Raw genomic sequence first — 72089 nt, 5'->3', positions numbered from 1 at the left:
GACTGACAGACGGACACCGGACAAAGACCGATCACAATAGCTCACCTTGAGCACTTCGTGCTCTAGTGAGCTAAAAATAATTAAAAATAAAAATACAATTTATAGTTGCTTCCTTTTTCATGTAACCCTAAATAACATTTTGAAACAAAGTGACGTCACACGCTGAAACATTCCTACCCAGCCAAAAACGGGTTTAAAGATAACAGAAATCTGCATTTTTTAATTAAATCAAAAAACTGAAAGCTCTGTTATGTGAGGGTGCCATATTCAATTATATATTTTTATGAGAAATTTATCATCAAAAACCAAACGGCAAATACTCTTCAAAGTATTGCAATTGTATCCACGGCTTTATTTGATCCTTACAATTCATTGAGGCTATTTGCCGAACAAGCTACTGGAAACATTTTAATTTTACGAATTTTCTTTCAGAACTCACCATAAAAGTTGGGATGAGCAATTCTGTAAGCAATCAGCGATTGAAGACAACTATAGGAACTTTGATATGCCATTAAAATACCCATTAACAAATTTTGAGAAAGTTTTTTTTTTGAATTTATGGTATCTGAAACCCTGTTTTAGATGTTTTTCCGTCGTAAGTTTACTGCGAGAGCTGAAGTTTTTTTGCATCTGTGCATATTCTAGCGAACTGTCAACTGTGCAATAAAAACCCCATATGATGGTGCACTAGAAACATCTCTATCTAAAGAAGGGTAGTTTAGTATTTTGAAATGATAAACCAAACACTTCTTTGTTAGACAATGGAAATAATCACAGTCTTTGGTTTGTAATGTAAATGCAACTGGTCATTATCTAAGAAAAAAGCATCATAATTACCTCCGTAAATTATATTATTTAGTCATATCGCATAAAATGTAATGTACTAAGTACATACTAACATGCTGCTTATGTTATAGTTAAAGATTGTTAGTATGACCTTTTATTTTGTACAAGTACAAACTAACAAGCTTAAAATTGTAAATGTAGATATTAGAAACCTAATAGTTTATGATGCCCAGAATTGTTCAACGTTGTTGAAACGACTCCGATGAGGCTCAACCGCCGACAACAATAGTTGCGAATCTCACAGTTATAAAATTTTATCAACCGCGTTTTACAGTAGTTTACATTATAAATGCTAGGACAAGCAATGCTAAGGAAAGGTATCAAGAAATGATTTCATCTGCCCACAGTGGAGTGATTCAGAGGAGCCATATAATGGGAAGGACAGTAACAGTTTAAATTGCGTATATTTAATTGTCTTTAAAACATGTATAAAACATAAGAAGACATTACAAGCGTTATGACAATTTCTCGATTTTCCCCTCGAAAACTTACTAGCCATAAATACATGTTATGCAATATCAGCATGTTAATAAATTAAAGACGTCTGCCCAATTTGCTGGTTTTGACAATGAACAAAGCTATACATTCACACGTATAAGTCATAACTGACAAACCAATAATAGCTAAATAAAGTCCATTAGCACTCATTCAGAACCAGATACAAGAAAAGGCAGAACCTTGTATTTGGGCCAGATGTTCTACCCACAACGGTCTTAATTAATCTTCTTACAGCTATATGGATAAAACACAGCTTGAAGAAGATGTGCTAAATTGATTTATTAGTTGAGCAATCTTATATATTCATGGTATTATGTAAATATTTAATTATAGTGTTGTGCATGAAAAACATAAATACATACATTTGACTATGTTGCATATTTGATATATTATCGTATAACTGCTAATGTCATTACTCTAGACTATTTTTGAAGAATTGTTTCATGATTTTGATATGTGTTTCTAGGGGCTACCAGGGAGCGCCATGATCCCTGATAGCACATATGTTTCCTTCTGAACATGCATGCGAGGTAAATAGTTGTTTTATTGAAAAATTCTTGTAGATCTGAGCTAATTTCTGCACATATGTCTCCATCCGAAATCTGCTAACCTTCATAACTTGTGAATGATAAATATTGTATGAAATATTAAAATATTTCATATGTAAAAATATACGACCAAAAGTGAATTATTTGTTTATTATTTTTATCATAGAGTACACGAACACATTTTTTTATAATTCTCAGACCGAGAGATCACCAAAGGGACCGAATCGCCCTAATCAGATAGCTCGACTGGCCACAATTGCAGTCCAAATACCAGGTAACTGTGGTCTATGTAACTCTTTTGCGTTTCTAGATCACATGCAACGTAACACTCGGTCAAATTGTAATAAGTCGTCATGAAATATACAAATAGCTAACTGACATATTATATTTCCTTTAAAACTTGAATAGTTTGTGTTCTATAATTTATGATGACAAGTGACACAATGTTAAAAGACTGCTTGCATGGGGCGTTGTGTTAAAAAGACCGCTTGTTTAGGGAAACAGTGTTCAAAGAATTCTAATTTGAGGCACATTGTTCAAGTGTGCTTGTTTGTGGGCACAATGATAAAATAATGCTTGATTTGAGGCACAGCGTTCAAAGACAGCTTGTTTGGAGGCAAAATGTTCAAAGAGGCTTATTTAATGCATATTGTACAAATACTTCTTTCTTGGGATCACAATATTCAAGGACAGCTTGTTTAACGCACAGTGTAAACATACTGCTTGTAAGGGGTCACACGATTCGAAGACAGCTTGTTTAAGGCACAGTGTAAACATACTGGTTGTAAGGGGTCACTCGATTCGAAGACGGCTTGTTTGAGGCACAATGTACACATAATGCTAGTTTTAGTTCCAATTGGCAAGATACTAATTGGAAAGGTGTCGGAACTTCGCAATATATAATTACAGAGTTAGGGTGTATGATTAACTTTTATTACAAATCAGCTAATCGTTACATTGCTAACTTTTATTTGTCTCGATTAAAGCAAATGTTTTAGAGAAATGAATGCCATTGTATGCGGATGTCAATGTCTGTCAAAGCCTCGTTATTCTGTAAACGCTTAACGCTTGAATAACTAGTCATTAGGTTGTGTTCTTAATTTTTGGAAACATTATTTTAAACATGAAAAAGTCTTTTTCTCACAAACATTTGGTTTGATTTGATAATTTTCTAGGATCAGTTACTGAAATGAAGCTATTTCATGGGGATAAAACACATAAAATGTGAAACCTAAGATGATTCAGATTTTAGCATAGTTTTTTTTTACTATTCTTAGAATTCCATATAGCGTTGTTTTCGTTATCTTCTTTCACATGCAAGTGAATGTTGTGACATCAAAAGCCATATGTTTTAATTTCGTTTCTGATTCGATCGTTGTTAATAATTGGCCGAATATTCAGAACTGTGTTAAACTTAACTTCGCTGTTAACGTCATCGTTGTTAACGTCTTAAAAAATATAAGTTCAAGTTTAAATGTTAACAACACTGGTAATCGCCTCCAAGCAATTCTTTGATGTCGAATTCGTAATAAAAAACACACTTGAATTCGACAGAAACACACCATTTAAGAGTGGTATTCAAATGATTATTGTTAGAGGAGAAACAGTTCCGACCTAAGGTTTTAAAACCGATATTTCTTTGTTTTTGACCTGTGAGCCTACATCAAATTTTGAGCCCACCTCTGCTTACCAAGCGTGCTTACTTACTTACCTTTAACCTAAACGATTTTTATCATTTAGCAAGTGTTCAGCTGTACAGCCCGTATAAAGCTTTCAAACATGTTCCAAACAAATCTTCTTTTAATTTTATTTTTATTTTGATAATATGTTATAACATGAGAACACAATTGATAATGACAATATCAATACAAATTTCAACACAATATTTCGACCAACATTATAAAATCAAGCATTCAGAGGGATTGGGCCACGAGTTATGCCAACATCAGTTACGGCCCTCTCCCGAAACGTCACATTCTATACCAAGCAAAGGTGTTTAATAAGCAAAAACAACAACAATATATATATAAGAGTAATATCTAATGAGCATTGCATTGTTTAAGTGGAAAAAACACGATACAGTAGAAGTTGTAGAGAAAGACGTGTGAGAGAAAGAGAGATCGAGAGGAGATGAGCTTCTGATACCGATTGATTACTTAGCTAAAACGTTGGGAAGTCTTAATAAAAACGTTGAACTTCACTAAAGATCAGGACGTTGTCTTCTTCGGAAAGGTTGTTAGAACCAAATAGCAGTTTATCTGTACTGAGCGGATGGAATTTTCGTGTCTTTCTGAAGAGATTTAATCGCTGGTCGGCGATCGGTCAATTTATGTTGAGGTCTTTCCTACTTTTGCGCAGATGATTCCGGATTTTGCACATTTTGTGTATAACACCTCAAGGCGATGCGTAAATATCACAAACACAAATCCGGTTGTTAATGTGGAAAGGTACTTAACTGTAAAACAAATTGATGGGTGTTTTGTCTGAAAGCTAGTCCTAGGCTTGATGATAACATATACACACAAATAACCAGAACTATGATTGCTTGACGTTTTCTTAAGAAATAAATGCCTCAAACAAAATGAAAATATAACTTGATAACATACTGATATCGTCTTATATGTTTGAATTAAGTTCCCCTATTTGGAAGAGCAAAATATGACAATAACGTGGCTTTATTTCAGTATTAGGTTATCATTACACTTAATATGATTATAATTACTACTTTGAGCAGGTGCAAGTAAATGCTTAAATCCAATTGGATAAGACAACCCACATGCCATTTATTCATTTCTCCATGAAGCATTCGTGTATGCAAATCAGCTTATTAATATTTATAACCGGGCTACTTTCTATTGACGTCACGTCATAGTAGGAAGTTGTTTACATGTGTACTTCTCTTCTTAAAATATATTTGGGGTTAAAATAAAGCAACAGTGAACAATGAAACTTTTAAAGATATTGATCTTCTATTATTTGTTGTGTTATAAACGACAATAAACTGATTACGAAGAACTAGAAGCTGAAAGTTCGTCTACAGAGGAAACATGGCGGATGGTCTTTCACATTTAGAATTGTTTAAAGATCGTAGTAGTAGTTTTGAGTTTGTGCCGAAAATGTGTGAAGAAACTGCTGCTGCTTATGCTGCTGCTGCTGCTGCTGCTGCTGTTGCTGCTGCTGTGATTTCTCCAGAAATTGAAGAAATGGTGAACATTTCATTTGATGATTTGCCTAAAGTTACAAATTAAAATGAAAGTGAAAATAAAAGTTAAGATCTAGGTCAACAGATTAATAAAAGTAATTTACATGCCGACAATTTATGAATATAAACAACGGGGCAGTAGGTTTAATGGTAACAATATTTTCTTAGGTAAGGAGTAATGGAAGATACATTTCAGATTTCAAACAAGTCGCTTTGACGTAAATATCTTATCTGAAAGGTGCTGTCAATCCGCTTCGAAATGGGAAAAATGAGGAGCCATTACCGGTCTCATTGTTACTAAATTAGCTCCACGTGTCTCCAAGACGATAATGTATACATACGCGTGGGAAGGCTACAAACTACTAGGAATTATCAAGTGATGAATTACGGTTCTTGGATAATAACAACATACAAATGATACGCTTACACTAACATACGCGTACACTAACATGCACGTAGTCTACAACGTATACTTACATACAAGTGCACTTAAATACACGTAAACTTACAAACGCAAACATACACGTGCGCTATAAACACGTTCACTAACATACACCCACGCTCACATACGTGTACCATAACATACAGTTACATACACGTTCACAAACAAATACATACAAATCAACGTACACGTGCACTTACACGGGCTGTTGGGGACTTGGGGTTTCACAATCTTAAATCAAATGTACAAATATATGAATTCATTGATAAATAATACAACATTACTGTTTTGGCTATAAAATGGAACGATATTTTATTAAAAATGTATATAATTAAGCTTGTCATCAATAAACATCAACGTGATGCAATAAAGTGAAATCCGTTGAAGTATTGATTGCTGCCTTTTGTAAACATCTATTTCCAATTACGAGATTCTGACTGCGCACAAGTGATCTTGGTTCCTGAAATATAGAAACTTAATAGTAATGATCCAAGCGATATGACCAATTAGTTACCTCTTAAGGGTTTATTATCAAACAAAGAAGTAATTAACTTCAAAAAGATGTCGACTGAGATACAGATTTAATTTCCGGGAAGCTTTCGCTCCTGCAGAGACAACCCCGGTTTCTTCTTTTGTTTCTGAGAGACCCATGCTTGTAAAACCCGCGTTAAACGCATGGAATTGTTTCTTGTCGAGTCGATATTGAGACTTGAATTCTAAATACAGCAAAAAACAGAGATGGTCAAACACTTCACTTCGTTTGTTTTCTCTCACCAATGATCTAAGTGTTCCACAAATAAGAATCTTTTCTGGAGTGTACTTTTAAAGCATTTTTACTACATGATGTATGATTAGAATATCTAGTTTCAGTTTTTCAAGGTATGAACCCATCTTACAAAAAACACCCGCAGCTACTAGCAGTGTAAAGATTATATCTCTTAAACAACTGGCATCATTTGGGAAAAACATGCTATATTCAATACTACGAAATGCCTTAATATGCTCTGGCGTTTTCATTTATCATACGAAAAGGATTATTAAATTACGTATACAAATAAATGGTTATTCAAACTAACAATAATGTGGATTGAAAACCATTGAAGAGTTTTTACATCTCCGCTCGCTTAATTAATTCCCTTTGTTTATAAGTATCTTCCATAGCCAAGAGTGTGAAATAGGTTAATCTTAACCCGAGCGTTAATGTTTGTTTTGTTTGGAAACCAGGTTTACCAGGAATACTCTGCACGCGGCTTGGCCGAACCTATCTTATACGAGCGGCAATAGTAGATACGTTTATTAAATCTGATGATAATGATAATGAAGATAATAATAACGATTACGATGATAGTGATAATTTTATTTTTAACAATAATAGCAGCAACATTGCGAGCAACAATAATGACCAATTTGATTTGAATGTGCTTAGTTTTAACGTTTGTGGCTTAAAAAAGTACTCTAAATAGCGCCGAGTTTCTTGACCTTAACAATAAATACTCAATAATAGGGTTACAAGAAACATACCTCGACGGCCTTGACTGTGTAAACATTGAACTATTTAAAAAAAACGCAAGAAATAACTAGATGAAAATCGGGAGGGTTATCTAAAGCAGTTCATAGAACGATTTCAAAATCATTCGGAACTCCTCGGTCATTTTTATTGAAAACAACCTCGTATGTATGCCGGTACATCAGTTGAAGTAGTTCGGGTTTTTTTAATTATATCATAAAATAAAGGTAGTGTAATAGCTTGTATCTATATATTTAAGTTTAAATTGATTGCCAGTGAAGCGTATTTTTGCAAACATAATTAAAATTCCCTATGGTAAAGTCATTAAGTTGAACTGATATATTAAATTACTACGCGATCTACTTGTAGCGGACTAAACATACCAATTTCTCAGTAAGTAAACTGTCCAAATACATCCGAGGTTGTTTTCGATAAAAATGGCCGAGGAGTTCCGAATGTTTCAAAATACGTCTCAACACTAGAGACCACATGTAATCTCCTACTATGGTTAACTATCTCGAAAAGAAATACTAAACCCGATGCGGACCTACTTTGAGGTTTAACATATATTTCACCTATCAAGAAACAATCATGCTTATCGATTCTTAGAGTTTCTACTTTATACTACTAACCTATATTTACTAAATCGAAAAACAGAAGACGATGACAACGGACAATTTACTCGTAAAGGCGTGTTGTGAGTTATTTTATTTGTAGTTCATCGCTGTTCAAGTTCGTTAGATGTCTAGAAGTATTAGATTAGTTCCACCATGATTCAGACGCACATAACCCTATCGCATTGAATCTAGTACAAACCGACAACACGCCTAGTATAAAATTATATTATGGGATACTAAGAAGACAGACGTGTACTTTAAAAACTTTAATTAAGATCATATTGAATCGATAAATGATGAATTAGTGGGATTCTGAAATAACCGAAACCCGTGATGAATCATATTGATATGATTGTGTCTGATATCACTAATCTATTTGTTGGCACAGCTGTTTCTACTTTTGGATACCCTCATAATGGATTGTTAATAGGAAAGTGCCTGCATAGTTTGGTCACGATTGTTGTGAAGCCAGAAAATGTTTCCATAAAAGTACGTATACAAGCTAAATAGAAACCTTATCTACAAAAATGTTCTTAAGAATGATAGAAAAAAAAGACACTAATTAAATACAAGTCAATTCATACTTATAATACACTAAGAACCCTAAAAGGAAATAATCAGAAATAATTCTAGAATTTTTTTTAACAATCAGTCACAAAAGTAATGAGAGTAAAAAAGAGGCATCTGTTAAAGACCTGTATAACTACGACAGTGAAATAATAACGGCTGAACTGTTTCATTTATGCATTATTATTATTTTTATCATTATTATTATTATTATTATTATTATTATTATTATTATTATTATTATTATTTTTATTATTATTTTTATTATTATTATTATTATTATTATTATTATTATTATTATTATTATTATTATTATTATTCTTTATCATAGTGTAAATCCATACGCGAATGCTCAAGTTATATTTTTAAATTAGAAGGTATTTAAGTCAGGACAAGTACTTGTCACGCTCACGACCCCGCTCCCATTGACTATATCAAGGTGCCTCATTAAAGTACAAGCAAATCTTAAATATTTCACATGTCTAGAAGCAGGAAATTGCATAGTATTTTTATAAGCAAAGAAATATTATTGTGGATATTCTGTCAAAAACGTCATCTATAAATTAACGTCAGGTAAGTGTTTGTTAACATCGGTCCTGACCTGTGATGAGCCATGTGAGAACCCCTTTGAAATAAAGTGATTCCACACGCTGATAATATTGAAGTTGGAAGACAAAGCAAACATTAAACAGGTAAAACATTCCTCTATGATAAACTTGAAAAGCCTTTTAAAATAAGAACAGATCCTGTTTAATGGGTTTAAGGTCTGAATTAACATCATCTATCACCACAATTTAAAAATCTTTACAAAGCTTTAAACAGACATTGTCCATGTGTTAATTGTATGTGTATTTCGTGTAATGTGGCGATTAGCTGTTTATTTTTTAGTTATAAAAGACATTATTTTATGGTCTGTTCTCTTTAAAATATGAAGAGTAAGTGAAGCACTTTTAAACCGTATAGTCTCGAAGAATTAAAAACTCCAGCATATTTCTGTAGTGTTGAGTAGATAGAATCGGTAATTTATTTATAGAGGATTAAAGACGATTAGTTTTGCAATCTTTTTCATTACTTCTACAATGAAAGCCATTATTGGACTTAACTACGCACTGGAGAGAAATTGATTCAAGATACCAACCCTGATAAAAAGCTTTCTTGGCCTTTGTGGCCTTATTCCTACGGTTGATGGGAAAATCCTGACAAAATTGATCAAAATGTATCACGTATGTCACTGTATTTTTAGAAATTAATTGAGACAAACAGCATTCCCTTACTTCTGGAAATTCATGAATACATAAGTAAAACAGTCCGTCCACAAAAAAAGATATTAAATGAGGAGAAGACAATCAACTGACTTTTAATATGTTCCTTTATCGCATCTTATATTGTACAATCTTCTGTCTCATTTCTAAGACTAATAGTTTTCTCATATGAAATAAATTGACTTCATTTTGCAATGCATATAAATAATGTTCTATTCTATATAGCTTTTCATTTAAACAGTGATAGCGATGCGGAGAGGTCACGACTCAATTCCAAATAACTAGTCAAAAAGGCAGCAAGTAAAAGCATTTATGGTTTGGGTTTATATGAACGAAGACATTGTAACACTGGAACTACATCATCTCAGTGTAGAATTAAATACTGTGTTATTCTGCAGGTGAATGTTAAGATTAGTTGTTAATATCAGTTAAAGGTTGAATACACACAAACCTGAATCCTGGTCGGAAACATCCTTACCTGCAGACACGTTCGGAAACATTCTTACCAACAGAACAAAGACAGAACACACATGCATCAAAATATACTTATTTACAAATGTTTGGGCTACCAACTAGAGAGTCGAGCTCACTGGAGAGTTAAACTAGTGTATCTGAACATTTACTTCCTTTTAAAATAAAAAATAAGCCTAATCAAAAACATCATTAACTTGAATGATATTAAATAATAAAAAACATTCGAGCACTCAACAACACGATCCAAATACAGTAATACAATACATGATTAGTGCGTGTATAATTGCAAATAAGGGCCTCCAGTCCAAGATATACAGATATATACAAAAACAGTTGAAATGCGATAGCAAACACATTATTCTTGGCCTGTTAAAAACTCATTTCATAATTTAATATACAAAATCCATATTGCAAAACGTATTTAATATGTACTGCCTAATTATATTTAATTTTCGTTTCAGTGTATCATGCTTTAAATAGTGTTAAAATATTTAAAATACATGCCCTGCTGACAAACTAATCAATTATATATCCTTGCCTTAACATGTTTGCTTATGCAGTTCTTCGATTTTGAGACTGTCCGTCATACGGAAGAATATTTCAATACTTCAAATTCAATCAAACCATAAAGCTTCAACGCATTCTTACCTTATATTGTCAAACGACGAACATATTTACAAGGACGTAAAACTCATCTACACTCCGGGAAAAAGTTACGGTGGCTCAACTCTAAACCGGGTTTATAGGACTAAAAAGGATGATAGCACTCATTGTAAGTATGCTGTTAGCTCTAATTGTAATATAAACATAGATTGGATTAGAAACAGTTGAACAACTGGCCATTAGTCGGTTCTGAAATGTGTAATACATGCTATTGAGTCTCCAACACCGTCAGCTAACCAAGCAAATCAAACTACATACGTAAATAAGATCCGTGTTACATATAAATTCCATTTGATATGCCAGCATTGCCACGGTTTCTTATCAATGTATAAAACTGTTTCGGATAAGCTTGTTTTGGCATTTGTGCAAGTTTAAGCCAATGCATACCACCCCGTGTCATAAAGGTAAGAGAAATGCATATAGACCACCTTTTCTAAAGCGTAAAAGTGTGTTCAATCCACAAGCATGTTCCCAAAGATTAATATGTATCCTTTCTGTGCAGTCCTAGAGTTCATAACTCCATATTTCTGTCGAATAGATTAACAATGTTCATCCATCGAGTCGAGCTCAAGGACTTCAGCTGGTCCACACTGTGTGCAGTGTAGTTAAATATATTGTAAACTGCTTTTAGACCCTGTTTAGCCAAGGCTTCTCTTTTTCTGGCCCAAGACAGTTTTGATGTAACGTTCTTTCTAGCAACGTTCCTTTATATTTTACCCTTCACATTGTCGTAGTGAACCATCATTTCGACAGATCATTATTTCTACTTTACCTTTATGGCAACTTTCTCAAATGTGTTATTTCTATGTTATTTCTATAGGTTCAAAGCCGTAACTTTGAGATCATAGCGTACATGCATCACCATTAATTCAATTTAAACTCCCGAAAGATACGATACAGGTATCAAATAGGGCGCGCTTAAATTAATTCAAGGTTTTGAAATGCATACTTGTTTATATAGTCTTATAAGGGTGTAGCATTGTAAAATCCAGACGGTTAAACAAGAATAATAAAAAAATGCACATATTGACATATAAATAAATTCAACAACTTTTCCATTACCTTCTTGTGTTAAAACAAATTGTCTAAAACAAGATAGTTCAGCCAGAATTGCACATACTTCATGTCAAACCAAATCATTTAAGTGTCCACACAACGAGTGGTTTGTATTTTTCTGAAATATAGGGTAGGCGGCAGCTCTAATTCATTTAGGGGGTGGGGGAAGGCATTCCTCATTATTATTCCGCATAAGTACTGAAAATAATAAGTTCCTTTTCAGACATCATTAGTGTAAATTAACTCAAACTTCCCTGGAACCATTACTCCATGGCAGTGTCCGTTTACGTTTGCACATATCTTTCTCAGGTTATAAAGTACGGATAATTAATGCCTTACATTTGAAAGCCAAGTTGCTTAAATCATAGTATTTCGCCGTCATCGTCGGATACCAACGGCTGACTCATTCCGTTTCTTTTTATTCATTTCCAATGTGTGTTTTAATACTTATATTCCGTCATTTAGCCTGAATTATCGTCACATAAAGTCGCGGAGGTTATAGACCACTAAATGGATTTCATATAATTTATGACCATCGGCCTGAGAAAACGAACCTTATCACATTTCCAAGATATTGGCGGAAATGGGCGAATCTCCTGAACAGATGCGGAAGTAAATACATGAAAAAAAACGAAAGTAACAGTTTTTGATGAAAACTTCAAACTTTATGATATACCGATGTATCAGAAAATTGAACGATGGACGGTTAAGAATAAGTTGAAATCCATTCATGAAACATACTTAGAATTTAGTATTATTATATCCTAGGTGAACTCATCAATTTGGATGGGAACTAACTCTGAATTCAAATGTTTCATGACCCTTTAACACTATATATGGGTTAAAAATTACGCTTATTTACTTAAGTGTTTACAGGTGAAATTTTCCCAGGTGAAAAAAGAATCACTTAATGGATTTAAAAGCAATTTTAAGTATTTTTTGCCGTGGATTTGTACCTAAGTTTTCTACGTGGCTATTTAACTTTTGTGTGCTTTATTGGATTTAAAATATGGCAAATAGTGATTTTTCTGTGCCAGTACAGAACAGGTATGGGGCTTTGTCCGAGCGGGAAAGTGAACATTCATATGGACAATCATTTCCTGGGCAAATTACAAGGCAAGACTTTATGCAGAGTTCATTAGACAATAAGATGGTGCATATGTTTGATGAGTTACGTTTTATTAGAAACGAGCAAGTGAATTGTAGTAAGGAAATAGTTTATCTTCATAAAACTGTTGTAAATGTCAATGAAAAACTGAGTCAAGTTATTTCAACAACAAATGAACAGTCGGACCTCCTAAAGACATTGGCTTATAAGTCCATTGATGTTGAAGCCAGATCTCGACGAAATAATTTGATATTTAGGGGATTTATTGAGAACAATGGAGAGAATTGCACACACATCTTGCTTGACTTTCTGAAAAAACCATTTCGATATTGACCCACGTTGCATATACATTGCCCGAGCGCACAGACTAGGGCTGAGACATCCACGGAGGCAACACCAAAACAGGCCGATCATCGCTAATTTCCGCGACTTCGGAAACGTCGAGCTTGTGATGAGTAGCGTCCGGCGACTGAGAAACACCCCGTTTTCTATTGATTTTGATTTCCCGCGTGAGATCCAGGAAGCTCGGGGGCGTCTCTGGCCAAGGTACAAGGCACTTAAAAACCAGGACACGCGATCGAGGGTGCAAATTGTGTACCCGGCCAAGCTGATCCATGATGGTACCCTGGTGCACGATGAACTACCTGAGTGGGGCCAGTATATAGCGGCAAATAGACTCTCACAATTGGAAAACCTTAAAACGGTAAAACCCCAGTATATTCGTGATGAAAAGGAACTTGATCATCAGTCTAACGTTTGCATTACAAACTCACCCTCTGCAAATCCCACCCTGGTGTTATCCAACGTGATGTAGTCGGTCATAGGGGCTGTGCAGCGCCGGTAAGCGGGGATGTGACACGGACGGCATCACCGCCGTTTATCCCACCGAGTCCGCCGGTGCATATGCCAATGGAGGTGAACGTACCACTGGTTAACTCTCGAACGCAGGCACAGGAGCCGCAGCACGTAATGCCAGTAAATAGCGCCAGCGGTTCGGGTAGGTCCATAACTTGTGAAAGTCCCTTAGTCATGGGATTGGCAGCAAATGACGTTTCTGTCACCCCAGTGATGTCTACCAGTAACAATTCTCCGTATCCTACGCAAGCAGTTAGTGATACATATGTGCAAAATCCGGCAACCACGACGCCAATCGATTTAAGCACAAACTATTCCACCGTTACGGCAATGGATGAAAGTTCTGTTAAATCCAGTTTTATTGACCCTAACACTATAAATATTAGTTCCGACGGAAACACACCTGCACGTGGCCGCCCTAGGGTTGCAAGGTCTACAACAAGGGCGGATAGGCGGTCACAGTCAGCCATTCCTTATAAAAGACAAAACTCGTCTTCGAAGTCCAGAGTGAAAAGTGATCAGTCAGTTTTACACAGTGACAAAAATAGCTCTCCGGTTTTGCCAAGTGTTAAAAATAGCACATGCACTCAGAAAGTACTGGCGAGCGTGATTCACGTGGGCGGAGATAAAGGACAGCAGCCGAAATCCGATGACGGGCGAAGCGGGGTTAACAACTAAGACGTGTTACAGAAGGCCAATTTGCGTTTTGCTTTATTAAATGTACAAGGACTAGCGACAAGGCGTGTAAATAAGTTGCAATCTGAGGAATTAATTAATGTTTTTAACTCACATGACATTGTATTGTTTACAGAAACATGGGCCAATAACTTTTCAGATTTACAAGTAAATGGATTTGAGTATTTTGTCTTAAATAGAACCAAACTTTTAAAGACCAGTAAAAGGTCATCAGGTGGAATTATAGTATATATTAGGAATGAATATATTTGTAAAGATACACTTGTTTTCAAATGTCATGATGATATTATATGTGTAAAAATTTCAGCATCGAAAATATGTTTAGAACATGATTTGTATATTTGCTTATGTTATGTTGTACCAGAGGGTAGCTCGCGGCAAGCGATGGTAGACAGTCATACATTTGACAGGTTACTTAATTATGTTTGTGAGCTCGATTCTAAGTGTGGCGATAATCTTAATTTAATTGTGTGTGGAGATATGAATGCACATACATCCGATTTACCAGATTATGTGCCGGATGAAAATTTAAACCATATTGATTATTTGCCCGAAGGCTATTTTATTGATACATGTATTGCTAGAAATTCCCAGGACAAAGGCCGCATTAACAAAAACGGCTTAATTTTATTAGATTTTTGTAAACAGACGGGTATGCGCATTTTAAACGGGAGATTTGACGATGATAAAGAATGCCATTTTACTTTTCTTGGTAGAGCTGGGTCTAGTTTAGTTGATTATGTTATTTCAACGCCTGATATATTTGAATGTGTTGATAAATTCTGTGGTTGTGACCCAAATATTTTATCTGACCATTGTTTGATAGATTTCACGTTTATGTTTAGCAGTTCAATTTCAGTTACTACGAGTAACAGTGAGGCTGAGGACGAAATACAGAGTATACCTCATAAATATGTTTGGAATAATGACCATAAACAAACATGCAAAGAAAGATTAAGCAGTGAGAATATTATTGATAGTTTAAATACATGGAATGATGTTGTTAGTAATAGTACTTCAATACATGATATCGATGCTAGTATTTTACAGCTCAATGACATATTAGATACAGTTGTATCCCCAATTTTTAAACGCAAAATAAGAACTAACAATATTGATGCTAATATTGATCGCAACTCTGCTCATAAAGCTTGGTTTACTACTGAGTGTGCTGGGAAAAGAAATATATTTCAAAGACAGTTGAATATTTATAGAAATGATAAGTCGGATGAACATAGGGTTTTACTTAATGCTGCCAGGTCAGAATATAAAACATGTATAAGAAAACATAGGCTTAACTATGATAAGTTTCAGACTAAAAAGCTTGAGCAAGCTAGATTTAAAAATGCTAAATTATATTGGAATATGCTGAAGCAATCTGCTGGTATTCAGAATGCAAATGTCACACTGGGTGCAGTATTTTAAAAGTGTTAACAACCCAAATAGTATGTTTTTACGCCAGATGATGATGTAGTTTATTTTTTGGAACGATATGAAAAAAATGAATTTAGTGTAATGTTCGAAGAATTGAATATACCGAACAATGTTGAGAGTATTTCTAAAGCTATTAAGGAATTAAATACTAATACTAAGTGGCGGTCCAGATATGCACTTAAATGATTTTTTTATTCACGGTAAAGATGTACTATTACCATATTTACATACTCTTTTTAACAAAATATTTGATTCCGGTCATTTTCCAGCGTCTTGGTCTGAAGGTTTTGTTGTGCCATTACATAAGAAAGGTAGTATAAATGATGAAAATAACTATAGGGGTATAACGCTACTAAGTACTCTGGGGAAACTTTTTACACGAATTTTGAACAACAGACTATCTGAGTGGGCCGAAGGTTACTCTGTATATATTGAAGCGCAGGCTGGATTTAGGTCGAATATGGGTACTATAGATAATATTTGTGTACTTCATGGTTTATTAACGCATGTTCTTAATCAAGGTAAGCAACTGTACTGTGTATTCATCGATTTTACTAAAGCCTTTGATTATGTTGTTAGGGATAATCTCTGGAGTAAACTTATTAAGTTAGGATTACGAGGAAAAAATTGGTATAATTAAATCCATGTACTCGTCAGCGAAATCCATAGTAAAATATTGTAAGCAGTTGAGTGGAACATATGAATGTGTGATAGGTGTACGACAAGGAGAATGTTTATCGCCTTTCTTGTTCTCGATGTTTTTAAATGATTTAGAGTCAATTTTCTATGAAAAGGGTATTAATGGTATCAATATTGATTCGTTTAAACTTTTTCTAATACTATATGCTGATGATATTATTGTGTTTGCTAATAATGCTGTGGAATTGCAAGAAAGTCTTAATTTATTGTCAGAATATTGTGAACGTTGGAAATTAGTTGTGAATAGTGATAAAACAAAAATAATTGTTTTTAGGAAGGGAGGACGGCTCCCGGCAAATATTCATTTTTATTATAATGGTAATGAAATTCAGATTGTAAATAAGTTTAATTATCTGGGCACGGTTTTTACTCCCGGGGGCTCATTTTCAGATGCCCAAAATACAATTGCAGGGCAAGCTTTAAAAGCAATTTTTATGATGAACAAGTATTTGTATAAATTTACGGACCTTACTATTAAACACAAGTTAGATTTGTTTGATAAGCTAATTTCGCCCATTCTAAATTATGGTAGTGAAGTGTGGGGCTTTGTCAAAGGTAACGCCATAGAGCGAATACATATGCAATATTGTAAAAGATTGTTGGGTGTTAAAAGAAGTACACACAATGATTTTATTTATGGTGAGCTTGGACGTGTAAACTATCAGACAATTAGATACAGTAATATTATAAAGTACTGGGTTAAGTTATTACGTACAAGTGATAATAAGTTTAATAAGAAAATATATCTTACTTTATTGAATGACTGTGAAAGGTGCCCTAATAAGAAAAGTTGGTGCTCTTTATTACGTGATCTGTTGAGTTCACTCGGTTTTTATGATGTATGGCTCTTACAAGAAGTAGGGAACGATAAATTATTTCTTGCTTATGTTAAACGGAGACTAAATGATAATTTTATCCAAAACTGGAATGGAAGATTAGAAGCCTCTAGTAGAGCTTTGTTTTATAACAATATAGCATGTTTTAAACTCCAACCTTACTTAATCTCATGCAGTATTAAAAAGTTTCGATTTAGTTTATCAATATTACGTGTATCTGCACATAGACTTATGATCGAGAGTGGAAGATGGGCGAAACCCAATCCAATACCCGTTGATGAGAGAAAATGCAATACATGTCAAGTCTTAGAAGACGAATACCACTTTGTTCTGGAATGTGCCCTATACTCTGATATAAGACGTAAATATATACCAATATTTTATAGGCATAGACCAAACATGCAAAAGTTTATCCAATTAATTACATCTGATAAAGAAGACATATTAAGAAATCTTAGTATATATGTTTACAATGCATTTTTAGTTAGATCAGTTGACATGTATGCGTCCTAATTATTGCACGTGTATTGTGATCTATCCGTTTATCATGTAACGTTTTGTATTGTGTAGTTAGTTATAAATATTTACTAGACAGTTAAACAAACATGTATAATATACTTTTACATAGAAGTACTGTTACATAAGTGAGTGTTCAGCTTTTATTATTTAGTAAAACAAAATCGAAAGTGATAGTTGCATATATGATGTGTGCAAATACTTCTGGTGAAGTATCTCTACCTGAAACAAAATATTGATTGCTTAAATCCGTATAAGTATTTATTAAATATATCTTTTCACTTCGACACACACTCTCTGTCTGTATTGTTACTAGACTGAATATTTGCACACAGTGTTCATATGCAATGATTCTCTAAATTTTGTTACATTTACAGTCATTATCTAATCTTACCTGATTCAGATATGACTATTACAAAAGTGAATTTTAAAGTTTAAGTGATTTCCCTTAGGCTCCCTATAGTTTCGTTTTGTATAGGTTGTCCGATATAGGGAGTTGCAGATATTTTGCAAACACAACTCTCATTATAGAACAACTATTGTATATATGTACATGTATTTATTTCAACTTATCTGTGAATAAACATATAACGTTATTGACACGTTAATTTAATTAATAGATTGCATTATAACAGATTTTGATTTATTGAACTTATGAAGTTGGTGTATTTGCGTATTTGATATTTATGTTGTTTTTTTTTGTGTTGTTGTTTTTTCGTTTTTTGTTTTGTTGTCTAGTTTTGTTATTTGTATGCATGGAATCACCTGAAAACACTATATTGTATATATATTTGTCCACATGGGCTATGGCCTTCTGGATATTCAGTAAATAAATCTTGAATCTTAAATTTTTACTTCATTAAAACAGTTATTTTTCTTATCAGAAAAATAAATTGGTTAACCTAACCACTGCACATTTGATAAAGCTACGTAATACGGCATAAGAGTGCAAAAATGATGTGAAAATGCAAGGCATTTCATCATTTTTTTAGATTATCAGAAACGAATTTCTCTCGCGGGTTATGATTGAACTACTACGACAGAGCAAGGACTCTTAAGTGTGTCTTTATGTGTAATTTCCACCGTTTTGTGGATACTCATTGGGAAAACATCATAGCTGCAGACATTTGGCTATAATGCACAATGCATAGTTGCATTGATCGACAATTGCGAGCCTGAAGCATGAACTAACCTAGTAGAAGTATTTTAGGGAATGTAGTCGTCTTTTGTTCATCCTCACCTACTTTCAATATGTCCATACATGTGTTTTATTTTTTTACCCATAATTCTATTACCTGTGTTTCCACCGTGTGTTCAATTATTATTATATATATGTGGTTAAGCATATGATATATTTTGTACAAGTCTTAACAGATTATCTGTTCAAACTAAAACTATTTGGGTTTTTTTTGGCAAAACATTAAGATGACAAATATGAGCTCAAAAAACACCTTTTTGGTTAGCTGTGATTTAGGGGTTTAAGGATTCCTTAATGCGTAACTCGCTGCCTCACCACAGTGAACCTTCATGGAAAGCTTTCTGAAAATCCTGTAATGCATGGTCAATATAAAGCTCGGAAACGGATCATCTCAACCATTGACCTCTTACCTCGTCCTTGGCCTTTGATATATAGACCTCTGTCTTGTGTGCGACACGCCGCCTTATCATGGTGAACCTTCATGGCAGATTCTTTGAAACTCCTTTATTGCATTGTCAACATTTACAGCCCGTACAATGTCAGTTCGGACGGACGGACTTATCCACGCACTCATTTACAGGGACCGCAGCTGTGACAACTATGTTTCGCTCACCGCAAGCGAATGCGTAAAAGTTAGGAATAGTTCAGGCTGTCACTACATTTAACTCATAAACTACAAGAACAAATGTTTATCTCGATCTTTAAATGTGATTTCCATGATTATAAATACATTCAGTATTGCATAAATGGATAAAAGGTTACATTTTTAATTATTGAAATACACGAGAGTATATGCTTGGAACTTTAATGAACGGGTTAACTATTATCAATGTCCAACAGGGCCATAGTATTTATACTCGTGTATTATTAACGTTGTCAAGAGCAAAATATTATTGTTAATTTTGTTCGATAAGAAAAGATTCTGTATCAAATTGGCTGACTATATATAATGTATTTGTTAATCACATAACAAAATGACCTTTTGATATTGTTTATCACAGTTTCTACGAAAGAAAGATTCTCGCCTTTCATTAATATGCTAATAAAAGTTCAAAATTATGTAATAAAGGATAATTTATAGGACTAATTATCATCCTCAGATATCTTTCGTCCAGGTAAGTCCAACTCCAAGTTTGTTGAATGATATCTATTTTTGTTTAAGTAGAATTTAACAACGAATAAGTATTTTGATCATCTGTTGTTACACAAAACAATAATTTCATATCTCAGTAATAAATATAACAAAATATACTTGCTCGCATGAATTGTATAATAATAACAATACACAATAATAAAAATTAATGAAATATGACTTCAAAGTAGATCGATTTTTAAATTATAGGTAAAACGTGTAAGGACAATCACGTTCAGTTTCACATTCATGCAGGTACTAAGGCTGTTAGCGTCATAAATGATACCTGAATGTCACGGCTACCAAATAATCTTTTGAAGCTGATTGAACTTACGTAGCATATGGTGTCTATAAAAAAACAGAATGCACCAACAACATAACGTGAGAACATTATAACACGGTATATTCATCTTCGCAAGATTTACTATTTGTATATAAGCACCTCTAATTCCTGTCATGGACATGGACCGATTCTTTAGTCATAAAACGCACCCGTAGTTTAAATCCGTTGACGTTAGACTCCGCTATATTACAACCCCCGTGAGAGCGGCTGGTTGAGCTTGCTTTTTCCACGAAGCCCTCGCTAGATGGCGTTGCTGAGCGCGATGATTTAGCAGGTAAACATGGCACTGGCAAGTGTTTTGTTTGATTAGACGTAATCTTATGGTGTCGGTCACAAGTTGCCAAAATAAGAAGGCCGTTCACATCATTACACCGGGCATAACTGTTAAATCTCTACTTGTTTAATCTATGAGGACAACATATTTCCACCAAACTTGCGAAAATCTTTATATTAAAAATTCCGTAGAGAACCGGGTTGACAGCACTTTGTAAAAGGGCAATTGTCTCTGCGAATGCCATCACGGTACTCGGAATTTTAAGAGTATAGTTGATATAAATACGACATAAAGTTGTCACAAAGTAAGGTGTCCAGCAGGCGATAAAACTCAATATGATACAGAATGTCATTTTAACAGTTTTCATTTTCGCCAACGAAATTACGCCCTTGTTAACAATAAAACGTCTTAACGATATGTCGCTGTTAGCCAGATATGTTTCAGATTTGCCTTGTTTCCATACGACCCTGGTCACATTAATATAACAGTATGAGAGAAATCAACCAGGAAAAATAAGTATATAAAAAGACATAAATGTCATATATAGCTTTCGTTGCCATTGGGCGGTATAGTCTCTTCTATGACATCCGTATTTAGGAGAATAATCGGAATGATAGCCATCCGCTGTCTGGACAAAAATGAAAAATTGCGGAATAGAGACAATTTGAGAGAGAATCCACGAACAAATGATCATTTTACGAGCCTTGGAATTCGTCGCTGTAAATCTTAGCCGGTTACAGATAGCCATTTATTGGTATAATCCCATTGCTGTGAGAATGAATGTGGTGCTGGAAAGCGTGACTACTTGAATATACGTTAACAGCTTACAACCCGCTTGTCCAAGAACCCATTCGCCGAAGGCACAAACAATATTTTAGTCGTCATTGTAACGACACAAACCATAAGGTCTCCCACTGCTAGATTTATTTGAAAGATATTGACCCTGTTGTTGCGGTTTCGATAGTTGCTACAAGTCAATACCAGGATGATCGCGATATTGCCTATTAGCGTTAACACCATTGTAACCACGATTGAAACAACACGCTGGATCACAACTGGGGTCCATATTTCATCGCTAGTGTAAGGCTGAATGATAACGGAGTTTGTTAAAATATTGAAACAGAACGCTGGCTCCCGACGTGAGCAGTTCAATATCAAGTTTTCTCCATCCATTTTGAGTTCGCAGTTTCCAGTCGTTGACCCTGAAAAAAATGTAGCGAAATATTACCAAAAGCAATAGAACCATGCGTTTATAAGATGTTGCGTTTTAATTTTGATGATCATGTGCATATTCCAGTTAAAATGCCATTCTATAGTTTGTCGCCAAATAACACGCGGTTCCATTGGTGTATTAGACAACATTTTCATACAACAGAACATCTCCAATTCCTCGATACAGAAACGGATTATGATACTCGTGATCATTCCTCTACAATAGCAGTTCATATATTTGATTACAAGAAGACTGAGAAACCTTTGTTTTGTTAAACGATGTATCTGGTTATGTTCTCCATACAGACCCTTTCAAGTACCATTTCTCTGACTTCAACCTAAAATGAAATCTGATTTATATTAATCTTAATTGAATTAAACTTCTTTCCAAAAATATTGTTACAAAATATAAGAAACATTTTTCATTTTTTTGAATGCAATAAAACTTTATTTAATAAGTTTCTGTAACTTTTGTCCTTATAGGTAAATGAATAAATGGCGCGCTTATGAAACAGAAACTTGGGGCCAAAAACGATCATAATGTTGTTTAATGGCACACTGATAAAATGCGTAACGGAAGTTCGTAAATGTGTTTTTAAGTATATTTTAATTGGTGGATGAAATCTGCAAATGGAAAATGCTGGGACAAGCCCAGTAGCCTTTTTAACCAAATGCTGCACAAACGAACAATGTTCGAATCCAACAAAAAAAAACGATACAAGAGAAACAACGCTTAAAGAAGTTAACACATTTTACAAACCTATCAAGTATTTGTTCATAGTGAATGTTTCGGTAACGCCTTTAACAGGTCAGAAAAAACTATGATGTAACCCTACCCAAATTTGTTTGTGCGTTTAAATGAAGCAAACTGGAATTTGATGTTTTTAAAAAAAAATCACAAATTCATTCAAATGCTCTCGAAATCGGCAAAATGTGTTTTACCCGCTTTTGTGAAATATGGCTAAATTTAAATCAAAATTAGAATAAGTATTGTTTTTTTAATAATCGTTCAGCAGTCGTTATCTACTTTGGAAGTGAACATACTTGTTATGAATTCCTAATTTTCTAAAATTGCCCAGTTAATCTAAATCAGGGCGTATTTAATTTTCTACGAATATTTACCTTCGTTTTTCTCCCCATTCCTAAATCCATATCCCTCACCTCAAAGAACTCCAAATGTGTGCGAACAGTGTTAGCTTCTGTTGCTTTACAATTTCAAGATTTTGAATTTACAGATTAGCAAATATACAACTATCGCAAACTCAATATCAAAATGTTAAATGTAAAAGTAATAACACACATAATTGTATGGCAAATGAAAATGTCCACCAAACGAGACTCATGTTTGGAACATTGATACCCTTTTTGATTTTCATTACGATATTGCCAAAATCTGGCAAGCCATAATTTAAATAAAAAACATTAATAAATTTGAAGAAAAAATGCCCGATTATTTAAAAATATAGTAAATATATGGACTGCATACCAGGTCAAATCGAATAATCATCTAAAAGAATTTATCATCAAGCCTTAGCAACATACAGCCTCTTACGTTAAATAAAGTCATTTCCAGACTTTTATGTGTCCATCCTCGACTATAACTACGTCTTCGGGATGCTATCATTTGTTAATAACCGTACAAAGAATTGTCGTGAGACAAAGAAACTTAGCTCATTTAGTAAGATGTAAAGTTACCGTCACATATTTCTTTGACCATTTGATATTTAAGACGAAAAAGGGGTATTTAGTTGTTCTTAACTCTGCATACTAAGAAAATAACTAGCGTGTCATTTTTTCTTGACTTTTTGCACTCATGAAGTATACATAGAAGAAGATAAGGATTTGTAGAGATTATAATTCTGAATTTCTAACCGTTATTTATAATGAATATTTCGCGTTATTATATTCAAAAACATAATTTAACAAATAACAATATGTTTACATACAATGCCCTCACAAAATGTTTTATTTTTTACATGAATCGTAGTTCCCTTTTATTATCGTGCATTTCAAATAAAATAAAGGGTTTGTTGATATCAATGGCCTAAACAAAAGGGATTGTAAAAAGAGTAATTGATTAAACGTGTTAATAAGACTTGCTTTGTTGCAAAAAATGCGACCTTCACTTCTAATATTTTATAGCAAAAGCTTACGTAATGTTCAATTAATTAAAGAAAACGTAATGAAAACTCAATTGTTCTAAGAATATAGTACTACTGGACAGAACATAGTTTGCGGTTCTGCGCTCGTATTTGGTGAGAAGAGATTTTTATTTCTGCCTACTTGTTTGAAACGTTTATTTCCCATAAGCACACATGAGTGCAAAACTTTAACTTTGGCCATCACTTAAAAACCGTTGAAGATACTCAAATATTTCTTGGCAGGCATATCGTGAGCGCAAATACACATATTTTCAGCAAGGACAATATCTCTGACTTAAATACATGTTGAACTATGTCGACTGAAAAATATCAGACGAGCGTATATATTGGCTACACGGCGCTCTTATTACAAAAGATATCATTTGCCTTATTAAACTTCAAAAGTCACTGTTTAATAAGCCATAATATTGATATCACAGTTATTTATATTGTTTAAAATGAAATTGCCTACTATTTTAAGTACCTGATACATTTGGAAAAAATATCAGAAATGGTTATTATTTCCCTCATTAGTTTAAAAAAGATAAATAAAATGTTTTTAATTCTTTGTCAAAATGTGACCAATCAAATAGGCATATGGCGGACATGCTGTTTTCGCATTTTTTTTTAGATTAACGCTCATAGCCCTGCAGTTATGATAAAAGGAGACGGACCTAAATATCATGTTTTATAGACATAGGTTTATATTGTATATGTATACAGATGCGTGAAGAGAAACGCTATTAGCCGGTTATTAGAATATTTTATCTTACAGAAACAAAGTATTTGCGACCGTGCGTTCTATAATACATATTTTATCTGTATATTAAACAGGAGTGATGGACAATACGTATTTTTAAGTGAAACCTAAAGTTATTGTACGCTACCTATCAATCTTTAAGATATATTTGCCGTAAACACAAACTTGTTCATACGTTTCTCATTTAATGATAACATACAAGAATAATCCATTTATTTTATTTAAGTACGTGTGTTATAAGTATCAGTTTCAATGACAAAACGAACATTTTATTGGAGAAAATATGATCGACAAATCGTTCCTTTAAAAATGCCCTTTACCATAACGTGAAAGCAATTAAGTATGACAAACACCAGGAGCAGCAACTCATTAGCTGATACATTAAGAGATGAAATGGGATCGCCGTCTGTTATCTTGTGCATTGCAAAATAGAGAAAGTTGTCGATATTACGATGTTTTGTTCAGTGGAACATATTTTGTTCAATGTTAAGAAGTATTAAACTTTAACGGGGCTAAGCCGGGTAAACCCGACATTTAAAAGGGCAGGTCGGGTACGCGAAATATTATTTCCAATATCGACTGAGAAATATTTATCGGGGGCATATTCCAGCGTACTAAACTATACTTTTAACCAACGAATTATTCAGTTGTTTCAAATAATTGCATAACTTATACCGTAATAACTTTAACAACCAAAGATAAAACTAAGCGCGTGTCATTACTTGGAAGTAGTTAAAATAAGTCAGGCACATTATAAGTTTCTGCAAAAATAATCGATTAATTTATATTGCGCATGTTTAGTGTGAGACAGTCTTCGTATTAAAACAAACGCGTTTAATTGATTTAGAATCAACAGCGAACAAACCAGCGAAAGCGCAATTTAAGAGCAATTTCTAGCCATCAATTGTCCCTGTCATGACCAAGTTATAGCATACAGAAATATATAAAGGGAAATCTGAATTTTAAGCCTGTTGATATCTACATATGTAGTCCCAATTGTGGCGTCATTGATGACTGCACTTACAAATATCGATAGAGATTTTCTTGCTAACACATTGGTTACAGAAACAATCCTTCGTTGTACCGGTTCCCGTAAGTTTTTATTGTTAACAAATCGTATTTTAGAAAAGTGCAGATATGCATTTAAAACTCTTTTTAGCGTTTCTAAGTTTGGTTTGTGTGTACGTTTGTTCATTCCAGTTTACATTTGTGCTTTTTGAAAAAAATAACAGCTTGAGAGCATGACTCCAATGTATCTGCATCACCAAATTTCATGGAAGCTCTTCGATGTTATTACCAACCGCCCTTTTCTGGTCCATTTTAAATATTCGGCTCTGCTTTATCTGGCAATTTATTTGGTAACAGTCAGGGTTGTGATATTATAATATAAATTTGAAATATCTGAAATAAATTTAGATTCTAAGTACTTGGTCTCATTTTAAAACATGCCCATAAACTAGTCATCTCAGGCGAGCAATGATAAAGAATCTTAAACTTATGATAATACAAATTATTTGCTATAGCTATTGCAAAACTGGATTGAATATTTATTGAATAAATAACACTTTAAGATTAAACACAACAACACTTTTTTAGTTCAAATTTGAAATTGCATTTTATCGAATGTTTTTGTTAACCATAGGTTAAAACTTTCAAGCCATAACGACATGAGCACGCCTGTGACCTGATGAAAGGATGTCAATGTCACCTCTATAATTGACCGGGGGGTTGATGATGATGACCTGCTTATATTCTATTACAAGTATAACTAACCTTTTTGTTCTTAAACATTTTTGGGTTATTCCAAAGAAATTAGCGATTTGATCTGAGAGGAGGATTTTGTCTGCAATGACAGGAGAGTTGATGGTGGCATGCAAAGGTTGTATAAGTTTACGATTACAAGAGCATACCATTACAATTTTGTTTATAAATGTTCCATAGAGGAAACTGGTCTGCCTTGTTTGCTTCACTGGTTGTGTTCAGGAATTAGTATTGCTATGGCGATTTGGAAATACATGTATAATAATAGTGGACTGGGGAAGCCGGACCCGTAAATGGTAATTGTGAATATTGCTTCATGAAATTGTATTTGCCTTAGAGACTTTCCTTTGAATGAGATTTACATAAACCGCAAGTAAAGTTAAAAAAGAATCACAATAAATGAAATATCGTTTTTCTTATCATTTACTATGGTCTGATTTTGATTTTTAACGTGTCTGTTCGCCTACGAAGGTAATTCAGTCAAGTACAAAGTATGCCGTTAGGCTGTCATAAACACATTGTTTGTTGAAATGCACACATTCACAAAGTGCACTGTTTAAAAAATGAGCTCCAGGTTATCCTTGTAGAACATCTTGTTCAATTCATTTCATCCTATTGTAATTGGTTTATGACATTCGAATAAGACCCTACGACCAAAAATTGTAAGTTGGACGTAGCTCTTATGTGAATTTTCCTAAACAGGCATAATCCCGTTTTCTCTGCAACAATTCGATGTTTGAATAAGGTTTAGAAATTTCGAATTTTGTAGTAAGTTGCATACCGGAAAGAATTGTGTGGTTAGGTATGAGTATTAGTAATAACATAAACCTTTTATCCATTCCATGTAATATGAACATGGTAAATTGAAATGCATAAGTTATGATTACATTATGGTTTCTGTTAATGTATGTTTAGCGCTCGGCAGAAAAAAATACCGTATAGTATGGGGTTGAATATGATATGATGTTAAAGAAAATAGGGCCCGACCTTGAAAACTATTTATTGTAAATTAACTTTATAAAGTGCATTACCCTCGAGCTGTGAATGTGTGTCCAATTGGATGTGAAAAGATCAAGTACCATTCAAATCTGGAAGACAGCTTAACCTCCGATTGAACCTCTAGAATAGAAACGCATTATTTCATGTCATACTTAACAAACGCAATATTATGCTCGTCAAAGCAATAATTATTCTGTAGTGATAAGAAATTTAGAACAACAAATGCATGAGGCGTGAAGTTGTTTGCGTCTGGTTACCAGACTCTGCTAATCTTATCATTTACCCATGAAAAATAATGTTCTATTGTTTAAAAGAATTGCGATATTGCCTTGTTACAAGCATGCAAAGAATTATAAAGAACTAGAAGCTTCTGACACGTTAGCCCTAATAATTTTGTTGAGGTCATAACACCAAGAATTCAATTTCACAGCCTTATTGATGGACAGAAAATATAGTTTTGCCAGATAGTATAACTGTTGTCATTCCAATTCTCTTCTAGTCATTGTCCTTGTGAGGTATAGCTTGAAGTTGGAAAGAAAGTACGTATAAATGAAATAAGGATGACGCTTTACTAGATTACCGAGAACGAGAGACACACAATTATTTGGGAAAATAATTTCTTGCATAACAGACATGCGTTTCCGTTTATTTACTGGGTCTGGAAACCGGTTTCTTCTTCACCCTGAGCAAGACAACTCACTTACCATAACACGCCATTTCAGAATAATAATTTAATATGTAGTGAAACGCAAGTATGTTAAGTGTTTTAGAAGTGCAGAGTAAAAATAAGATGTATTAATAACAACAAATACAAAACTATTTTTCCTATAATTGTCTCATTCAGGTCCAGGTCCACGACATTTAACATTGGAAAAATATGTGTGGGCGATCATTTCAAAATCCTTCAAGCGATTCAAGAGATATTGAGCGGATACAAAACATAGTTATAAAACCTTTGACCTCTAAATGAAACATTGACATTGAACCGCCGAGCTGGTTGTAACATGCGCTCTGCACATCGTCTTGAGATGAAGAGCATTTGCGGGTAGTAATTTCAAAATCCTTTACGCAGTTCAAGAGATATTGATTGGACACGAACTGTAGTCATATTATATTCATATGAAATTTGGCCTATAAGTGTGACCTTGACATCGAACAGAGCTGTAATATGCGCTATGCACATCGTCTTAATATAGTGTTTCCTTATGCTTTAACCAAGCTGATTGTTACATTCGCTCTTCTGAATATGGTGAACATTTGTGGGTAGTAACTCAATACTCAAATAGAGCAATCGGTTTAAAAATGTGGAGCGGACACATAATATAGTCATATTAAAGTCCAATGACCTTTGATCTCTTAGTGTGACTTTGACCTTAAGAGTGTTAGTTTTAACATGGGCTCTGCACATCACCGCAATTTGTGGCAAGTTATTTCAAAATCCTTCTAGCAGTTTAAAAGATATGGAGCGGGTCCGATATTTGACAAACGGACAGACGGACAGACAACTCCAACAAAAACAATATGCCTTCCCATATATGGAGGCGGACATAGTTATTATTTAAAAACTTAAGTCTGCGAAGTTTCTTGAGAACAATGTGACAATGACTTCAAAATATTGCGCGTCATAATGCCTGTAAACAACTATGTACGCGCTATTAGGTAAAGTATAAAAACAGTATTTTACAAAATCAAATATTTCTCATATTTAACGTCTCAGGTATGCTAGAAAAATTCACATTCACGTGTATACGTAGCGGATCGAACAATCTAACTCTTTGGCTTGCTGTCCTCACGTGCCCTTATTATGAACTGGACCGACACAAGACGTTTGTTAGTAATAAAATCATTGGAATGACGTGCGGTAAGAAAATTAATGTTGTAATTAATAATGGTACAAGGTCATTATGTGGAGCTTCATTGATTACAATTCATAGTTATATATTTATCGGTGTATTTAAATAAGTTTGATACTAGCTGGTTTATGCCCCGGTTTAGGGTATGAAACATTATACCGCAACATATTCTCGGAATAATGTTATTATTCCAAAAGTATTATTTTATAGATATATAAATTTATAATAGTTTTTCAAATATTAAAGAAAGAATTTCATATTGTAAACATAGTTTGAAATAAATTCCAAACATACAAATATTATTTATATAATAGAAGAATGCCAAAAATACGTCGACCTACCGATGGTAGTAGATTCAAATGAATGGTTTGTCAAAGAATACATGCCTAGCGGCCAACAGCTTCAATTTCAACCTGCAATAAGAAATTGTTAAAAGGAGGACCACACCGATTTAGATTGTAAAAATAAATTGATAACACTGCGGCCCATTAAGTTTTTATAACAACCTGAAACAAATGCAGAGTGATCCTCGGACACAACTCATTATATTTATATATTTGCACAATATTGTTTTAAAGAAAAATACACTCATTTTGTGAAGTTTCCAACAGTGGTCAAATTCCTTTAACCACTACCTGCTTGACGTGACACTTGTATACGGGCAAGACGATTTATAAAATATATTGCTTTTATAGATGCATGTATGTTTGATGCTGAATATAGAAAATACCAAACAGCCAATCCTACTTGATAACGTTTTCTTTTAAAAGATTATGAAAGTAAATAATGGATTGAGTATATAAAACAACGTATATCTCCTTTGAGGTTGGCTAGAACGTTGTTGTTGAGAATAAGGAACAAAGTTTGCCAGTGTTCTATATTTTGTCGTCTTAAAAGTTTATTAGATAATTTTAGACATTTTAAAACAGTAATATATACCAAAAATACGATTATTGATGTTTCTGTCTGCAATTGTAGGTAAATGCAACGTACCGACGGTTATACGGCGTGGGCCGTTACGAATCATATTATCTCGTCAAATTTATACTTAATGTTTAATTTTGTGGTGTATACTCTCATGACCTAAAACAATACTGTAGAAGCTATTGGTCAATGTTTGATGGCAACAAAATGCAATTTGTTTCAAAAGCTTGCAGCCTGTGTCCGTTTGATAGAAAAGTGTTGCTTTACCATTTATCAATAATGCACATTTAAATGAAATAGTACTCCTCATGATTAAAACATATGGCTCCACATACTCTACAGTCTTCACAATCCCATTATTTTTCATACATATTTATCCTGTGATAGCTTTCTGCAAAGTTCTGGCTAATTTCGTTGACACTCCCGCAATGCAAGTCGCTACGCCAAGCCACTGTTCTAGAAAATGGATTCTTAATAGTTTGAAAAATTGTTCCGGCGAGGTTGCCTTGGAGGGAAGCAGACATTTGGAAATATTATACAAATAAGTATATACCGTTTTATAAATGAGGACCTGACCGATACGCATAACCGAACACCTATCGCGACGTTTATATAAGATGTTCTCAAGGAGTTTAATTTATCCTTGGGGGCAAATATCTGCATCTGAACGCAAAAACGCAATTAACTATTAGAATGTCTTGTTTTCCCGAGGGTTAAATATTTGTATATGACCTACACAACCGATTTGACCCTTTTTCTTTTTCAGTTTTTGGTAGAGGTTTGAAGTATTATACATTTATTACAAATATCGGTTTGGCCGATGTGTAAAAGTGATAGAATTTATATTGACATATATGAGTTGGGGTAAAAAGAAATATATTCAAGCGCCAGAACGTTCATATTCGTATTGTGAATTATTTCGATATAAATTCAATAGCACTTTTATTACATACGCTTCCAACAGAAATTTCCAACATAAATGAATGTTTATTGTTTCCGATTCAAATAGTTAAAGAATTTCATATAAAATCGGCAAGTTACACGCGAAAGTACAATTATGTTGGAAATCCCCTTATGCTAAGATTATAACTAGGGCTATCAGTTGATCCTAAAGGGGTGCGTTTAAATTCTGCCCGCGCATATTGTCTGCACTATGATTTGAACCTATCGAAACCAGCTCGGAATTTAAGTGGGGAGATGCTCTCATCCTTGAATGAGGTATAATGCCAACGAGTACAATTCACTGCTAAAATTGCTTATGGGTCAAACAATGAATGATATATAAACGCTACATCACCGAACGAAGAAAAGAATAGTCAGCCCCGGTAAACTTGAGAACTGATTGATCTGATTATCCCAGGGTAGGTTCAGAGCTTTGTCATAATTGATAAAAATATGTTTGGCTTTCAAAAGAAATTACATAAATCAGACAGACTGCTTTGGGGATTGATCGAATCGTATGAGTTACATCACATTTGGCATCTGTCTTCAACTAAACAAGTATTGGAACGCATTTTTCCTCTTTTGCAAAGAGTACAGTCGAAGATAAAATAGACTTGGCAACCGATCTGTTACCAATAACGACATTTCCAATTTATATTTAAATGCATCAGTCAAAACCACCACCGTTTGTATTTCCGTGGAACAACTTTTCTTCCACCTCAGATAAGTAGATCCAATTATTTAACCTTGCTAGAAATTCTTATCTTGCAATCGGGCGAAGATAAAATGCCCGTATGGAACTCTTTTTTAATGTCGCCACATTGTAATTACCTCCCTTGTTGATGGCTGTCGTCTGTAGCATCATGGAAACCTTGTCTTGTGGCAATACTTAGAACGCTAATTATTTATTTCTGGCTTCAAATGTCACCATAACACAGTTTTCACGCACCTTTCAAGAAATAATGATTCATTCTCCTTAGAACTGTTTAAAAACCGATTTGACTATTGACATTATCTAAATCATTGCGCGCATATCCATGATAACCACGAACAATCTCATATCCATACGCAATTATTTTCACTAAGCACAAAAGAGTTCCAGCAAAAACAAATACATTTTTGCTTAATTTTGTTTAATTGAGGTGGGAGAAAAACATCTACCCTCGTGTAAGATAGGTTTATCCCGACCCTCGCGCAGGGAGTTTTGTGGAAACTCGGTAAACCTCGTTTCCGCAAAACATCGTAGACTCGGATCGGATTGAAAATATCTTACACTCTCGGCTATGGAAGATACTTATAATCCCAGACGACATATTATACAACTTAATCTCATTTAGGTAAGATTAATTAAGATATTCTTGCTAAGGCTTTCGTTGAATTATACCCTTAATCATCTGTGGAACCATTATATCCGCTTTTGGTGTGTTATTAAGACAGTGGGATAATAATTCATTAAATACTGAAAAGTAACTCCCAATTTCTTTCAAAGAATCAAACTTCAGCATAATTCACAATAGCATTGCTGATTACAGAGCCGATGCCAAATATGCAGATATTTTTTGACCACATAAGCTTCATACTAAACATACTTTTTCAGCATAAAGTAAAAATGAATAAAATTCAATTGTATTGAAAAAAATGTAGTGAAGTCTCATTAATTTACTTGCATACTCTCCAAGTCAGTCTGTACCAATAGATGGGCAGATGTTTTTTTTGTGTCTAAAAATTTCATTGAGTGAAGTTGAAGTTAACGTGTTCAGTTCTTTCATGCCGAGCTGTCTTTGGCTCCAGTTGTCCCGTCAAAAGGTATAAGGTTAAACTGACAATGTAAACTAGCATGTTTTCCTGGAACTAAGTCATACGGAACTTCCATAAGTTCCCGTTACACTTCAACAAGGTAACAAAGTAATTGTACCAGTTACTTCATATGTGGCTTTGTCAGGCTTGATTCAAAAATGACAAATGTATTATCTCCTGGTATATGTATCATGAATACAGAGACAAATACGCAGACGCAATGAAAATATTTATTTGTAAGGTATGTTACTTAATATTTGAATTCATTTCTACAAAGATGACATGATTTAAGTCAAAATCAACATAATAACATTCATTATTTGCAATATTATGGCTCGGCAATGCAAATCATAGATACTGTAACAGAGTTACTTAAGCAAAGGCTCTTGCATTTTTGTTATTGCCTTACACATGAAATAATCATCTTCTCCGGCAATTGATCCACTGACAAGGATTACACCATCTGAAGGAGGCAAAAGTCATTAATCTGTTCAATTTTCATTTCGACAGCAAATCCCTAAGGACGCAACATCATGTGTTATAATAAAGGATTTTCCGTCATTCGGTGAGTCCTGGACAAAAAGGGTCGCATGTTCAGTCCAATAAGAATAAATCAGCTTCTGATAATCATTTCTTTCAGCTAAAATAATGTCTCCTGCATCAAGGTTTGGAATGTAAAGATGTTCGTCATATTAAACAATACGATTTGAGACACAATACACAACCAACTAACGCTACTAGGTCATTAGGTGCAACATGTTCTTGCAATTTAGAAGTAGCTTCAATCACATGTCTACCACCAAATACTCAAAATCAAATACTTTAATTATATTAGTTTTGGAAACTGTCAAAAACATTTCCTGAAACCTCCCCTCTGGCCAGTGCTTTTTTAACAAATGTTTCTATTCAGAAGTAAGATTTTAAATTTTCTTACAAGAGTCTTAATGGTCCCCTGTGTGAAAGTGGGTTTGTCCACAGTCCCCAAGTTGGAAAGGTGCCTTATTTTGTAAAATTCAAAATAAAATGATATAGAAAACTATTGCCAAATTATTTTTAAACAGATCATCTTATTAATATGTCAAACTATTGCAATCTGACCGAATCATTCAAATATACTATATTATTTACTATAGATATATATAATTATTAATAGTCATTTGTTGTGTGTAAACATTTCACAGTGTCAATACCGACAAAATGCGTGAAGAAATAAGTGTTTTGTTCAGAATGCAATAGATTGGATGTCAACTTTTGACCTGTCATCTTATGATAGTTTATGACCTTTCACCATCTTAAATGTTATTTTTAACTATTAATTGCATACTTTTGCTTCAATACTTACGTGAAAAACTACAGAAACAAGCTCTGTAGCCAATTATTGAAACAAACCCCGTTTAATGGCACAGACATAGAACACACAATAAACATCACGAACAAAAAATATGGAACAAAGCACAAAACTCCACGAACAACACAGTGCATATATACTATATAAAAACTAGGTATGTTTATCAAGGATTGTTAGGTACTGCCGTTGAACGGTCAGTAAAATGTAAATTTACAGGGGTGTTAAACCAGTTAACGTGCACAAACCTCATCCCTATCCCAACAATCCTGAATCAAGAAAGAACACAAAAGGTAACTCTTATCAAAGTATGCATGAACCTGAGGAAACTCAATAATCAAACAAATACTAATAAGCTAATAGGGCCTTTTTTATTTGATTCTATGTTTTACGAACACCGCCGCCCAAAAAAAACTCATTTTTGAAATAAAAATAAAATTGTGATTTCAGGTTTTTTTATTTCCGCCGATGAAACTTTATCGCGGCAAATCATTAAAAGCAGCGGGCGTCGAAATAGCTTTGAAAATTGTTCGTGTCAATATATCTGAAAATGTTTAAACCAATGAAATACCTTCATCGGATTTGAAGGTGCTATGACCCCGGTATACGGTAGCTTGTATGGCCCGGTACCCGATAGCACTTTCCGATACAAGATTATGTTGATATCGAGGTTATTATCAGATGATAAATTCATGTATGACACAGTCTCTGAGTTTTTTCTATTGAAAACCAATGCATACTTTGAAAAACCCGGTATCAATATAATCGGTTATCATAAAAGGTGATAACCGGCTTTCCCCGATATTGATACCTGGTACCGGGTTTTAACACCTGATTTGCATCGTCATTCATAAAATGGCTGACCTCACTAGTTCGTGGTGGGTTAACATACATTGTTCAGAAGGTAATAAGCGGATAAAAAGTTCTTTTGTAAACTGTGTCATTTATGAGACGATTGGTGAACTAGTATCTTAGAAAGTGGAACAGAACTTTCTGATTAAGAAATGTACGGGTTATCCCAACGAAGGGGCAACACTGATTGGTCTGCCTCTGCGAATGCCAACGGGGGTGTGTTCTGATTTTTCTTTGAAGTACATAGAAATCTTAGTTGAATCCCAGACTACAGAAGTCTCGGCAAAAGCTCAAGGCAGCAATTCAGCGTTTGATGTCCTGATGAATGTGAACAGAGTAAAAAAGTATGACTGGCTTCCAGAAAAAAAGTAAGAATTCATCCCACATGAACATCTTTTTTTAATATAAAAATGAAATGAAGCTACGAGCTAATAGACTCAACTACAAAATTAACGCCTCAATGAGTTTTACTTGTTACAAATATTTGTTTTGTCTACATGGCACATGTGCTGTCCATAAATTGGCTGTCCGCTGTGAATTGCATTTTGTTATTGCAGTGTAATGCTAGCTCCTGTTATTTATTTTGCATTTTAATTTGGCTTGAAGATTAAACACAAATTTGAAACCACTGGCGTATCAAACTAACATATGTTTAAGCCACATTGTACTAATATTCTATTTTAAGCCTCAGTATTATTACTAAGCCTCAATATTAGTATTTTGAAATGTCAATTACTTTTCAGGGACGATCCTAAGAACAGACAGGAGAAACTGTATAACGAAATCCTTGATGTATGTGTAACACAATTCTCCGTTTGCTTCAATGAAAAACAGAAAGATGTTGGCATGCTGATTATCAACACTCTAACTGATGTCTGTTGGTTCTTGGACCCATTCATTGAGAGGTTTGAAAAAAGGTGCATAAATATACCCAAAGTATGGAAGTTTCATGGGTTCAGGGATTGGAGATCACAACACAAGAAACCTCCACAGGTAAAACAAAAATCACTTTATTATTTTATATTCAAGTTTGTATGAAGATTTCTTTGCAGTTGCAAAATGATTCTCATTGTTTTGTTTAAAACAAATGAGGAACTCTAATATGTGACTCTACTGATTTTTCTCAAAGCAAAGATATTAAAAAATATTTCGTCATCTGATATTTAGTATCTGTTCAAAAAGGGAAATTCTTTTAGTTTTTAGGATTTTTAAAACTTGCTTTTAATATATATATTATATTTAATATTTCCGACAGATTTCATCTGAAGAACTTGCCAAAAAATCCAACGCACTGGCTAAAGTTTTAATGCTGCCTTGGTGGTTGAACAGGAGTTTTTCTGCCTTCAAAGATAGCGTGTCGGAACTTCTGTCTGCCATGGAGTACTATCATAAATCTCTGACTGATCAACTGGAGAGGACACAAAGGAATCACTACTCCTCAACCCCAGTGCGATCAGTGGCTGACAATTGGGGTCTTACTGTAATTGAAGGTATGCAAGAACTGTGTTAAATAAGACAAACTTGGGTATTTCTTGATTGATTTTGTTTAATGCAAGCTGTCAACAAGTTTCCAGTTTAATATGTCGCTGTTGATTAACTTAGTACTCAATGTTACTGGATTATAAACCAGTACTGACTTGTTCTGATCAAGTTCTGTTATCGACAACTTACCCACATGTATCAGAGATTTTGGATAAACTCGGACACATTGTCATTACGTTTTAGTATCTTTACCTGCTATAAAATAACTTTTTAGACATTATATTGACTGAAAATGTTCTGAGACTAATTCCTAAGATATTTATTTAAATGCAACAGGTTGCATTATCAGTTTTCACTGTTTGGTGATTGAGCTTTCTAAAGTAGTTTAGAAATAGACTTTAGTGCCTGCTTATATAGTATTTGATGTTTTTTGTGGAAAATGTACTATTTCAACTTTCAAAAAACTGCTTTTATTTATGTCGCTTTCTTTATCACGACAATATAATTATTGCTTGCTTCCTTTAATACTAGTTGTTAATCTATTTAACAAGCTAACACCTCCCAAACGTGTGTTCCTGCTCAGTACGCTGCTGTGGTGTCAAAACTGCAAGAATCGTCATTTTACGAACCGGTATATCTGGCAGAGTTTGAACCAAACGAAGCTCAAGAGGAAAGAAGATGGAGAATAGGTATTGAGAAACAGTTCAGCTTTAGAGTATCAATGTTCACTGTGAGGTTTGGAAACTTTATTGGGACTGGTGCATGGGTTTGGAAATTACCAGATACCATATACTGAGGCAGAAATTTCCATTACTGCGGATATAAATGATAAGTTGCCAAAGTTTTCAACTAGAGCTATCAGAAGGGACTTCTTTGAGCAGTATGGGACTATTCTGAAACCATGTGAGCTGCGAAGTGTATTTTTTTAACTAACTGGTTATGAATACACTAGTGAACAAGCAATCAGTGAGGCCGTTGATAACCGATTCCTGAAGTTCTTGTCAACTTGTGATGACGAAGAATTGGTAGTAGACCTGCGAAAACATAATGGTAGGCTAGCAGATCCAAAGGTTGACCCTTTTTGGGCTGAGTTAGAAAAATACTTAGAAGAACACACTGTGGTGGATGACAGAAGACCCACTACATGCCCCTTGCGATATCAGTTGATGATTTACGAAGTAAGATCCTTTACCTGTAAACACTCCAGCTCCCTCGGCTTCCTGGATACGACTCAATTTCATGCCGTCAAACCAGTTTTCTGCTTCAGCACTAAATTACACCGGTCGATTCAATGTAAAGTATGCGGTCCAACAACGTCTTCTAAGAGCTCAACACGAAGATGCCCCATTTGCTCTTCACCAGTTCTACATGATGAAAGATATGGCTGTCAAATATAGGGAATATTCTCACTTCCAATGTCTAGACGACAAAGCAATCATCCCTGTTGGCGAACCAGGAAAGCCTGTGTCCACTGGTGTAAGAGATCATCATCGGGGCATGACAATAAACAACAGTTCCGGACTACAGTGCTTGGATCACGACTACCATCTAGCTGGTATAGTAGCATCTGTTGCCTTTTCTGTAGCCATACCAGATCATCCAAGGGACAGCTCCATGTAACAGTGAAAGATAAGGTTTTTCAAGCATCCAGTCCATGCGCCATGCAGCTGAAAATCGCAATATAATGCTTGAACATTACACTGTGGATGGAATCAATCTTGAACAACTTATATTATTTCGCTACACAGACGGTGGACCAGATCATCGAACAACCTATAAGTCAGTCAAGATGGCCTGTCTAATTGAATTCATCAGTTTGGACCTCGATATGTTGGTTTGTGTACGGACGGCACCGAACCAAAGCTATAACAACCCTGCTGAGCGTATAATGTCCCTTCTCAATCTCGGTCTGCAGAATGTGGCATTATCTCGGTCTTCGATGTCTGAAGGCTTTGAATTTCAGGCGAAACGTTTGACATGTTTGAAGGCAATCCGAAACTATGCAGAAAAAAAAACCATTTAAAAAGGCATATCAGATTTCAATGGCTGACAATGTACCATCGTCTCAGAACGGTTTAAAAGACTCAAATTGAAAGAAGAATCACTTAAGGTGCACACACCGGCTTCAGATGCAGAATTGGACCAGCTTTGTAGTATGGCTAAGCTTATTGATAGCAGCTTTGACCCTAAAAACATTGGCAACTTTGAGACCTCAGAAAAGGTGAAGAAATTCTTTGAATCACACAGTATGGCCAGACAGTATTCCTTCCAGGTTGGGATCTCCTGCATTATCTGTTTTTACTGCTTGGTGATTGAGCTTTCTAAAGTAGTTTAGAAATAGACTTTAGTGCCTGCTTATATAGTATTTGTTGTATTGTACACCTTAAACATTTTTGTAACATCATGTACCTTGTACTCTGCATAATCCCCATAATCATTTAACATTTTAACCCCTCATACAAACTTACATGTATGTATACGGAGCTGTCTGTTCAAGTTCTACACTTCTTGAAGGAAATTTCTGTATTGTATGTTTTGAAGATTAAAATATTAGTTTCAAGATGTCTATTACATTTCAGCTGAAGAAATGCAAAGGTAATTGTCCTTACTGCATTCTGAACCCCCCACGCCTACCAGGTGATGTGTTTGAAGGACTCCATTTCTTGCCTGACCCAGTGTCGGATGGGGACAACCACTACAAACCATTTGCAGCAGTTTATGGCACCAAGACCGACGACAAACAACGTCCATCTCTATCTCTGAAACCTGAGATGACTGACCGGGATAAAAAGCTTAAACATATGTTTGTTGGTGGTAAGTATGTAAAACAATCATTGAAGAATCAAATTTACAGTCTGCCAAAATTTTATATATTTATATTGAAAATTAAATTAGTTCCAGTAATAAAATTCACACTCAAAGTACTATTCTTATTCATCAACTTTAAAGCTCTTTTTATATATATAAACTGAATTGATTCAAGATAAGGCAAAGGATTTGTATTAAATTTGATTTTTGTTATCTTAGTAGCGAGATTGTGTCTAGTTTAAGCTCTCCAGACAAGGTGAGAGATTGCATTAAAAACTGCACATAAAAATCTTCTTGTTATTTTATCAACAGCCAAAGTCCGAAGCTTCGTGCGATGCTGTGAGTGTGGGAAGAGACGTGTTGTCTTTGCTGCCAAAAAGCTAAATGCTGTCGAACAGAACAAGCTTACAAGAGTTATGGAGGAACAACTATATGTATGTGGAAACACCCTCTTCCCTGGAAGCCCTCTCCAGGATATCTTAGTGATTAGGGAAGGATAGAACTTTAATTCTACCATAGAGACAACATATTATTCGGGTACTCAATTTCAATCATTTCATTTTTTTAGGGATACCTGTGACAAATTGGTTAAAGTCATAGACTTGAAATCATTTCCCCTTCTTATGTTTGTTTAAGCCTTGCTCAAGTTATTATGTATCATAAAAGTCCATGGTTCTAGCAAGGTGCCTGGTGGCTTCTAAAGTAATGACAAAAAGGTACCTTTGTTGTCATCCTCGACCATTTTAAACAGGAAAATAGGACCATATTTTCTTCGTTTTTTTTAAACTCAACGAAATAGAATTCATGCTTTAAGGCATACTTTTAGTATGACACCTCACATCATAAAGTACACTATTTAAAAGTCTGTTTTTAAACCAGATAAACTTAAACTGCCTTCAAATTTAATCATCTGATGGTCTAAGATTATTCAAATTGTCCCCCATCTCTGAGCAATAAATTGTACAGAAATAAAACCTTTAAAGGTATTAAAACACAGTTTAATGCAAAAGATTTATAAGCAAATGCAAATGTAATTCTATATTTATGATGTATAATTGTCTTTAATTCAGGGGTAACAACATCATTGGAGGCAATCTGTTCTTACTGTGGCAGTGCAGAAAACCTTGCTGAAACAGAAAAAAATTCAAGATTTACAGAGGAACTTTGGAACGGTTAGATCAATCTGCCACCAGTGTCTTGCAAGTGGGAAGGAGCCATTCACTAGGAACAAACGTCTCACTTAAGATTAACATCTACAATTCAATGTGGATATTTATTAAAGACTTTATTATAACATGCTTTTAATAACAAAGTATAAGTGAAGTTGTGCTTAAAATGTGCTTAAATATTTACTATCATAAAGAAAAACGATACATCATTACATATGACATAGCTTTTTTTGTTGGACCAAAAAAATAAAATACCAGAAATGTAATTTTATTTTTATTTCCTCCTTCTACGACACTTCATGTTTCTGGCCGTTCGTAAAACATATAATTAAAAAAGGCCTAGGTAAACCCCAAGTACTTCGATGATTAGAGATCCCAACTCTGTCTGTAGACGGAGAAAACAATTACAGATTACCTAATGAAAAACTTTTCAAATATACGATGCTGTTATTGTTTGAAACCATGAGCATCACATACAGTATGGCTTAGAAAATAAAAGGTTTAAGACTGTGTGATCATAGAGTTTGATAACAAACGTCACATGCCGAAACATTCCGAGTCAGCCAAAGATGGTTTTAAAGATAGCACGAATCTGCAAAATTTCATAAAACAAAAGTTCTGAAATCTTAGTTATGAAATGGTGCTATATTCATCCTTATATTCTGTTTCAGAAATTCATCTTCAATGACTTGAAGGCAAGTACTCTTCAATAAAAGTCCAAGCAATTCATTGAGTCTATCTGCCTGCTGGAAACATATTATTTTTATGAATTTAAAAATTCATCACCATAAAAATCGGGATGAGCAATATTTTAGCAACCAGCAATTAAGAATACTATTGTACTTTGGTATAATATTAAAATGACCATTTACAAATTTTGAGAACGTTTTCCTTAATTTATGAGATCTCAAACCCTGTTTAAAAAGTATTTCCGTCTTGTTTACTACTACAGCTGAAAGTTTTGCCTTTCTAACGAATCTTATCAACTGTGCAATAAAAACATCATATGGTGAACTAGGAACATCTCCATCTTAAGAAAGGTAATTATTTTTAAATTAAAATCATCACGTTTATCATAAAGATTGATTTTCAATAAATCTTCCCTTATTCGAGTTGCTGATCTAAATAGGATGCCTTTAAATCGGATGTATTAGATTTATTAAGTTGTAACTGTGAGGGGTGTGTTGTTTTATATTATCTGTAAATACCAGATTATCTAAACTTAGAATATTATAAAAAAAGAATATCATAGAAAAAAATTCTCTGAGTGTAGGTTTTGAAATTAATTTTAAGAACTACAATTATGTGTATCACTCAGACTTAAACAACATACCAATCTGAAGCAGAATTCACCACCTTAAATTTAGAGAGGTCATCCTGGACATCATCCTATTACTAAGGGCACTTTGATTTTCCTGCCCAAACACATGCCAGACTTTATGACATCATGCTATGGAACAGTTATTTACTTATGAGCTGCGAAAGATGCTGTTCATATGGACCGCTTAAACCTAAGTCAATAAACATATTTTGTTCCATACGGCAGTATATTTTACAGTTAATAAGTAAACAATTGCATTTAACACATTTTATAACATAGGTTTTCCCCTTCTTAGTAAACATTCTGAGACGTCGTTCCAAAATAGTTTCTGCTTTTTCTTTGGTTTTGTCAATAGGAGTTTCAATACATCAGGCGTGAAATGTAAAACAGAACTAATGTTCGTCATGTATTGGGCTGCGGAAATTGAAAACAAATTGCAGGAACATTACTGTGTCAGGCTTTTGGATACTACTTCTGTACTTTCCGATTTCCATCCTTCATTCTAGAGGTCAAGTTCTAGGGACTCAAACTCTTCTCAGGACAAAGTTATTTTCAATCCTGGGTGTTGACTCATTATACATAATCAATGATGTTGTTTGGGACCCAGAATTGGTCAAATATTCGAGAAGCAATCCTCAATGGTTCATACACATCATATTTTATATGGCTATCAATAGGCACCATTGTATGCATTGATAAAGACCTCAGTGATGACATATATCAAGTACAAATGTGCCTGAATTTGATGTCTGGTTGTGACAAATATATCCGGATAATTTCAAATTACCATCATTTGAATAACGGTAGAAATTGAGTTGAAGCAATACTTTTACAAGACTACTTTTTATATTACCTAGTAAATGTTTCACTTTTAACTGCATGAATGTTCTATGAAAAGTAGTCATGACACTTTTATTCTTATATGTAAAGGTTTGACCTCGTTTTTCACTGTCCCCACTTTGAAAAATTAAAACCCTGTCGTAGGTTTTCAGATTGTTTCGATTCGTATGCAATTGTTGTTATATATATCATAACGACAAATTCTATGTTCCGATTTTTGACGCGCTTTTGTTAAAACCTTAGCTTACAGAGCGGAACTCAAATATTGACAGATAATCATATTCGTGCATTTGCTAAAATATCAGCTAAAAAAACGTACATGCGTGAAATACGGGGTTTCCAAAAGTAACATTTATTTTTATAGTCTTGAACAAAAATTATTATTGCCATGATTCTAAAAAAAATAAGTGATAAAAACACGTACAACGAATTAAGAATAAAGACATTGATTGAAAACAAAACTCAATAGAGGATATGCTTGCATACTTTTGGTATAGTTTTTGCGTCCTACGGATCTCTATTCCACAATGCATTTGCAAGAAATCGTTCCACGTTTATGGCGTTGTGCGCTGAACAGAACAGATCATAAATTAAGGTCTCCAGTCCAAAGAAGAATTCCTAGAGAATAAAAAAAAACTAATGCATGTACAATTTATTAAATATAGCGCGTATTGAATCTAGTTGTACATTACCCACATATCGATCAAACATGGATTCATTTCGAATAACAAAAACCCTACAGACAAATTTGCAATACATTTTGTATATTGTAATCTGACAGCAACTTACAAGGCAAATGGAGAGTGATAGTTATGTGTTTTTTTTTTAATTTACTTATAAAAGTAAGTTTGTCATCTTTTATCGACACAATAACAAAACGTAATATTCATATGTTTTAACATAGACATCTCGCTTTAAACAACAAGGACAACGTGTCTAACCATTTAATCAATATGTAAAATATGGTTAGAACAACAAAAATTTCACCATTACTTTTCAGCATGTATGGTAAGTCCATGGATGAAAATCTTTTCGGGTTAAGAAGGCTTTTAAAATATCTTCGATGAAGAATTTACAAGTACCTGTAACTTCTGAATGGCACAGTCTTAAACCCTTTTAAAGTTGTTCATGTTTTCATCTTCATCGGCGATCAATGTATAACCGAAACCATGTTCAAATAATAGTATGTTTACTACTGTGGCACAGCATTGTAATACATGTAATTTCGTTGCATTAAATAATACTTTCTATAGAAGTCATACTAATTAGTTTTGTCCAATACTTTATACAACAGATCAGGTGTATCCAAATTATAGAATGTCTTCAGTACTCACTGTTTGCATAGAATTTTAAAACATGCGTTGTACATTTTATTTGCAAAAGCTTGTATTAACACTCTCAGCATTTTAATTATGACAACAAGCCCACATTTCTGATAAACAGGACGGTACAGATGCCAATAATGAGTCAAACAGGAGTTTTAAGGAGTCGTTCAAATGAAAGTACCTAATCTGAAATGTATAAATATTTGACATTGCTTGCGTAGCTACTAAGACATTTACCACAACCTTGTCATGGACTTAAACCCAAGAAACACATTGACGTATCACGTACTTGTGTTTAAGATTAGGGGGAAAACGCCCAGATATATTAATAACATGGGAAAACAACCTCAATTTGGTTTCTGTTAAAGCTCCATTTCTCATATTATTTAAGTGGACCTCCACGCTCTCTTAGCTTTGTCAACTTTGATTTTCATGGAGGGTGATCTTAACTCGGTCAACATTATAATTCGAAGGTTGACAATTTTCAATAGCCATCTTACATGAATGAGATATTAATTTTGATATACCAAATAAAATCTTTCTTTTTTTATAACAATCATTTTTAATTTCCAAAAATAGCAAAAATAAAAATCAACAAATAGTTTACAACAATAATCATTTCTAATTTTCAATAAATACATAATAGCAGATATAAATATCAATAAGTTTTATAGAACAAGAATTATACCAGAATAGCTAGATCACAATATTATTAACTTAAACATGTTATCAAAGGTTTCATACAAGAATAACTTTTATTCATCACATCTTTAGCATTTTATTATATGCTGCACTATTATCATATTTTTTATACGTATTCAAATATAACTATCACAGTGTTATTTAAACATGTATACATGTAGGTAATAAATTGAAAGTTTGCATAGTTTACCCACATATTTCTTGAATGCTGTAACTAGACATATTGGGTCACCAAGTCTGGAATACATCCTACCCTCTCCAAAAGTATAGCGGAGACTCAGACCTGAAAAATGATTTTTTATATGTTAAAAATTGAAATCTAATCATTAAATGTAAAACCATCTAAAACCTACCCTTATTGTCAATGACTTCTATATTGGATACATTCCAATAGTTATTTTATAATGAATAATTAGGCAGACATTTGTTCATCTTGAAAATGTTTACCTTGAATAAATAATGTTAAAACCAAACCGTGACTAATTTAGCAATGCGGGAATGTATCAACGCTGACCTGCAACCAACAATGATTGAGCAATGCAGGACTGTACCGACGCTGGCCTACAATCAACAATAATCGAGCAATGCACGACTGTAACGATGCTGCCTGGCAAAAAAAGGATCGAGCAATGCAGGACTGCAACGACGCTGGCCTGCAACCAAACCTGATCGAGCACTGTGCGACTGTAACGGCGCTGACCTTCAATTATTATTGTATGGATTTTCAAGCGTTGTTAATGTCCGTAGAAAATCTGACATATTAGGACAAACGTTATTTCTGTGAATATTTGCTCTCAGGTAAAAATGGTCATAGTGTATCTCAGTTTTCGATTGTCAGACCATGGAGTCTTGAAAATCTTATTTTAGAAGCCGTTAAATATAATGTAACAAAAAGAATACACAGAACTTTGAATAAACATGCACACATGTTTAGTATGTATTTCGCATTGAAAACTAATGTCAAAATAATCATTGCTCGGGTGAGATAATTATTAAGCTCTCAATCAAATCTAATATACACAGACATTAACGTGCCTCAGTGGGACAAGTAGCGGGATGCATTATTCTTCTTATAATTTATCAATGGAATTTGACATAGACTTGGCAACGATTTCGCTGTGTGTATCAACATGCTTCGCTGTCATCTTTTTACTGCAGCAACGAAAACACAGCTGTTTATTGGGGTTCTGACCAACGAAAATCGGAACTATTATTTATGTATTGATTCCATTCAGATTGTTACAATACGACTTTTAAAGACCATGCCCATTTTGACTACTTTCCATAGGCCGCTCAATACAGCACAACTTAAGATGAATTTCTCGGTAAAACGAAAACATCGTCATATATGTCGATAATAGAATGGAATATACACGATCAAGCCAAGAAGCATTACCTTAAGCTTAACACCAGCATTTATTTCTGGTTGTAATTCAAAAAAATGAGCATTTCAACTGACAATTACGAAAAAAGATTGTATGTATAGTGAATTCAAATATAATAAGGAAAATGATAACAAATAGTATAAATTCAACACAATTGAGAAGTAACTAAAACAATTGGGGGTTTTCTGCGTCTCACTTCTTTTCTTACTTTTAGACATTTGGGAACCAGGTTGTTTACAAAGATATGTATGAGATAATTGGTGGAGAGAGGATGGGAGACCGAGAGAGCTCGAGAGGAATATGGTGAGAGAGAAATCTAATATTTAAAAACTCACCTTATTTTGAAAATATTACAAAAGTTGCTCAACAGCATGTCCTCCCTTTTACGTAAGATAGCATTAATGTGGGTCATAAACTAGACTGCAGACTTTTCATATTTGGGAGTTAAAACTCCGGGGATTCAAACTCATTCAAGGCTAGGCAATTTTCACTTCCGTCTGTTTCTACTCACTCATATTAGGCAAATATTCCAGACGAAGTGTCCTCAGTGATTTATTTCGCTATCAATGGACAGCATTGTGTTCATCGAAAATGATATAAATGGGAAAATGTTGAAATTACGAAGTGCATGACTAACGCAATGCCTGTGACAAATTGTTCTGAAGAGTTCAGAAGATACCATCATTAATCATTGTAGAAGTGCAATTATACTGACATGAAAGGACGTAATATAAACGAGTGTTTTCACTAATTTTGAATACAGTATGCTACTATGGTTAATTGGTTTAAGTATTGTGCATCGACTCATTTTACGTCTTCGTGCATGTTTTCTGAAATTAATAGCGATTGATCTTAAAGACACTACAAAGATAAATACTCAGATATTCATCGTCTGTTTGCTAAAATTATTGTTTCGCTAAAGGAGAATGACGTTCGTCAAATTCCCAAAGTCACACTCTGTATTTTCCGCCATTATTTATAAAGTGATGACAAAAGTATAATTAACTTATAAATACTAATGAATAGGATTGTAAAACCCCCGCAAAAGAATATTCAATTTAAAGCAGTTAATAGAGAAAACACATGGCAAACGATTATAAGAAAAGGCAAATGATTTTATTACACTTAAGAAAGAACGAGTATGTACATCGGAGTTAATCGAATGTTTGCAGTAGGGCTACGACACAAAAATGGAACCAATATGTAGTTCTATATTCATGTTTGATCAGAGCCGATAGTAATGTTTTTAATTAATTCCGAGTGTTACAATGCGACTACAATTTGTTTCATTTGATTGCATAACTTATCAGTATAATACATTTAAATGTCGAAAGGGAAAATAAGTATTCAGATGCGAACACAAACTAGGTTTATTTGCGTCTCCTTCTAAAGTCACGCGTGTTTTCTTTCGATTGTTCCCCTCATACGTAATAGCAAAATCATTGGAATGGTAACAATATTGTCACTTTTCTCCGTAATGACACCTAATTGAAAATACGAGACTATGTTCAGAGAATGTTGTCGTGTTAAATGTTGGATTACATATTAAAAGTGACAAGGTGTGCCCTGAGAAGCTTTCCGCTTGTTATTGGCGTTCTTGAACTAAATGCGTGACAGTGGTAAAATTTGGATCTTGACCGACATTGACGCAGGGAACTGAACTACACCATATCAATACCGATTTCTTTAAGCGATTTGTTTTCGTTCGTTTCGCGGATGTTTGCAATCATTGAACTAAAAATGGAATATTCTAATTTGAAAATGATGATTGCTTTAATTATTGTAAGTACAGGGCAAGCATTTTGTTGTCGATTTAGAACAAGCTACAAGGCAATCTCATCAAGACTTTCGGTATAAAATATCAAGTGATTCCACAAATTAAAATTCTACTTTCAAAATCAAATCAGCTTTGTCCAAAATATGCAACACACGTCTTAGTATCGAAATAACAATTATTGCATACCTTCTATTTGTTCGATACTTGCATGGATAATGTATTTCCTTTTAGACATTGAATTGACAATGACCAAAGCCTATACCTAATATAAATACTCCTTAACAAGGCATTTAAACATATCGAGGTCAGTAGGTAAAACGTCAATGTCATGTTGACCTAAACTTGAGAATTAACGATGCTATGATTTTGCAACAAGCGATTTGTGAAACTCTTCATTATTAAATTAATAAAAGTTTTGCGCATCAAAACCTTGTTTCTTTCGAGTGTGTTTCTAAGCAAAATAATTAGACTGTTCATTGCATATTCTAGGGAGTATCAACCGCCACAACTCAACCTCAATATAGCCAAATATTGGTCAATGAGAAATTTGCAGTAGTCACATCTATTCCGCAATTTCTGCATTAATTTGATTAATGACAAAAGAAAACTTGTGTCCCGAAATGACTTTGGAAACGCTACATTGTCCTGTTTGTTTTTATTTGCTTGATTAGATTGTCAATTTTCGCCGTTGCGCTTTCCAGACACGATGCATTATCATTATAAGTTATGTATGATTCGGGTTGAGAATTAAACTGTTTTTAATCTTAAGACAAGGTTCTAAATAAGATATATCAAAGTTTTGTAAGGTATGAAAATAAATGACTTTGCTTGGAAAATGAACCGAAAACCTCAAGACTCGATAAGATAAACAAAAACATAAACATTATAAGTTAGAAAAAAGAACAATGACCGCCAGCACTATTAACACCATTACATAACGTGTAACCATACATCCTGAGGCTTACATTATCATTAAGCTTAGCGTTCTAGAAAAACAAAGTGACAACGGGTAAGTACTACTCAATTACCCAACCAACTGTCCCGGAGGAGTATGACTCACACTCAATATCTCAACCGTAACTGAAGAAAGAACGTTTCCAAAGAATCTTAAAAATATTATCTATACAGCTAATCCTCCATTTAATGTAGTCTTCTGAAACTTTGATAGCATGTAAAGATTGATTTAACCTTTTTTGTAATTGTCAGTTGTATGCTGTCCTTTAAATAGTCTATAATTACAAGTGTAAATATCAAGCATTCACATGAGGGTAAGCACGTTTTTCATTACATGAAGGCCAAATCCGTAATTCTAAATCGCATCTGTCAGCTACAGTTAGTTCATTTTAATATCATTTACACCAATGTTGTGACAATAACACGTCTGTGTTTTTTTAAATGCCTCCAAAATCTTATTTTATAAAGGGGTCCCTTGGCTCAGTTTGTAACAGTTGTAAGCATTTAATTTCCGGTACAGTATCTTTTGTTTCGAATAAGACAATGAAAAATAACGTAACGGAGGGATAACCAGTCAATCAGGCAGAAATGTGTAACAATTGCAATGTTCGTATGCCAAATTAAAATTTATTTCAATTCACGTTGATGTGAGCGCATATATTTAAAGGCTTAAGATAATTTCCAAATGTGTTGGTTAAAGTGAGAAAATATCAGCCCACAACACCCAGTTACTGGGGAAATTATAATTGGAGTGATATTGGACACTATAATTTAAAGAGATTACAAAATGTTTGGCTGGTGAATTTACAATTTTGGAGCCAAACATATCATACATAAACAATTAAGATATTATACGATAGGATAACATGCTAAATCTATGGTGTAATTTTTAAAAAGTATTTTATAACATGCAATAAAGTGAAAATATAATGGTCTAAAATGGCTATTTTTTATGTACAGGTATTTTCTGAAAACTAACTTTATCATCCAAAACACATTTTCGTGCGGGCAAGCACATTTTCAACTCTGTATCAATTATTTGAATCTAGCTGTCAAGCGATACTTTGAAGCATCTATTGATTGCTTGTAAAATGGAATATCGTGTGTTTGTCTCCTAACTTTAAATGTATCGTGTCGATACATTTTTTTTACAAATTGTCTTGCATGTTTCTGTAGCTTTTTTGCATATATATTGCAAACGGAACTGGTAAGTGTTTTCTTTAAGTTCTATCCGCAAGACATGATTCATACTTACGTAATAAAGCCAACAACGACTGTCGCGTACTCCAGGCAGTTCTCACCTCCTCTACAATAATGAAATTATTTCATCTATACAATGGTATATTCTTGGCTCATTTCGGACAGATAATCTCATCTATAAAACGGTATAGGACTGGCTTATTCCAGGAAGTATATTTCATAAATAAAATGGCACAGGAGTGGTCCATATAAAATACAATAATATATGACTGGCTCATTCCGAGCAGTTTATCTCATATTAACAATTATTATGGGGTAGTAAATGCTCATTTCGGGCATTTAATATTTTATCTATTCAATGATAAAAGACTAATTCCGGGAAATTATCATCCATACAAATGTATAAGAGTGACTCACTCCGAGCGGTTTATCTCATGTATATATATAAATAGAGGAGTGGCTAATATTGAACAGTTTATCTAATGTATACAATAATATAGGAGTAGCGTATTTCAGCTAGTTTATTTTATCATATAATGGCATAATCGCAATGAACGATTATAAAAAAGTGGATCATTCTGGTTAGACTATTGCACCATTCATATGGTATCATTACATTGAACGACTATATGGGAGTGGCTTATTTCGGCAAGTATACTTCATAATACAATGGTAAAACACATTGAACGACTATATGGGAGTGGCTTATTTCGGCAAGTATACTTCATGATACAATGGAAAAACACATTGAACGACTGTATGGGAGTGGCTAAATCGGGTCAGTACACTTTATCATACAATGTCATAATAACATTGAACGGATGTAAAGGAAACGAATACTTCATCATACAATGGTATAAACATATTGAACGAATGTTTATGAGAGGCTCCTTTCGGGCAGTTTGTTTCATCATACATTAGTATAAAGATATTGAACGGCTATGAATAAGTACCTCCTTCCGGCCAGTATATTTCATCATACAATTGTCAAATTACGTTGAACGTCTGTATACGAGTGGCTTATTCCGGTCATGATAGTTTATCTCTTAAAGCGTGGTATAGTCGGATAGTAGAACACCAAGTTTTCAATTACATGTTTTGTCCTTGTTCTTTAATGTACTCTCAACGTTCACTGGCAAAATTCAACATTTGCACTTAAGCTCTGGGCTTGCACAATTACAGTTCATAAAAGGACTTAACAAAATGCATTGCAAACTTTAGAGCGTTCTTTTTTCTTTTTTGTTCTTCAAAAATAAAGTAGAGAATGCAACAGAGCGCATAAAGAAATAAAATATATAACGATCTGCAAAAATATATTTATAAATGCCCCATATGATCAATTTAACAACCTTTTTGGTGTTGCAAATAATGATCGAAACTTCAAAATGCGCTAAAATTGCATTATTTTATTAAAAAGTGAAAGAAGCCCGAGCAATAACATGTTAAGTATTGAGATACACGTATATAAACACTTTTCCATATAATTTTCTCATATTTGCTGAAATTATACAATTAAATGTACAGCAACGTAGTATACCGACAATAAATGTATGAGGGTAGGAAAGTTCCAAAATCTAAAGGTGGTTTCAAAATGAAAAAGGTATTTTGATTTCATTCGATTTTTAGAAAGGAATGTCATTGTATACATATATTATTTTCAATCATTTCCCTAAATGAAGAAAAATTCTATACTGCAATTTTATTGACAACAAGAAAGCCTGACAAATTTGATAGGATTATAGTTGGAAACTATCATACGAGAAATTGAAAATTATGAACAGGACTTAATCAGTGTCTTTAAGTATCTAACTGTGTTTGTACGGGGTATATGCTAATTACATAGGCAGGCAGACGTCATGGCGAGCATGCATCGTTGTTTTGTTCAGTTTTAATATCTAGGAAATTAAATGAACTAAAACAAAATAATTAATCAACTTCAAGATTGAACGTGTTTGGTTTGCAACTTTCGCAGTATAAATATTTTATTCTGAAAAGGGATTTATCACTTAGGATAATTCAAGTGACTATTATCTGAAAGAATGTTTTCCTGCAGAGAGTCTTGGGCCTTCGTTTTAATGATCGATGGATGTACTTTGTCATAATCAACTGTGTTGTCCCTCGTGTAAATGAGAGGTGCTTGCTTCATCACTCAGTATGAATGAGGCTTATATGGGCTCAATACCATATCTTATGGAATAATACTCTCGACAATACTATAATGCATAACTGATTTTAGTCCATATAACTCCATGTTAGCACGTGCAGTTTTCAGGTAAAGGAAATGTCCTTTCTCGTTTTTGTTCGCTGAGGCATATTCCCATGAACGACGTGCATGTGAGAGGAAAATCCAAAATATGCGGAATTGCATGATTAATCTTTTATCCTTTAGTGCTAGGTCTGTATCGAGAATTTTCTTTGAAGAGAATTTCTTTGATTTATATATATTTTCATCTACCCAACAGATAAGGTACCTTACACTTTTTCTATCAACAGAAGCGAGTCGTCTTATTTATCACGAAATTGTATTTTTTGTCATATTGAGACTGGTTGCAACTTTTTGGGACACATTAACTGACCTTTGAAAGCATAGACTATCAATCTATATTGGTTATGACTTTCATCGTGTCATGTGTTCGTTTGATTGCCAAAGCTCGTATTCACAAACCTCATTTGTCATGTTAACTGTCTTTCCTATTGTCACTTGTCGGATTTTATATTACCTTTTGCTGACCTATTGCGCTTAAATGTGAGATATGTACTGTAATGATTATATTCCTTTTAAGAGAGCTATACATACGATCAATCTCTGGGCTTCCGGGTTATATGATATTCGTCCGAAAGCGTTTTTAGTAACACTTCGTACATAGTATTGAAGCTGATACATAACACAAGACAGATTGTAACAGTGGTATTTAATTGTGCACATATTGACTGAGAAGGTGTTAAAGCTGCACTCTCATAGATTGAACGTTTTGACAATTTTTTTTTTTTTTTTTTTTTTTTTTTTTTTTTGTCTTGGAACGAGCAAATTTTTGCGAAAATCCATGAAAACCGTCAAATAAGACTGCTGACAAAAATAAGATAGCAGAGTTCAAATATCGATGTTTTATGCATTTTCCTTAAACCGATAGTTTAAGCCATAAAACATTAATTTTCGAATGGAAACTTATATTATTGTTTTGCAGATATTTACGCAAAAAATTGCTCTCTCCAAGATAAAAAATAATAAGTTGTAAAAATGGTATAACCCCCTCAAAACGTTTATTTCATTGATGGTTTAAAATTACATGAAAAGATGGATTTCAACACTTCATTCTGGAATATGTTCATACATCCTAAAAAATAGACATACCTATGATTCTTTTATCTCGATAGATATTGTATATAAGCGTTTTAATTGTTAAGGTAACTTCAAGTTAATGCATACTTTGATAAGATTTACCTTTTGCGTTTTGTCTTTATTAAGGATTGTTGGGATAAGACTGAGGTTTGTGTACATAAACTGGTTTAAACCCCCAGTAAATTTACATTTTACTGACCGTTCCAAGGCGGTACCTAACAATTCTTGATAAACATACCAATTATATATATATATTGTATATCTATTTATGCACTGTGCTGTTTGCAGAGTTTTGTGCTGTTCTATGTTTCTTGTTTGTGATTTTGTGTTTTATGTCTTTAACGTTTGCCCATTGCCACTAAACCGGGTTTATGTTTAAAACTTTTTGCTACTGAGCATGTTTCTGTAGCTGTTTTCATAAATATTCATTTGACGGCCAACTGGGGGAGGGTGGGAACTTTGCACTTGTGCCCCTCGCTAGCCCTGCCACTGCTCACTACAATAACGAAATTTTATTTTTTTCAGAAATACTTTAGGGTTTATGTGTTTCACTTCTTTCAAACAACCCGATAGCTTTAAACTCAAGATCGTTTATGAATTCCTGGAAGTACTCAATTGCTTATATATTTCAGCATTTATGAGACTGAAATCTTTGGGCTTTGGGATGAAGTCTGATTCATTCCAAACATAAAGAAGTTATGCCTAAAACGATCGTGAAAACAAAGAATCAAGATCGATAGATATCCGATTAAGAAGATTGGACATAAGACAAGGCCAGTAATGTTGTCGGCGGACACCAGAAAGAAAAGTTGGTCGCCAATCAATACGTAACTGTAACTTCTTTTGTGCCTACATCTAATTAATATATTCGAATACGATGAAATATAAGCAGATATATCTTGTAGCACATTATTGGAAAGTGTTCACAAAACTAACCGCTTTCTTATCACTGATGATTTTAGAAAGCTTAACTACGCGAAGTTTTAGTCACGCTAAAGTGTAGTTCAGTAATACACTAGAGTCAGTTGTTGTATTTTTAGATATAAAACCATTTAACGATTCATTCATGCTTTGATTGAATACCGAACACGTTTTTCAAAAGAGCACAATATGCATTTCTATAGTTAATTTTACTCACATATGGCAATGTGTATACCGTGTTCACAATTCGTTTTTGAATACAAAATTTTTGCTTTATCCAAGAAAGACGGGAACCAATACAACCTTAAACAGAAGTTTTATCAGGCAAATACGTTATTGACATCAAAAAGATGGTGACCGAGATACAGATTTCATATCCCGAAACTTTGCTTCTTACAAAAAAAACTAAAGTGAGTCCTCTGGTTTTGTAGGATCCATGTAATAAGCATTTCCAGTAAACAGGACGATTTATTTTCTAATCAGTTCGATAATGCGTCTTGAACAACTTGACTAACTACAATGACAGGTATTCGCAAATTTGTTTTCTCAATCGTCATCGACGCGTTGACTGGTTACGAGGTATAACGTTTACTAATACACTTATACTTATTTGTTATTCATTTATTCATTTTGATCCAAACCTTACCGACCTAAATTTGTTATCATTAAAAAACGTTGGGATACCTGTGAGTTTGAGGTAAAAATAAAAACATTATTTTCAAGGACACGTAACTCGGACAAGAAGACTATTTGATCCTTAAAATTCATTCAAAGTTAACTATTTGAATGTGTGTGACCGGTTTGTTGAGTTTATACGTCTGTAAGTGGTGTTTGTATGACTGTGTCTCTGGTTTAGTATCGTTTTGGCCCTTGCCAGTCATTTCTATATATGTTTATATTTCAATATTTGATTGCCCCTTTTGTTTTCATTGTAATATTGTATCTGAATTGCCTCTCCATACAAGTCAAAATGCACACAATTAAACACTCTTTACTACGAGGGTCATTCAAAATGTTATGTTTTATACTTAATGCAATCCACAACAGATACTCGAAATCGATTTCCTTAGCACAGGTATATATATATATATATATATATATATATATATATATATATATATATATATATATATATATATATATATATATATATATATATTTATATATATATATGCATATTCTTTTTTACCATTTCCTTAGACAGGCTGAGAAGTCTAACTTGCTATATAGTTTAGGAACGGACACCTTTATCGTTAAAGGCTATTTTAATGTTATATATGCGCTCCAGTGGTTGAGAATAGGACATAAGAACGTGTATCTACAACCAAATTCATGTGACAATTATTGAAGTTTTATTATAATTGCATTTGGATTTTCTTTGTCAAGATATAATACCACAGGCTTATTTTATGGGCTGGGGAATAAAAAAAGAAAATGCCATTTCTACGTTTCCTTTCTTAGACAGAATAATAAATTAAAAAAATAAATCAGTGAATGTAGTTCAAAATAGGATTGACTATGTGTTCTGCTAAATGTAAAAGTTCTAAACAAAAATCAATGTCTGGTCGTCTTTAATTGCATATATTAGTAGAGATTACTGTTGACATTATAAAACTCTTTTATAAAAGGCTTGTCGATCCGTTATCCAAGGTTATAGCAGTTCGCTCACATACTTGTAACTATATAAAGACAAAAATGCCTCTTTACAAATTTAAGAACTTTATCTTCTATATATGATACACTAGGCTCTACCGTTGTGATGCCAATGAAAACGGGTCCGTATTTCTAACGTCCTGAGTCGAAGTTTAATACTCTGAAATGCATATTTTCATTTTATTGTAAAATTGCTTTAAGTACAACAATGATTCTAAATAATCCTGTATCAGTTTCACATTAACTACAATCAGTTTAACATCTTTTTCAAAAATAGTTATATTATAGTCGTTCTGCAACGTTTAAGCATTCACCTTTCTGACCGAGTGCCTCAGACTCAAGATGTTATAGAATATAGGTCCAAATTGTTGGTTCAATGAACCGTTGTGGTTCTCATGCATTAGTTGTTCAACTTATTGTTTTATTTATTTTTAAATCGATTACCGGGCTTCGTCTTTATCCTGTGTTTTAACTTTGTGTTTCAATTAACAAATACTAACAAAGAAATGTCGTACAAGTTATTTAAGAAGAAAGGAGTAAAAAATCTCAGCAAACTTAAAAGAACCAAGAGATCTCTTCGATGTGAGTGGAAATTGAGGTCATTTTAAAGTCATGTAGTTCTCTACATTTAATTAAATTTTAAGTTGTGATGGCACACACGTCAATTCATAAATCAGCCACACGGGGCAGACTTCTCATCGTAAAGGCTAAAAACGAACTTTTTTATATGGTTAATTCAATATTTTCCTGCAAATATATCAAGTTGTATCATAGCAAACTGTTCGTTAGGCAGATTCGAACGCTGCTGATATTCGTATTAAAGAAATGTCTTATTTGTACATTAGTATGACAATTAATGGCTTAAACGATATAGAATATAGCAGTAATCGCATCACCTTATTTCCGATTCGAAGTGCATACCAAGGATACCAAAGATCCAATAAGTTGTGATATAAAAGTCATCAAATATATTTTAACATTATCTTTGTCATTCATTTTAAATATTTTAAATTCATCCACATTGCAGCGAAACTTGTCTATCTTATTCAATTGTTTTTATTTATGCAGTGAAGGTGAACATACTTATAAACAATGTCATCTTATTTTATATGAACTATAGTGAAGTAAAATCGTATTTTCAAATAACAAAACCAGTGGAATTTAATTCATCACTTGTTTGTAAAATGGGAACGGTATCGTTCAAAATAGCATTATATGTATTAATATAGTTAGTTTCACACATTTTGGGATTGGGAAAATTTAATAATGATCAAATCATGATTATATTTCTGATTATTTTATTCGCCGCCGGCGCTTCTTGAATTTGTTATTAAGTTTAAACCGGTGCGGACGTTTCTCCGAGTAATATATTTTTTTTATAAACAATCCGTTTAAAAAAGAAGATATCTCAATCTGTCGATAGCATTCGATTTCTTTATTAGATTTTTTTTCGTTGTTTCATTATTTTGACATATAGGCAGACATTATTATGATAGTATATTACATGACTGCCATTTTACTTTATATAGAAAAACTATGTGTTCTACTGTCATATGCTTTCAATGAGAAATTTAATTCTGCCCACTCAAGTATTTGTTTTATACGTGTCTGTTACTTTTCTGCCCTCAATAAATCCATTCAAATAGTGTCCTGTCTGGTGCACACAATTTTCCATTGCATAATTCTGGCTGAGGTCAAGTAGTTTTAGGTCAGAACATACAGGTTAATGCTCTACGCAAAGTAACCAATTAGATACCTCTCACATATCTAGTATCAGGCAAAGAAGTGATGAAGTTCAAAAGGATGTTGTCTGAGATACAGATTTAATTTCCGGGAAGCTTATGCTCCTGCAGTGACAGCACTGATTGGGTCCTTTGTTTCTGAAGGATCCATGTTCGTAAGTTTCCTGGAAAAAGCGGGGTAATACTGTTTAATTGCTTGAAAACGCGACTTGAACACAAAGTTCGTCCAACCACGACAGTCAGAAAGATGCTTAAGATAAATTTCCTCTCAACGATTCATCATCATTGGCCAAATGTGTGTAAGTTAAAGCTTATTCATATGATGATATGACTTGTTAGCTTAAGGACACGCTAAAAGTCACCTATATTGCATTCATCTTTGTGGACAGAAAGGGAAGAACATTTTTTTGTGTGTAATATTTGTATATTTAAAAATTGATAAAACAAAAAACTCAACAACGACATTACCACTTAACGTAACTAAAGTCTGGTTCGGCTTCAAGAAACAGGGAAATACAAAACGTCTGGTCTACGCTCTCTCAAGGAAGACATGAAGGCATAGAATCATCAAAGTTCTCACCAGATGTTTGAAGCAAAACAAGTCTTTAAAGCCAATTCACATCGTTTCATTGTCTTTAAATGTGACAATCACTTGTATTTACATCCGTTATTAACTTACAAAAGGCGAGTCGAACACATTTTACTTTTATATATTGTTTATTTCATTTCACTAATAAATACTTTTCAATGTATTTTACTCGATCAGGCTGAATATGACTGAATACTAATTTAAATATATTGACGGCAACACTCAGAACAACCTCTTACGCAGTGATCTCCCTTGACAAGCAGAATAGATCTCATCATGAGCGAGTATAGCTGGATTTCAGCTATATAACACATTTTCTAACATATCATTTTCTCTGGTGTTTTTTTTTTCAACAAATTTTAATTTTCCAATGTGCAAAGAGGTAAACATACAATGACTATTTAAATATTAAAAAAGTATTTACAGTCAATTATGATACGATAGATTAAGTCTTTATTGTTATGTGATTGTCAAGGTGGCAGCGACCACTGTACTGTAACACGCGTGTGAACCTGTAATAAATATGCTATACAGTATAAACACATGTGACATTCTTTGAAATTTATGTGCCGTTTCCGGCATCTAGAGACACTTGACTTTTAACCCAAAAGTCGCAAGTTTGCTCCCCGCATCACCTCTACAAAAATAATTAGAGTCTTCCAGCAGTGAAAATCGGGGTCCTGTGTGACGGTGCTATACGCTGGTGAACGTTAATGAACCAAACAGGTAGGAGTTAATAAGGGAGGTAAGCCGATACGTAGTTTAGGAATCAGAGAGGAGTGCATCAGTTTCGCTTTGTGAAGTTGTGCACACAAACTGGTTTAAACCCCCAGTTAATTTACATTTTACTGAGCGTTCAAAGGCGGTATCTAACAATCCTTGATAAACATACCTAGTATTTTATATATAGTATGTATGCACTATGCTGTTTGTGGAGTTTTGTGCTGTAATTCTATGTTTCTTGTTTGTGATTTTATGTTATATGTCTTTGGCGTTTACCCAGTGCCATTAAACCGGGTTTATGTTTAAACTTTTTGCTACTGAGCTAGTTTATGTAGCTTTTCTCATAAATAGTGCAACTGTATGTATTGACTGGTTTGTCTGAATACCTTACGATTACCTGTTTTCCCTTATTTTATGATTTACTAAATGACGTGAAGTATACCTGCCATACTTTTTAACCATAACAGATCCACTTCAGGGGGTATTGCCTTAGATTTAAGAACGAGTGAGTTCACTGACATCAGGAGGGGGTGTTTTTAAATAAACAATATAGACGACTTAGTCACTTAGTCAATAATTTGCTTACTGGAATAAAATTCCCTATATTTCCAATTGTCATTTACATATATAGTGTATATTAAGGGTCTTTAAAATGTTTTCCAATGTCTACACATGTAAATATTTACATTTCAAACTTTCGAAGTTATTTTCTTGAGTTATCAAACGGCCTCCGCTATTTGAAGCATATCTTTTATCAACACCTTAGAGTTGTTTCTCGTTGTCGGCATCACTTTTTGCAGGGTAATTCTGGCTGTTAAGCAGAGTTACTAGCAGATCCGTACGGCTACGATGAGGAAACTATTGTTTTATCTGAATACACCAAAAGTTAATAACGGAACAGTTGATCTTGATGAAAAATAAAATATCTTGACGTCATACCTCAATGTGGCTACATAAAGAATGACGTCATCCTTGGTGTAACATTTGATTAGCTAGATTGTAAAGCTCATATGAATCTCTTGAATCACGCGAAAATAGTCGTTCTTTGTAGAAAAAGAACTGATGTTGTTTAACAGAAACCAAGAAACTGTGCCCCTGTTTTGATCATAACCTCTTAGGTGATAGGACGTAACACTGAATTTTTTAATACATCTTGACACTTCTAATTGTCATCATTATATACATATCATGTTTCACAATAGCGTTTATTCAGGTTTTTATATGTCATTTAGAGTTTAGGTATATTATACCATGATGCAATTGTTAACACATTTGTGACTCCAAGTATATCAAGGCATTAATAATGTTCACTCCCAGGTCATTTTTGAACTACATTTTGGAAGCAAAAATCTGCAAATTGTCATAATAAATAGAAGGAAATATTAGATAAGTTAAACTGATTGTTAGTATGTGAGCAATTATTACAGGTATACACTAATCCGATCAGTGACAGTCCATAAATACATATGTGTATTAACATTATTTTTTAAATAACAGTTACTTATACATTTGATTAACCCTTTTTTAAACTTACTGGCAAAGAAAGTCGATATTTTTGTTCGTTAACTTTTCAGTATTTACTTCTTTCTTTTCAGTATTTACTTTATATTCAGTATCATGTATTGGTTAATACAGGTCTTAAATTACGAGAGCATCGCAAGAAGTCGAAAAAGGGCAATATACAAAACGTATTAAAATCTTGGAGAATGTAGTACACTTTAAGGGTACTTGGCTTATCCCTGTGTTTACCATTGTTTTGTTCTATCAAAGACCAGTATCTAGAATGACAATCAGATGAACGACGTTGATTTAAACAGTTAGTGTAGCCTCAGTTCCATGTTTTGACAGTTAATGTACATCCGTCTGCATAATGTCATCCACTTTACCCACAAGCAAACATATTTGATATCATTTATGAAATATCAAATACTACCAAGAAGTTAACATAATAATTGTCTAAAATGTTACATAATGTTTTACCGGAATAATCCCTGAAACCTCATACAAATTATCTTTGCATGCATTAGGGTCTTATTATTTTGCTGAGCTAGCAAGAACTTCACTAAAATTTCACAGCTCGTTACAAAGAAAACGGTATTATACCAAAATAACATGAAAGGCTGGTCACTTAAAACACCATAAGTATAGATCGACAAACGCGCGACTCGGATACGGCATATGCACAGTCGTTTGTAATTTAGGTAACCTAGAGCGCCTTTAAACCGCCCATATAACAAACTTCAGCTCATAGGCTTAAGGGCGTTATTCATTTATTGTATAGCACGAAATGTCAGGATTTTACTTAAAGCGTAGCGCGGGTGTGATATCACGTTTTTCATGACAAAAATGTGTTTGGATTGTATAAATGCCAACATGCACATCTCAAAGGACAATCCCCTTACTCTGTCGGAAAACTGTAAGCACTATAACATATAGCATAAGTTCAATGTAGTCTCAACTTCAATGCGCCGAAGAGAGAACGCCAACGCTCGTAAAATAAAGCGAACATATCTCATAAATAAGTTAGCAAGTAATTGGCCTTGCTGCACATTTAAGTATTCTGTCTTGCAAGATATGAGTCAAGTTTCACGTGAGTATCTTGAACGGATCTTGAGCGAAATAAATGCTATAAAAATAATGGAACATTAATTGATGCAACTGTCGAACTCGTAAAGAATCAGGGATCAGTTTCACGTACAATACTTAGGTTTGTTCTTAGTTTTTGACCTTAATGTTATTTTTAGCAAATTATGACTTAAGTTGTTCTCTAAAAGATAAATCTTTCACAAATGCAGCTAAGCAAAATCTTATTTTCTTATCGAAATACTATGTTAAGCAAAATCCAAGAAAGCGACAATACCTGTCGTATTTAGGGGTTGTATTCAATTACAATTGTGTGATAGGGACAAAAGGTTTCAAATTGAACAACAATAGTGGTATCTCGATATTTTGATGTCCAATTTATATTTATATCGATGTTGTGTTTTATACACTTATGTCAAAAAATACGACATAACACAAACGCATGGATGCATTATAATTCATGGACACTATATTATAATAGTCATATATGTATTTTAAACAGTTTTCACAAAATTATCTGATGTTCCCAAAACGTTTATAAATAAATTAGATATTTAATATTGAGTTGATCGTTTTTTCGTAGATGTGCATTTTCTGTTATTTCTTTATCTTTTATAGAGTTCCTCACTAAGAATAAGCAACTTTTCCAATTAAAGTAGATGTATTATTGAAACTTATAACATCATGAACTCGAGACCAGTATGAGTGCGATTGTCAGTCTATCCGTTCATCAGAATAAGAATGCAATTGAAAAGATAAAGCCAATCTGAGGAAGCTTAGTAGGAGTGTTCAATTAAACAGCTTCACCTCTTTAGCTTTAAATAGAAGATTCCAGACAGTTCGTGGAAGTGATAACTTTTAAGTAGTTTAGTTGTAATGAGTTAAGCAGATTACATCTGTCATTTGAGTTACATTTAGAACAGCTAGCGACATTTCTTTTAAAGAAATATCATCAGTTCTACGGTTGTAGGCATTAATGGTCTCAAACTGCCAATGAAGAAAAGCTGACTCAAGCAAGATACATACGTAACATTGATAACGACGTGACATGTATGCCACGGTATTCTTATACGACATACCAGATTATAACGGTATTATTTTGCAAATTACATGGCTTTTTCTGTTTTGGTAAAATAAAAATACCGTATGGATCTTGACTCTATACATTAATATGAAATAAGGCACTGCCTTAGACGGGCTCTAGGTATGTTATAAACTGCAGAAACTGCTAATGCAGTACACTTTCTCTTAGGTAAACAAGAGTCAAAGGCAAAATTCATTTTATATGACATACTATGACTTTGACTACACCAATTTTACAATTAAATTATTAAGGTGCATAACAAGTAAGGTTAAGGCAATGCAAAGCAAATTTAATATTTTAATGTTTGAAAAAACTTATAATAACAAACACAAGTACAGTCTAAACTCATTGGCTCGATATCTCATGACTCGATATCCTCGTTGGCTTTAACCAAATTAAAAGGACCGAATTTCATTTACTCTTTGTTCATATAAATTTCGATCGGATGGCTCGATATCTTGAGGGTCGGTATTTCTCCACGCTCGGAGTCGTTTTCGCGGTCCCAAACAAGAATTTCACACGTTGATTTGTTTGCTTGGGTCGATGTAATTTTCGCGGGTTCAGTTAAGAATCCCACACCTTGATTTATTTGATTGGCTTCAGTGAGCACAAGGCGCTAATAGATTAAAATTGCTTGACTGATATTATAATTATTAGGCCACTACTTTTATATAAATTACGCAATATAATCGCTACCAGCCTCAGATACACATGCTTTATTGCGTAATGATTGCTTTAAAAAATGATCCTTTAGTGTATGAGGCGATCAACAATGACTTCAAGCATGCTCAAAACATATTTATTGTCAAAAATAAGATTTAATTTAAGATAAACTTCGAGCCACATTGTTTATACCGGAAGCGGCCATTTTGATTAAATTTATTGAACCCATGCTAAACCGATCGATATACAGTATAAAAACACTACGCACCGGTAACTTCCCTTTACAAAAACAAGAAAACTAGCGTAGAAAAAATATACTAGATTATTTTTAGCCTTTGAATAAATTATAAACTGAAAAAAAAAATCTGCTTGGCGATCAAAATGGAGGTGCGGGCGCACAAAAAAAAAAATATTCTTTTTTACATTTTCAAATAGGAGCGGTAAATCCGCGGAACGAAATATCAATTTGGTGTGGACTTATTGGCATTTTCCAATATTTAAATAACTGAAATAATATTTAGAAAATGTAATGTATTGTTCTAATACAGTGCAATTTATGTGTATTTTAATGCGTAAAATTCGCCTTCTCTTTTTTTCTGTTTAACATTGATCAGTTTTTAAGTGTTCTGCATTCACTTTTGCTTAAGCATACCCGTAAAGCTAAACAAATGTCTTGCTGAGTGATATTCGATGTATCTTTGATAAAAAGTGTAGTTTATACATGTAAACATGTTTTATAGTCAATTTCATTGATGTTTTATATGCACAGTATGTAAGATTTAAACTGTCTGTTTCATTAGAACTTTGAGTGTATTAAAACATTCATTAATAGCAGTTTAAAAATTCAAAATGTCAAGTAAATGATATAAATGTTCAATATTTTTATGTTGTTCTCTGATTTTCACCCTTTAAGAGTATGTTTTGGGACTTTTTTCCTTTTTTTTCCTTTTTTTTCGACCACCCGGTGGATATTTTTTCCAAAAGTTCTTGTAAACCAAAAAATAAAAAAGGAGTGGCCTTATCGAATTTAAATGTTTTAACAGTTTGAATAAACATGCCATCACTTTAAGTTCTGTCTCTAATTGTTATCCATCCCTAAATTACTATGCATTTTGATATAACTTTTAAGCTGTGTTTGTGTTACCCACTGTTTATAGTTGCTTGTTTTCGCATAAATGTATTTTTATTATAAATAAAATAATGAAATGATATTTTCTAATAATCGAATAAGTCATATTACGAAATTTAGGGTGCGTAACTATGCCCAATAAATACTCTTCCTTCTCTTGCGGAGATAGTGTAGCCAATAACAAACGAGGTAAATAAGACTTTATGTAACAAATGAAAAAATAACATTCTGTAAGCAATCCCGTTTGGCTCTATATTCTTGAGGCTCGTACTTTGGCCGGTCCCTAGAATATCGAGCCATCGAGTTTCGACTGTATGTTAATTTACATAATACTGAATATCATACACGCATTTACAGTACAAATAAATGATTCCTACTTTAAACATAACAAGGTAAACGAAACAAATTGAGTTTACTTAAAACTAATTATTACAGTTATGTGACAATTAACCTGTAATAAACTATTTTAATATGTAAAACAGCATTGTGTATATATTAGATTTTTAAGGTTCTGCAAATAACCTGTAAAAATGCAGTTTGAAATGAATATAAATTCCCTGTAGTTGATGTTGTTAGCACCATTCCATCATTGAAAATAACAATGTATGCAGAAAGTATGAAATATTTCATCATAAAGTATGAGTCTTTAAACTATACATCTATAACATTTTAAAACAACAAGAGGGCCCTGAAGGCCCTGTATCGCTCATCTGATCCAAAACAGATTATCAAAAATAGCAATCTGATCAAGTTCCATGAACATATGGTCATAAATGTGGCCTCTCGAGTGTTAAATGTTACTTGACCTGGTGACCTAGTTTTTGACTGCACATGACCCAGATTCGAACTTGGCCTAGAGCTAATCAATATAAACATTCTGACTAAGTATAATGAACATACAGTCATAAATGTGATCTCTAGAGTGCTAACAAGCGTTTCCTATGATTTGACCTAATGACCTAGTTTTTGACCTCACATGACCAAGTTCGAACTTGGCCTAGAGCTAATCAATATAAACATTCTGACCACCTTTCAAGAAGATACAAATGATAAGAAAACAACACTAAACCTTTCACTGATCCATAAAACGAATAACCATTATACACTTTTCAATGTTACATGTCGGCTTAAATTTTTCACACGTGTATAACACATTTAACTGACACATTTTTCATTACACACATGATAAATCTACAACAATCCGCCATTTCTAATTACCCTTCTATGCGCACCGTTACTATATAGTGAAAGGAATACCCCATGAAAATAAAAAATAAGAATCGTTTTTGAACGAAATTTTTCAACTAAGAAATAAATTGACCAAATAAATTTCTTCACAAAGAAATTTCAAAGTTGTATATTGAATGAGGATTTAGGGAAAAATCTTACATAAGTTAAAAATTGTGAACTAAGATATTTTCTTAAAAAATAACTAAGAAGTATATTGAATACGGCCTCTGGCCTCAATTTCTCGAAACTTCTTAAGTCCCTTATAACAGGATTAAGCTAAACATATTATTTCTGGTTTTCAATGATTTGGATAATAGTTACTTCTTTAAGAGATTTTATACTTTAGATATGAATTATCTATATGTTAGATAAATTAAACAATTTTTCATTCATCAAAATACCATTCAAGTATTATTTTGAGTAACTGAAATAAGCTACTTTAGCCTGTTAAGCCTAAGAAGTTTCGAGAAATTGGGTCCTAGAGCTTTTCCTTCAATTTGACCAGATGACCTAGTTTTTGATCACACTTGACCCTGATTCGAACTTGACCTAAAATGTATCAATTTTAACATTCTGATCAAGTTTCCTGAGGATACAGTCATAAATGTGACTACTATAGTGTTAACAAGCTTTTCCTTTAATTCGACCTGATGACATAGTTTTTAAGCCCAGCTAACCCAATATCGAACTCGTCCAAGATTTTATTGAGGGTAACATTCTGACCAAGTTTCACTAAGATAGTGCCCGAACTGTGACCTCTAGAGTATTAACAGTCAAATTGTTGACGACGGACTACGACGGATGACGGACCCACGGGGATCACAATAGCTCACCCTGAGCACTTTGTGCTCAGGTGAGCTAAAATCAAGCACATAGATTATTCAACAAAACATTAGTTATTGATATTGATACATATATATATATATATATATATATACATATAGATATGTTGTAAACTTGTAATATATGCACAATAAAGCAATTTAACAGTCCACAACAGTATCAGAACAAAAATTACTATGATTATGCTGACATTATTCATTAGCTCATTCAGTTTAAAACTATACATACAAAATGTATATCCTTTGTCAATACACTTAATAATAATTGTTCAGAACATATTAGGCTTTGTTTTAATTTTGACAATGGCACTGTATTTTAGACATAGTAAATTCCCCCCCAGCAAGAGTTTAGCAGCCTACTGACAAGATGACTGTAATAAACTATGATGTATTGATCTATTGATAGGGGAATACTCTGCAAGAAAATTGACACATTTCTCTGCATTTGATACATATGCAATTCTTGTTTCTTATTTCAATTGTTCATGATGATTACAGTACTGAAGTCATCGATCCAAGATACATAATGCACTCTGGTATAGGGTACTGAAGTGATCGTCCCATATGCCAACTCTGGTATCCTGGATAAAATGTTACTGGTGAATACAGTACTGAAGTGATCAAATCCTGATGCCACTCTGGTATCCCGGATTAAACGTTACTGGTGAATCCAACTCACTGAAGAGATCAATCCCAGATGCCACTCTGGTATCCTGGATAAAACCTTACTGGTGAATACGGTACTATAGTGATTAATTCTTATATGAAACAGATTAACACCTAACTCAGAATATAATAAACAAGTTCAATTTGTTTACATTGATGCAGATGAAGAGACTATCACACTAACAAATGAAATCACCGTTGTTAAAAATATGTAAATATGGCATAAGACCACAGTTATTCTAACTGTATGTTTCATATAGACACTAACCTTGAGCTTACAATGTATCTCTTCAAAACAGTATTTTCATATAATATTTTAGCAAAAACAGACTTCAAAACTCCTATAGTTCAATTTCAGGCTGTATGCAACACATACTGAAAGTCTGGCAATGAAATTTTAAACACTTTTAGAATGAGTATTAGCACCTGTGGCGTTTTCATAAAAAGCAGAAATAGCCACTTCCATCAATCGGTAAGCCGCAAACCTTTAAAGAGCCATTATTTTCTCATGCATTGGAATAATCTGACCAAGTAAAGTTTATTTTTATAAGACATCAGCATAAAAATGGCCTGCCTACTCTATTAAGATTTTTTCAAAGCAAAATAAGATTTTTCCACTTTATCAGATTAGCGTTTATATAAAAAAATGACGTAGAGCCAAACTGAAATGCTTCCAGGGACAAATGGCGCAGCAAAGGGAATGGCAAAAACACACCAAAACTGAAAGATTCATGACAACTCCTAGTGTTTTCATGTATGAGATGGCTACATGATGTAGAAAATGCAGTGATAGCATAATTATGCTAAGTTTAAGATAAAAATTGCTTTAAGTATCTGTTTTGAAGGCTAGATTTGCCTTAAAATTAAGAGTACAGCTCTTAACCAATGTCTATAAGTTGCTTATTTACACCTGATTCGTATAAATCTCACTCTTTGGAATCATTTACACACAAACAAGTACTACAAAGTTAACTTACATCTTCATTCTGAAATATTAGATTCAGAGCTGCAACTCCTGGAACTAGATTGCAGGACATACTGCCATGGGCGAAAAGCCGCATCAAACTGGAGCTTATTGACACATCATATTCTGCAAGCAAGACACAAAATCAATGTTTGACACAGAATAAGACTATTTCCTTCTACTGTAAAAGTATGAAAAATGCCTGTAAACACTCATTAGAGACATACATAACCTTTTATGTAGGAATTATGCTTCAGTCAATTGTAAGTACCCCCCCCCCCCTCCAAGCCCGGGGAATATCGGGGACTTTGACTTTCAGGCCAGTCAACCCAGGGTAAAATCCCCGCCCTGCAGGGAAGAAAAAACACATCCCTTTTCCCCGGCTATCCCCGGTTTACCACTGGACCTGGAGGGTCCAAGGTTACAATTTACTGGTGCATTAATGCGATAAATGTGCAGAAAAGTTCATATCTTCCAAAAAAAATATGACAAAAATATTAAATATATAGTCTTTTGGACGATTTGCAATAACTTTTTCAACAAGACAATGATTAATCTTTACTAATTGAGTACCCCGATGCATTTTGAAAGCCTTTAAACCAGACTTTTTTAGAAATATTTCTTACTTGCAGACATTAATCCTTTCTCAAACATCCTTGCCAAGAACCGGTATGGAATTCCATCACTAGACCATGTTTTGATCAGCATTGCTTTTTGTCTCGAAAATACCTCTGCGGCTTCAGCAACCAGACTGGCTATATTAAATAAACAATAAATTCGTGTTTTTAATTTATTAAAGCTGCACTCTCACAGATTGAACGTTTTGATCAAATTTTATTAAACAATTGTCCCGAGATTCGCTACAGAAAAAAATCTTTTTGGCGCCAATCTGGTGTACCCTTTAAGGTATTTTGAGTGTATTTAGGTTTTTTCTTTAATGCATAAAGGGAAAAGGTTCTTCTCTCAACCCCCCTGCTCACTTTTTATTGCTTTTGCCATCAGCGATGTAAAAATGTTCAATGTATTAACTTCAAGTAAATGAATATATTCATGAATGATTGACAGTATGAGTGAATGAAAAGTAGCAATAGTTCTTTAGATAGGGATCTCATTGTGTTGCTGTGATTGTTTAAGTAGATGTTTTTCATGTTCATAAGCTAAAAATCATATGCACACTATATGAAACATAATTCTGCATCATGTGTAGTAAGTTGCTATACTTGTTTGCAATTAATGCAATGTTTGCTTTAAAGAGCAAACAAAATGGGCGAATAGATGCACAATACAGTCCAAAGACCAATGAAGGTCAGCAGTTTTATTAGAAAATGATATAAACTCAAAGCTGCAACAAAAACGGCATGAAAGAAATTCAATTCGGAAAGAAACAGTTCATCAATGAGCTATTGAAATAAACACTGATCATGATGTCATAACAAGCGAATGTTAATATCAAGGAGCAAGAAACATACTGGCAATTTATTTCAGGGAAACCTTGACAAAATCTGGTTTATTTCCAAACTTATTGCCTCCAGTAATACATAACATGGCAATACCTGCATTGCTGAAAATCTGTCCACAGCAGTAATGTCAAAAACCAGGTGGCATGGATGCATTCTGAAATACAAAAAAAAGGTCTGTGATTTGTGCTTATCTTATATATCCCATTTACAAGTGATTTACACTGAAATAAAATTGTTCTAAACTATAGTAGTGTAACACAACTTCTTTATGACCAAACATATTGCTATTGAGCATTAGTACACTGTATGTACATGACTTGTTTATTTTGTATGTCATATTTCTTTGCCCCAATTTATGGAAATATTTTATAACACGTTCAAGCTTTTTAAGTGGTTACGCTTAAGATTTATCGAGAAGCTGGGGTCTTATACACCAGTCAATTGTAACAACGCCCCCACAGGTTTGGGGGTATACAGTGGATACACGGGGAAATGGGCCGTGTGCTACCTTTCAGGTGGCCGGCAGTGTCGGGTGAATGCGGTGGTTTTGTCTTCGCTTTAAATATAGGGGGAATGGGCCTTACCTAGGGTCCCTGGGGTGCACGGGAATTTGGCGGGGATTTGACCATCTGTTTGCCCCTACAGGCTGGGGATTTTAGCCGGGGTTTGCTGGACCAAATGTCAAATTTCCCACTATTCCCCGGACCTGGGGGGGGGGGCGTGGTTACAATTGACTGGTGCATTATAGCATGCAGATTTGAGTGAATCGCAGAGGGTGTTTACAGTATTCACTGTCAACAACACAATTGTCTTTAGGCATGTCATTTAGACTTTTTTTATTAATAAACAAGCAGAGAAATTTTGACACAATGGCAATTGTATAACAAACTTGACCATGAGATTGAGGGCGAGCAAACCAGTACAGTTTGACTTACCATTTTGGTGAAAAATTACTAAACGGCGATGTAAATTGAAAAAATGGAGTTGCACCTAATTTTTTAAGGTGCAGGTCTAAGAAAAGGCATTGGCGGTCTAAATATAAAGGTGCAGTTGTATATTAAAGAAATTGAAAACGGATATCCGATTGTTTAAATTTCGGTTATTGGTGCCCCATGGAGGGAGTGAACTTTATAAAACGCCTTTCTGGTTGTATCAGTGAGGCCGGGTATTTAATATGATTTGTATAAGATTCGTTTAATTATTCGTTCATCGTTTTTGTTAAAGTTTAATGATGATTTTTTGAAACAGGACAAAAACTGTACAGAAAAACAGTGTTTGCCGTTTCTTTACACACTATAAGATTACACTCAGAACAATTTTATAAAACATTTCAAACAGCTCGTTCCGTCGCTGTGAATATATCTTAAAACACGACGACATTATTTATTTACAGAGAAGCGCAGCAAACAACATGTTTGGCGGTCTGGTATTGATAAGACTTACCATTTACGTTTTTACTTTATTCAGGAGTGTTGGGATAAGAATGAAATCGTGCACACAAGCTAGTTTAAACTCCCATTAAAGTTATATTTTACTGACAGTTCGAAGGAGGTACCCAACAATCAATATTTACCTTCACACTTCATTCCTTAACGATGGTTGTTGTTTATCAATTGCACTTTATTTCTGTATAAAGTGCAATGGCATTTCCCATCGATATCGCGTGCGTTTGTTCGATACTTCTGTCCTGTCATTGGGCGCAATAATACCAAGGGGCGGTGCATATTTACTACGGAACTATTTTTTTAATGAAATCGTAGTACAATTATTGGCAACATACAAAACTGTTATCTGCAGTAAAGCAGTTAAAACAAAATAAGCAACGATTATTTGATTGAGTTTAATGTATATAATTTCATGATGGATGGAACAGTTGAGGAAACGTTTGTGCACGAAAATGCAAAAACAGTTAGTTTAAAATAACCTCTATAACGGGTGCTTGTATGACGTCATGAGTGATGTCATTGAAAAAGTTTTACATTAAGCTCGATTCGGGCCGCAACATAACTCGGCAGCTGCATTGTGTTTCGACGCCATTTTTTGCTGTGTTCATTCGGTTTGAAAGTGTTGTTTTTTCGAAAATTGACTGGATTACTGGGATTATTTACACACAATACCTATTGGGTAATCAATTAATTACCTATTCAGTCCTACTTTAACCATTATTTGTTTTGATAA

General features: G+C 33.8%; 1 protein-coding gene and 1 pseudogene across 1 annotated transcript; one reads left to right on the top strand and one right to left on the bottom strand.

Annotated features, from left to right (window-relative positions):
• Nucleotides 1-20891: 20891 nt before the first annotated feature.
• LOC128230911 (mesotocin receptor-like) lies at nucleotides 20892-21946 on the bottom strand (annotated as a pseudogene).
• A 13617-nt stretch (nucleotides 21947-35563) lies between these two features.
• Nucleotides 35564-39628, top strand: LOC128230910 (uncharacterized). Its single transcript, XM_052943338.1, has 4 exons — nucleotides 35564-35727; nucleotides 36103-36352; nucleotides 36615-36849; nucleotides 39421-39628. Exons 1-4 carry the CDS (start codon nucleotides 35564-35566, stop codon nucleotides 39438-39440), a joined length of 669 nt encoding a protein of 222 aa, XP_052799298.1. The 3' UTR covers nucleotides 39441-39628.
• The last annotated feature ends 32461 nt before the right edge of the window (nucleotides 39629-72089 follow it).

This window comes from Mya arenaria, chromosome 4 (genome assembly GCF_026914265.1).
Source record: "Mya arenaria isolate MELC-2E11 chromosome 4, ASM2691426v1".
Lineage (NCBI taxonomy): Eukaryota > Metazoa > Mollusca > Bivalvia > Myida > Myidae > Mya > Mya arenaria.
The sequence above is the reverse complement of the archived record's forward strand: the minus strand, read 5'-3'. Positions and strand labels throughout refer to the sequence as shown.

Bases quoted from the DNA above. Each gene is read 5' to 3' on its own strand.
- LOC128230910 (XM_052943338.1), top strand. From the start codon at position 35,564: ATGCCAACGGGGGTGTGTTCTGATTTTTCTTTGAAGTACATAGAAATC. The intron at 35,728-36,102 runs GTAAGAATTCAT...ATTACTTTTCAG, and splicing joins GACTGGCTTCCAGAAAAAAA to GGACGATCCTAAGAACAGAC. The intron at 36,850-39,420 runs GTATGCAAGAAC...ATTACATTTCAG, and splicing joins GGGTCTTACTGTAATTGAAG to CTGAAGAAATGCAAAGGTAA.